General features: G+C 34.0%; 1 protein-coding gene across 1 annotated transcript; it reads right to left on the reverse strand.

The window, feature by feature from the left end:
• Nucleotides 1-12,358: 12,358 nt before the first annotated feature.
• On the reverse strand, nucleotides 12,359-53,133 carry LOC111030377 (LIM/homeobox protein Lhx5). Its single transcript, XM_022309826.1, has 8 exons — nucleotides 51,940-53,133; nucleotides 45,510-45,708; nucleotides 31,299-31,504; nucleotides 20,048-20,278; nucleotides 19,719-19,936; nucleotides 16,380-16,662; nucleotides 14,431-14,589; nucleotides 12,359-13,312 (listed from the first exon to the last, which is right to left on the reverse strand). Exons 1-8 carry the CDS (start codon nucleotides 52,250-52,252, stop codon nucleotides 13,251-13,253), a joined length of 1,671 nt encoding a protein of 556 aa, XP_022165518.1. The 5' UTR covers nucleotides 52,253-53,133; the 3' UTR covers nucleotides 12,359-13,250.
• Nucleotides 53,134-72,089: the final 18,956 nt, after the last annotated feature.

Below are 72,089 nucleotides of genomic sequence, written 5' to 3' on the forward strand. Positions count from 1 at the left end.
GGTTTTCTTACAGTTGAATAAAGTATACATATTTTTTTATTAAATCTTATTTGCTAATAAATTATATTCATGCAAATAACAAATATTAATATATTATAGACGCTTAATTTAATAACGATAGTGAAATGTTCATGTATGTTACTTCAGATAAGTCTTATATAATAGTCGCTATTATGTTATTATATTTTATCTGGAAACCGATTAAATATTATGTTATACCTATTTTTAAATCAAAACTAGGCATTTATAATTTTGATATAATTTGGAGTCAAAAATATATTAATTTGTGTTAAGTTGAAATACACCATGTATGATAATATAATTTTATAATGTAAACATTTTAAAATTTATAAACTTCCGAGACTAATTTGATAATTTGATCAATTAGTGAAATTGCGTTTAAATTGAATTACTGTAAGTAAGATAGATAGGTACCTAACCTATCGGCTATCGGTGTATGGCGGGAAACTGCAGTTTGGCCCTCGCTATTGGTCTCAATTCGATTCAAATCTCTTATAATAGAATATATTGGTAACATGTATAATAATATATTGTAATATACTATTATATTGTGTGATTATTTTTGTTTTTACTGCGTGAACTATTTTTTTTCAACCATAAGATTTCCCATGTGCAGAGAGGATTTTTTTTTTTTACTAAAAATCACATTGACAGGGTCCGAGGTTGGAAAACAAAGTGAGAGTATATTATAGTAATGCCGCGTGTAAAAATAATTTCCTGTTAATCAAAATGCGATGGGGGAAACAAGTCGAAGTTGAAAAAGACGTTTAGGACGTGTGCATATAGGTATATAGTTGGACATGTACGACGTACGTGCATATATTGTATATTATACCAGCTATAATACGCCGCTATATGTATATAATACTTATATAGTATATGGATGAGGTAGACATGACACATTACATTATTATATGTTTTGGCCGAGGGAGAAAAAAAATATGAAATGATGTAGCTGCTGCAAACGAACAGGAAATACAACGGTATCGACGACGACGCGTGTCGTGAGGAAAAAATAAAACCTAATTAACCGGCGACGTTAAAGAAACCACATTTCTATTTGTATCTATCTGTACCCGCACCGTGATTAGTGACTACCATGAAGAAAGTCCGTGATGATCCTGAAAGCAAATTGTTTTTTTATTTTATTTTTTTTTTAACATTTCCATTGCGGGAATGATATACCAATAAATGACCATATTGAAAACCACGTTATCTGGGTATATTGCAATAATCAGCGTGCACTTCTATGGCTAAATATTACTCGCGGTATACACGCAATACGCTTACACGAACACACGATGTTATCGTAACCGTAATGGTGTGCATGAAAAAACAATATATGGGTACCAGATACCAGACTTCTCCAGTAGGCTTATAATATATACGCGCGTTCAGTATACATTATATGTTGCAGTATGCTCCGTATGTACCATTTATATAAGTATAGGTAGGTATACTGTAGCGTGTACATATTTTTTGAAAAAAAAATCTTCACACAATTCCGTTATAGTGAGGTATACTTATGTCCTTATTGCGAGATTCAGTTGTAAATTATTAAAAATATGCTTCTTTTCATTGAATATAATATCTTTGTTGTAGCATAGCTCGTGATGTATTGGTAATCAATAGGTATATTAAATTCTATCAGGGATAGGGATGGAAAACCTGTAGCACAAAGTTTTTACGGCACGCGAAAATATTTTTATATCATTTCATTTAGATTTAATGTAAACAAAATTATTTATTATTTCTAAATAATACGGTTGAAAAAATTATGAAACGTTGAAAATCTAGAGCTCTTAAATATTTTGTACTTCTGAATCAAGTGTAAAGTGGCTCATTCAAAATAAACTCAATATTCGCGTCAGAATATTACTGCAGTATAGGTATTGAAAGTCAATTTTCGACAATGAGTCATATCATCAAAAAACTTAATTATTAAAGTGAAATTAAATTCCCTATTATAAAAATGTTAATAACTGAGACACACTCATTTTCAAAAAAAATATAATTTCTATAATTTGCATTATAGGCGAAGAGGGGGTCTAAAAATCAGAATGTGAATACATTTATTATTAAATGAAAGAATAAGATTCTTTATTTTTTTTTTCAATTTATTACTGTCGATGAATAATTTTTAGCTCAATCTAAAAACTCGAAGATTTAATATCTAAGGTTCCTAATAAGTTTTTATAATAGCTGTATAAAATATTAAATAAACATGGTCACGATTGTTCTTTATTCATTAAAATCACGAAAGTTTGTAAATTATTTTGTAGTTAAACCTTTATAAAATTTTAAATTTGTCTACCTAAGGTTTGAAAATTTAAGACAAGGTTATACCCATGTGTATAGAATCACCTTATACATAATTAATACAAGTATACCCACCTCTACATAAAAAAACAAAAAGTTATTTTTAAATCGGTTATATTGTCTATAATACATAAACTATAGTGTTATTTTTAATATATTATGCAAAACGATATTGTAAAAATAACATATAATAGCACTTTTCTATAGACGTAAATTATAATATTTTTTCACGGTACTAATATTCGGAATGTTTTATTATTATAGGTTAGAAAAATTTGGCCGCACACCATCGAAACTAGTTCGTCAATTACAAACGTTTAATGAAACACGAAATTAAAAAGAAATCAAATAAATGTTGTCTTCATTTTTAACATGTAAGTGTATTTATATAATTTTGTTCATGGGCAAGTCTAAAAATATTATATTATGCAGCTGTGGGCTTTGTATACTAAACACGAGTAACGTATACAACGTTAGTTTTAAAACGTACAACACACGTCAATATTATGCCGACGCGTATTTCCGTAACAACCACATACTATATCAAAAAATATTGTAGTAAATAGTAGTATCGAATTATATTATTAATATTAATGTTTAACGTGGCAATTACGATTCCGGTGTTGGTGCATACAGTGCACGATAAAACGTTATGGTACAAAAAAATAAAAACTTAATACCGAATCTCCTGGGCGTGATCGTGTGAGCGCTGAGCAGTAATGTTATTAGTTATTATCATTTTTCATTCAAACTTATATAAAACGTGTTGAACAGTTTTTTTTTCAACAAAATCACATTTTGTAACAATACAACATAATATTTTAACGTTCTTAAAAAATGGTTGAGTAAAAATGTGTAGAGTATACTTTCAAATATTAATGTACCTATTGTTATTTACAAATTATTTTTAATATTATTAATTTGATAAATATTTTACAAAATTCTCAGTCTCGAATTTATAGTAGTTATTAGGCACAAATATAATATTAATATACTTACTATTTCGATTTAACATTATTTTAATCCATGAACAGTAATAGGTATAGGTAAACAAATGTAGCACTTTCATTGAAATCTTATTTCTTAAATAGGTTATGCCTCTTTAGTATTATTATGTATTTATGTTGGTAAGTGTCTTTGTGCAAAACAAAACATGTTAGTTGTTATAGGTACATATTTCAAATATTTGCTAAAAGCAGATAATAAGATTAATCCATTACAGCTATGTGAATATTATTAAAATATTCGCAGACAATATGTCGTGTACTTGTGTTGGTAATGTTATATCAATGATTTAAACAATATAATATTTGTAAACTTGTATTTTATTTATATCACGTCTCATGGTATACCATGCACAGTGGCATCAATGAACTACTTGGCTAAAGTCGAATTAATTGATCAATTTTTAAAATTATATATACCTATGCTGTTATAATGTTGTAGGCGACATATTATAACAATAATAATACTTATAATATTTTGACTGTACAAATAATAAATATTAAATGTATATAAACCATTTTTAAAACCTATGAGGTTACTGCTTGGATATCGTAATAATATAATATGTTATTTAATATGTGCGAGGTTATAATGTAAGTAAATACATTTACTAAAATATAGGTAATATGTATAATATAATATATCATCTTTAATCTTATCAGTATTGAGTGAAGGGGTTACGGTTGTTCGAAATGGAGAACCTACGAAATATTCATATTATTATAACAGTACGAAAGGCGGTATAGACGATGACAGTCGATAGCTATAAAAATGACTGCAGAAACTGTTTTGATAATAAGTAATAACTGGCGTAGTATTCGTAGCTATAATTATTATTCGTTGTCGTGCTGGTCGTCCATAAAAACTTGTGCTCTGATTTGATTTAACTTCCGGATAAATCCAAACTTCATCTCCGTCGAGACTTGCTGCATTTTTATTTATAATATGTGCTATTAGTTATATACTTATATGTTTATAATACATGTATATTATACTACGAACTGCATGTACTCGTATAACCCGATTTCGCCCGGGAAAAAATGAACAACTATATAAAATACTGCGTTACATCGGTTTATCTCCGTTTTAATGTACCTCAGTTCAGATAATATAGCTCTTTTGAACGTGGTTCAAACACACTCTAAACTTTTCTGATATCTTTAAGAACAACCTATGAAATTTTCGTCAAAATCGGTCAGGCAGTTTTTGAGTCTATAGGAAACAAACATATAGATAAGTAATAACCATTTTTTAGGGTAACTCAAAGGGTAAAACGGGACCCTATTACTAAGACTTCGCTGTCCGTCCGTCCGTCCGTCTGTCACCAGGCTGTATCTCATGAACCGTGATACTTAGACGGTTCAAATTTCTACAGATGACGTATTTCTATTGCCACTACAACAACAAATACTAATAATAAAATAAAATAAATATTTAAAGGGGCTCTCATACAACAGACATGATTTTGTTGCCTTACTTATAGATAATGGTACTGAACACTTCGTGCGCGAGTCCAACTCGCACTTGGCCGGTTTATTTTTATTTAAAAAACTCTCATATTTGTGACGAAAGATAATATTATAATTTCTTCATTTGAGGTATACGACGATTTGATGCATATTTGTACTTGATCGGCCCGAGTAATAAATCTACCAAAAAAATAAAAAAATACTAATTTCTACTTTTAATATTATAAACTTTAACCAATGGTAACCATTTATAAACAAATAAAAGGTTTTTAAAAATGTTAGTCTCAAAATCTTTTCTTTAGGAAAGATATAAAAAATCAAATTTTGAAAAATCTTTTCTTAGTGGGTCTTTACATCATAAAACACCACTACTGACGAAATTGCACATTCATAGCTTTGGCGGTTTCTGCTAGGTGATAATGAATCAGTCATATATATGCCCTGCCTACTGCCTAGAACTACTAGAAGAAACCATAGTAATATTACGTTTCACATCATTATATTATCATATGGCAATACGTATAAATTACGATTTTTAATTTTTTGGGTTGTACAATAATATATTCAATGGAAAACTGTCTGTGCAAGGTTGCACACACGTGTACAACGGTGTTTTCATCCGACTGGGTTTGTGCCGTCCTCTTTTTACATTATTTCTCGTAAGAAAATATTAACTATAATGCAGTGAAATGGTGTAATAGTATGCATACAAGCAACATCGGCGGTTGTCATTAAACGCGCACTGCACAGACGAACGTCGAAATTGCCACGCCGCTACGTAATATGTTCGTATAATGTGCGGCTGCAGCGGTTGTACCCCTTATCCTCGTCCCAGGACCCACTGCAGTTGCCGCCATCCGCGAGTACATAAGCCGCGGGGATTTTGCCGGCACCGAGCGGATACAATACAAATCCTCGGCAACCCCTCCCCACGCGGAATTAAGCTCATGGTGACTTGAGTTATAACTTTGATTTAATTGGTTTGTAACTCCAGCGCATATATAATACGTTTTATTATTTTTATTCCCTCCTTATAATTATAATTATTCTTCATTTTTGTCACTCTAATCTCTATTTGTTCGCTAACACCGCACGGATTCGTACATATAATAAAATAATAAAATATAAATATTTTGTGTATTAGTTACTTATTTACGATTAGACTGCTGTAGTTATTATTATAATATCATGATGATACTCACATGTAGTTGGCAGTGGCGTGGCAAAGACTATTTTTGAGGCCTGTGTCTCAACCAAAATCCGTGGATGGATCCGGCTGTGGTTGCGGTGACTAGGTTAGACACGCAGGTCGCAGATCAGTGATGGGTTTGAAGTAATAAGTTAATAACTATAAGTAGGTGCCTAATAAAAATGTATTACGTTTATAACTTACCGCTTAATCTATAAAACTATGTTATAGTGTACTGTATACTATAGCTACAATAGCCATGACGCATTATATAACTATCAGCAATACTTGTATAGTTGTATGTAATTGAATGATAATTTCCAGTTGGAATGAGTAAAAAATAAACAAAAGTAAGTAGGTACTGATTTGATCCAAAGGAGGGAGGGGCGGTAGCTATAGAAAATTTCTGGGTCTCACCCAAAACAAATGTTCTATACACCGTTGCTCATAATATTATGTATTCCATTTGTTGTGCACCTAAATAGATTCCACAAGTTCTGCCTATCGTTGCGAACATCGCTTGTCAATTATTTGGCACGAATTCAATTGTTGATAATAATATCCACGATAGAGATTAGCAGTATAAATTTAAATATATAAAAATAAGTATCGTTCATAGTATCAAAGATTGCGGCCGTCGCGTCGACTTGTAAAGTTCAGCGAGTTGATTGATCTGTTATGCGTGTAAACATATACAGTGTTTACAACCGGTTATTCTATATGACGGGCTTTTTTATTATATCTAGGTATATAGTAACGAAAACGTGATTGTACACATATTAAACACTCCACGTTATATTATTTTTGCAGTATTATTATTCAGTAATTTTGTAGAAATAATTTTATCACAGAGATATTGCATAAAAGTTACACAATTTTCTTACCCCCGTAACATAATGTTACACGTTTATCATTTTCCACGTATATGCGAATAAATTTTGGTCAACTTGTACATTATTGTTATACGCGTAAAATGCATCGTTCATATTATAATAACTATATCGAGAAAGCGAAACAAAAAAATACGTAAATCGTATTTGAGCCAACTAAAACATGCAAGTCAAACCTGATGTTTTTAAATTCGTTCCTATACAACAAGAACATTATCCTTTTTTATTAAATTACTTTTTTTTTTCTTCATGTGTAAATAGTAATTTTTTTAGCTTGATTCTAAATAATCCAATTTCTAAAATGAAAATGTTCATGTTCAAAACTTAAACACAATCGAATATAGAACTAGGTGTAACATATTATTATATAGTTTATTATATTTAGTTAGTAAGTGTGTTTCAATTTTAAACGATTGATTTTATTTTACGGAATCAATGTATTCAACTAAAACATCGTATGCGAGATAGCTAATAATTTATCTAATTAATCACTATTTGACGTATACCTATACTATGTATACTTGATACCTATTACATAAACATAAAAAAAAATTATTTTATTACATAATATTATTGTATTATTTTACCTACTCTCAGTGCGTCGTATGCGTGTATCGACTTGACAGGTATATAATATTATGATGGTGCAGCTTACTACTTCTGCAGCACCTGTATATTATAATATTTATTATAAGCTGCTAGAAAGGGGATGTGAAAACCTGTCGACGAGAAACGAGCGCGTGTATAAAACGACAATAATAATAATAATAATAATAATAATAATAACAATAACGACGGTAATTTGTATTTGTATTTTTTCTCTCTATACTCTCTCCGAGCAAAACCTCCCCAAAAGCACGTCGGCGGCGGCGGCGGTGTTGACGTGAGAAATGCGTCAGGTGGCGGTGCCGTGCGCGCGGTCTGTCTGCGCGATCACGCGAGCCTCCGCCGTCCCTCCGGTCCCATCTCTTTCTGGTTCGGTTTCGCGCGAACCGACGTTCTCATCCGTCGTCCGTCCGTCATCGACGCGTTTCACACACACACACGCACACACGCGCGGCGGCGGACAACAATAGCACTGCCCGCGGCGCGTTTATTGCCGTCCGTTTCGTTCCAGCGGCGGTGGCGATTTGTTTTGCGGACGAGGTAATCAACCACCGCCGCCGCCCCCACCCCCGCATCCTCCCAGCCGCTAGCTCGACGCCGCCTCACACAACCTCTACACCCCACGCCGAATGCCCGCCCCGCGTCCCGTTACTATGTATACGAATATAATTTATACTACCACTGTAGTTGTACTACTACAACGCAGCACTACGCAACAGCACAACAACCGGATCTCGAAAAACACGGTCCGATTATTACACTCTGTAAGCGCATTAAAGTTCATGAAAAAGCACGCAAGTTCATTCGACTGTATTAGAATAACAACGCATTTTAATTTAGCATATTATTTCGAATATTTGTAATTAATATTGCGAAACATATACCATATCTATAGCAGGTATGCCTACATCGTTGTGTGTAGTGAATGTGTCAATAGAAACAATATTGTTCTAGGCTCTCGAAATAATGAAATTTTGCCATGAAAATAAATCATAACTTTTTTGGAAATTAGTCATTTAATGAATTCATATTTTGTAAATTTTCGTCTACTTAGTAATACGCCTATACTTCACTATAGCTCAAACTTTAATCCAATACATGTATAAGAAAAAAATTGATAATTTTTTATATCCTTAACTGAATATTATAACTAATAAAATAAGCATAATGCATTCCATTTTAAAGTCTTTAAAATTGAATACTGATCGTTAAATGTAATATAATAAAAAATGTGCCCTCGGGAATATTATTTTATACGATTTCTGTAGTAGGTGTTTTTGCTATCAGAGTGTTTTCAATCAATTTATTGCGTGGTCATTCTTTCCCTTGAAAATGCTTTTCCGTAAACACATTCATAGGCTTAAAAAATATAAACGCCATTAGTATAATTCAATTAATCATTATTAATTGTAGAAGATGCAAGATTTAAGTTATTTGGTGCTATATTGTCGATTATTAGAATATTGCTTAAAATATTATGATTTGTATCATGATACCATTTTATCTCTTTCAACCCATACTTATGAAATTTGATAGGCCGGTTGATGGTGCAAAAGTAGAAAAAATGTTGTTTCAGTTCTTGTAGCAAATAAAGATGAGCGTTTGTTGACCGATGATAGATCTACACTCATAATATTATGTTATAGCTGATATGGAATTACACTTAAAATATTTCTTTAAAAATGCATTGAATGAGTTACACGAGGAATCAAATGCTCGACCTCGTATAGTCGTACCATCTCACAAAATAGTCGAAACTATAAACACATATGTGTGAATACTTGATCCCACGTATTGTTGGTGAAATATTTATTTTGTTGTATAATATCATTATGCATAATATTAAGCCATGATACTCTATATGTCACGATTCATCGAAAAAATTTAAAAATCTTCCTGCAGCTCACTGGAAACTACACAATTCAACTATGAAATAAAACCCGTTCGTCAAAATTTATAAATTCTATCTTTAATAAAGATCCCATTTCAAATAAAAAAATTGACCTCTTCAATAATTGAAATTGAATTATTTAGTTGGGATTGCCAACTGTCAAGTATGATGTGCGACAATGAATTAGTATTGGATCTATTATACGCAGGTAAAAACTACAAACATAAACTGCACTTGTAACGAAAACCGATATGACATATAATCTTGCATGACAGAAGACAGACGACAGGATATGTTTTATAATACGTATACACTATGCGTACCTACGAATAATACGAGTGGCGAAGAAAATAATATAAATATTATTTTATATGAATTGAAAATTATCAAAGCGTTTTGTTCGAAGTATATTATTATATTGTATTGCGCAGTCCAGTCGTTTGCAAGATATAAGGTGGCCGCCAACAATGGACAATGGAAATAGGCCAATTCTATAAAAACACAAAGCTAAAAACACATCGTAACAATGAGTAATGTCACCACAAAGCTATTATGCATATACCTACACATACCGTCTACCGCGAACCAGCGTACAAGGTGCAAGTAAAATCGTATATCTAGGCTTATAAATTGTATATACATATATATTGTTATATACATATTATACATATAGTTTACTCTACGTGATTTTCAAAAACGACGTCTCTGCGACAGCCCCGGAAAAAAATAACCAGCTCTTCGACAACTATATTCAATATTGATGGCGTGTAAGTCATTCACTATAATAATAGGAATAAAAGCATAATTTCTTACCTTGGAGGCTCGGGCGTTGTTGCTATTATCGTACTATTATGATTATTCGACTTTTTGATGAACACGAAACAAATGAAGTGTATTGTATACATCTGTTAATATCGACATATTATAACAGCATCGGTGGTATTGTCATCACGCATAGTCGCCGAAGTCTATTCACTTCCGTCGTGCACGCTTAAGAGGATGACACAGCAATATCTTTGAACTTATACGCACCTTTGGCGTGATAGATTGATTGCTGCACCGACCCGCACACTAGCTACACACAGCGGCGAGACTCTATAAATGTTCTCGATTTGGAGTGTTGCGAATGTATAGACGTTTTATAGTCGCAATTTCCACCGGATTCGAAAGGAATTATCAATAACGTGCCGCACGGTCATCTGCAGTGTTCACTTTTTTGTTCTCGTGCGCCGATTAAGGGTGAACATAATATGTCGGGTCCCTGTGGAAATCGAATTGCAGCCTGATGATGTGTAGGTTGACATCGAAACAAAAAGACAATATTGTACACATTGGTAATAATCGTCGGAATGGTAAAAATGCTGAGCGAATATATACGTATACGCCGTCGTACATCGTGGTAAGTCAAACAAACCGCTTTGGGACGTATACAAAATCACGAATATTAATCAAAAAATATATGCTATTATATTATTATCATTATGTTCGTGGCGCATCGTAGTATAACTCGTGGGCAGATGCGACGGTTTAGCGCGTGCTTATAATATTATCGTTGTCGTGCAAACGACAGTAGTTGTTGGCAGCGGTTCCTATGTAGGAACCTAACACACTCGCGTATACATGTATACCTATTAAATTATTGTGTTTTTATATAATAGTATAATAATAATATGCAGGCACTCTCGCACGCGATAGAAGAACGATTTTTGACGGACGTGTGCGTATAATGCCGTATAGCGAACGAAAAAAAGCAACAAAAAAATAATGACGGTAGAATAATATATATTTTGGGGAAGACGAAAAATGTCACCGGCTCGGTGCTACTATAATATTATACATTTTATATTATATTATGGTATGTGCGACGGACAACGACTTGTCACAAACCCACACACACGCTCACACGCATGCACGGCGTCTCACGCACACACGTAATCAATTACGTTATATTTACGAAGATATAATATGTACATACATATATATATATGTATACGCGCATATTATATATACACTGCAGCGTGTGTCCCTGCGGGGCTTTCGGGCAATTATTTATTTACACAAATTGACCATAATTACGGTTATTATCGAGGGGACGGGCGGCGGCGGGGGCACTTGACGCCCTCTAACCCCGCCCGGCGGCGACGGCAAATAAAGAGCGTGCGCGAGCGCGCTTGCACACACACACTCACACACACACACATACACACACGTGCGCATTCACTCACTGTAAGGCCATCAAACGGCAGCGGCGGCGGCGGAGGAGGCATCCAGTCAATTCCGCACATAATATAATTCGATTACAATCGAATAATGGTTTTTATTTTTTGTACTTTTTCCGACCCTCCTCGTCGGTTGGGGGTCGCCGATTTATATTGCATACGTATATATTATACACCACAACCGATTGTTTTCTAAACTTCATTACATATTATGTTTTACATTACGTATTTACGCGGTTAGGTTAGGTTATATTGTATACCGACATGTGTATGCGTATATCATCGCGTGTACGTAATGACGTGTGGCCGCCGAGGTTTGGAGTTGGGACGCTCGCAACGACACGTCGACGGCTCATAACGTAATATTATTATCATATTATAGGTATATGGTATTATTATTATAAACGACATAATTAAGCCGCCGCCTCAAACCTGGATATCGTTGTCGGTATCGTATTTGACATTGCTGGTATCGTGTTTATACGCGTTTTGCAAGTCCGAGGACAAACATTGTACTACCGATACTACTTTGTTATGTAGGGGAAAAGACAATAAATAAACGTCAGTTTTTGATGTGATAATGACAACAGAGTTATATATATTATTATTATTTTTTTTTTTTTTACAATAGACAGGTTTGATGATCATAGGGAACGTATACAATAACAACAAAAAAAAAGAAAAATATTTTCAACTTTGGGACAATAGTAAAACAATAACATTTTTTATCGTAAATCTAATTTTTCATAATAATAATAATAATAATAATAATAATAATAATAATACACGGTTTTCAGTGAAAACCGTTCACAGACAAAAGGGACTTTTCTCTATATAATATAATATATAATATTCACGTCCACTGCAGCGCAGTAATAGTTTACGATTTTTGGGGGCTTTTAGGACACGAAACACACGGGGCATATTACAAATAATCGTAAATATTATAAATAGTTAGAGGTGTGTTATATCATATAATTATACATACATAAATGCATATTTATATTCTAGGATACATCTAGCCGTTTACACTTTATAAACTTTAATCAAAAAAACTCGTGACCGCTGATTTCCATGCGACCGAAATTACGACGGATGTATTTAGTATTTATCGAGGAAAAAAAACCTTGCTCGACTCGGAAGTTTTTTTTACATAAACTATGTACACCGAAAAAGCAAAATTTTTTACAATATCAATATACTCTAACCTACAAAATACTGCGTTTTTTATGCCTATACTCGCGTTATGTATATATACATATTTTATATGCACGAAATAATGTTAAACGTTTATGTATATTTTAAATCCGTTGCACAAGTTATAAATATTCTCTATTTTATACATAATAACATTTTATTTTCGAAAAATATAATAACGCGTATTGCGGTGCGCGATTTAATTTTTTTTAAATTTTTAGTATTTTTAGTTATTATGCGTAAAGATGTTTTGCGCTATAATAATATAATATAGTGATATATAATAATAATAATAATAATAATAATAATAATATTAATAACATTATGGCACGGTTCTAATAATTTTACCTCCGTTCGACAGAACAACATTCTTATATTATACTGTGAGTGTTAGGGCATGAATCTGCGGAGACGGTTGCGATCGATGTACATATATACATTATCTCACCAGACGATGCCTTCGTTCTGCAAGTTTGGTGCGTCCGAAAACCCACTGCTACTACCACCTGTGAAAACAAAATATCCGCACATTATACATAAATGTTATTTAGATTTTTGCTTGCAGAACAGTTTGATAAAAAAAAAAGTAATTATATGATGTGTATAGGTATATATTATGTAAATATTCACAATTTAAAATATTCTCAACACGCCTTTCAGACTTTCAAGTGTATATGGATGCATCACAATAACGGATGTCATCGTTTTATACACTGCATAATTGGCAAGTCCGCCGTACATAAACACACTGAGGCGAGATTCTCATATATAGAGAAGTTTAACTTGTTTTGTTTGCTTGTTCAATTTTTACGGAGTCTGCATGCGGTATACATACAAACATATTGTAATATATATATATATATATATATATAATATGTATATAATATATGATATGTATAAGAGACAATAATGTAAAATATACTAAACATTTTTGAACAAACGCTTATTTTTATTCTATACCAGTTATATATAAGCTTCATAAAAAAATTTTCTTTGCATTGTAATCTGTCCAGCACAATATTATTATTCTAATAACATGCTTTGACAGTCATAAAACGTTTATACGACCATTGTATAATTTTACGTATAATATTTGGAGATAAATATTACTATACGATAATAAAATCTATATTTTACTGCAATAGGTATAGATTTTAAAATGTATAAATAATTTCTAAGAATGTACTTTACGTTATAAAAACTCTCTCTAGATATATAGAATACATGGATGCTCAAGTCTTTTTTTAAACGTTGTACCAAGGTATATAGAGATCATAATATAATATAAATTATTATATAGAATCCTCGTCAGCTACCACTACCGTATAATAGAATATTTGAATGGATCGTTTATAAGTTTTACTGTTTAATATAGCTACTTGTTTTAAAAACTACAATAATTATTGAATATTGTTTTATAAGTATGTAACGGTGATTGAAGAATTTGTCAATAAAGTGGTGAGCATATTTTAAAATTCAGTGTCTACCTAACTATATCATACTATATAACGCCACAAGAGAATAGTGTGCAAATATTTGTACAAAGAGGTGTGTTTACGGGACGTTTTGACTGACTATTAAAAACGACGAATGAATAAAATATGTTATTTGTAAATTTACTTGCCTTGGGAGCCCATGAATTCTGACGGACTGCCCGGCCTTTGTGACACAAGCTGCTGGTCGTTTGCCTGCTGTTGCTGCGCTATGAAGCCGGGCGGAGCGTCTTGGCCCATGCCCGGGTAGTCGGGCCCCATTCCAGACATCGGGTTGGAATCCATACCACCTTTGAAAAGACGAACAAGAAGGGAAAGAGGTTAGCGAACATGTTTTCAACAAATGCCAAAAAGGGTTACATGCAAACGGCGTTCGATCGCTGTCTCGATGTGTGCATAATCTGTATAATATTATAATATCGCATAGCATAATGTAAACGTGTCCGACGTTAACAACAATATCGTTAGTCTTATTAGCCCCACTGAAAGGCCGTCACGTCGTTGTGTTTTATAGAAGTTTGTTTTTGTTCCCTATAAGTACATTTTCGTCCGTGGTCAAAACGACTAAAAATATATTATATGCATAGTAATATTATTATGTCGTTCGTCCGAATAGCATGTTATTTTTGCTTGGTCGTGGTTTTACGGACGGGTAGGTAACCGCGTAATTATTATCGGACGTGCCTTTCCGACAATCATCGGTTTCGAAGACAACAGCAAAATAATATAATATTTTGACCATTTGCAATATTGCTTTAATCAGAAATATTATTAAAGACAAGTATGCGTGGCTCATGCAGTGTTAACGTACATACTTATGATACATTTAGTATACCTATTTTCGAAATTAATTAAAAGGCGGTTTCGGAAGTATTTTTACACCGTGCATCCTACTATTACGGGACGCAACATGTGTACCGAATGTAATTGAATTTTTCGTCAAAGCACACGTTAATCTTTTTATATAATTAAATAATTTGTCTTTCTCATCTAATTACAGTTCAAACGAATGTTGGCAGTTACTTAAAATAATAGAATGTCCTAAAAACGTCTTTATATCTTATGATAGTTGTCAAGTTCTCTTAAATTTGAGTACTGCTCTCTTATACTGTCTATTTTAGAGTATTCGTCTATTCTAGTAATGGATGTAAGCTACTCTAGCTAGCTTACTTATCTAGCAGATAAAATACTGCGGAAAGTCAATTTGGATGTTGGTGTTTTTGCATAAGTTAATTATTGACGGACGTGGCAATGCTCCCTCTTTCATTTCCAAAATCAATTTTTAATTTCCTTCTCATCCCACTAGATTTAATTAACCTTTTGTTATTCAGTCTTACATTACTAATTATGGTAAGAAGAAAGAAACTAGGAACTGGAACCACCCTATTCACTGGGGTACGAGAGCCTAGGTTTTTTTAAATTTATTTTTGTCATTATAGCAGCTGTAACATTATTGATTCATTATTTTGTTTTTTTTTTGTATTTTTTCAATTCTTAAACTGTATTATTAAATTAGATAAATAAATAACTAAATATTATATGATGCTTGAATGTTGTACATTTTGAATAATAATTAATAGACTGTTTTCAATGTTATACTGTTGTTTTAATTGCATGGCAATAAACAATATTAGTATGTACCTTATAACTTTTAATAAAAAACCAGATGAGAAACCAGAAACGATTTAATAGTAAAAAATGTCTACATAGTTAATTTCAAAATATAGTAGCTGTAGTAATTATTGACCTTTAAAAAAATAAAAAAATCGTTCATAAATTTTAAGTTGTATGGTTAGATAAAAAAGTTGTATATTGTTATTTTAGTTAAAAAATGAAAAACAGTATATTATTTAGAGACTCCTTCTATCATAATATTTTACACTTGGTACATTGATTTAAAACGTGATGTACCTAAGGGTACCATGATAGGTATGAGAGCATATATGCATTATATTTCTCAATATTCATTTTATAGTAAAAAGTAAAAACCTTATATGACGATTGTATGGTATATATATGTCATGTAATATGTAATTTGTATAGAACTGTTTGCAATGAGCATGATATAAGTGATGTTTACCTGGGTGTCCAAATGGTCCTCCGGGTCCGCCACCACCGTGCGGACCGCCGTGATGGCCGAAGAAGTCAGGGTGGAACGATCCGGGCCCGTAACCAAATTCAAACTTGACTTCGGCCGAGCCGGCGAAGTACGGGAAACCGGGTTGCTGGTCGTCCAATGACCCGGGGCTCATGTTCAACGGGAATCCGCGCATTTTCCGCGCACCACCGTAAAACGGCCCTCGGCCCATGGACGTCAGCTGTTTCAGCCGCCGTTCTTTGCTCCTCTTGTTCTGGAACCACACCTGCGGAAACAACCGAAAACATAAATATTACGTAAATTATGTGATATCAATCATCGATGATCGTTTTCGCGTTCTATGACCTATACAACTGCAGTGGCCGCGAGTGTTATATAATAATAATATGTTTATTCATGAAATCTCGCTATCATTTTCTATGGATAAATATATGTGCTATTAAACAATGCCAACTGCCGGTGATGCAGCCGTGTTCCAACGTGAAAAGAAATAACAAATTTATTGAAAACCGGTTTCTACATACATACACTCTTTTTCCGTAGTGGTAATTTGTTCTATCGAACACTATTTGACTCTCATAATTCGTAATATTTGATAAATAATAATAAATAACGTTTGTGTATAATTTATTATTCACACCGCGTGCATTGCATTACAATAAACAATATCAAATCGCCGGTGTCTTACAGTACCTATATACGTTTAAGTTATATGTTATATAGGTATGCCCTGTTTTTCGATAAAACATACAACAAGGAATTACGTTATTATTTTTACAAAAATTAAATCGAATAAACTTTTCTACTGCTTGAGTTCTCGTCAAAAACAATATTGGTAAATTTTCTTCAATAAATAATCCTGCAGTCGGAAACGAAAATGTAAATTTTTTTTAAGCGATCGGTAATGTTCGTCATTAGGTTTAACGTTTTCCGATACACTACAGCGAGAGAAAAATAAAAATAAAAAAACAGAAGACTCAATTTCTACCTAATGTATTTTTAATGATTTTCTTTTGGTTTAAGAGCGGGGAAAGGCGCGTTAAACATTGATTGATGGCCGATCGTAAAGACAAGTGGAAAAAAATGAAATAAAAGCGCGTGCACGTTGTGTGTGACCTCACTAAAGTCTTTGGGATTTTTTTTTTTCGTAGACCGACCACAACCCTGGTCCAGAGCCGGGAAACCGCCGTCATTCACTGCTGGACCTCCCTGGCTGTGGTTAAAAACGACAGAGAGACAAAAAGAAAAAAACAATCAAGTACACACGTCGTCGTTTTCTTATGCGCAAGCACACGCGCGATAATGACCACAGCTCGTAAAGACGAAAACACGCATTGTTGACCACAGGGCACAGAAAAACCGCATGATAAACGTCATACCACACGCAAAATCGTATGATATATAATATATATTATATACGCTTTGTCTACATAATATAGTACCTATGGTAAATATAACAACTGCAAAAGTACGCGTAGAGAAAACGATTAAAACGTAACGTACAATGTTTGCCACGCACGTAAACCGACGTCTGACAATTCGCAGGAATTCCTGCTACAGGTAAGTGAATATCGATTATCGAAAGACTATATTATATTTATATATATACCTATGTAATTAAAACATGATCAAAGATATTGTATAATATCTTATTCTTTAATCCTTATCTTCTATAGTATTCTATAGTAAGATAATATAAAAATATTCAAAAATAAAACCTACACAATTCATGAAATACTTCGATGAATGTCCAGCACCAGCTGTATAATAGCCAATAGGTACCTATAATATGAGTAAACTGTGTATTTATAAATATTATAATATTCTCGAACGAATTATTATCAATCATCGCATATTATACATTATTATCATCGTCGTGTATACCTACGTCCTACATGGGCTCGCGTGAGTGCCGGCGTATTGCGGAAAAAAAAACCTTATTGTGTGTGGTACGAAAAATTATGCGAATTTCCATAAGGTTATTTCGCGTTTTGTACATTATGTACGAATGCATAAACCCGTGTTTATATAATATATATATATATATATGTGTGTATTTATTATTTATATCTACTGTATAATTTGTTATTCCGTCCGTAATTTGTATTGGCGGTGCGCGGGTATATATTATGAGGAAAAAAATACATATATATGAATGTATAATACCGTGCGCAAAGCGCATATATCTATATATATATTTATATATATATAAATAAATAAAGTCGTTAGCCTTCCGACCGGAGCAAACGTGAGAATCATAAACAAAGCAACGGTCGGAGGAGGAGGGAAAAAATATAAGGAAAAAAAGGAGTAGAGACGAAAAATAATTAAAATCGCACGGTTTTTTGACGAGGGATCCGACGCGGAACGCATTGCCGCCGATTATATACGTGTTAATCTACAGTTGTGCCTATATAAATATACATAATAATATAGAGGAGATTCGGCGCGCCGTGTAAGCATATATACACCTAATAATATCATCGCGGATCGCGGAGGCATAAACGTTCGGTAAACGCGTCGGAACGAGTCGTTTTACTCGGTTTATCAAAATGTCATCAAAGTCCATTACGGTCGGCGTCGACGTGTCAAAAATCTGGCGCTTGTCGTTTTCTATACAATATTATATGGGCGTCGGCGGCGGCGCGTCTCGCATGCGTTAACTCAAAGCATATAATATTATTATTATTATTATTCCTGCTACACTAGCTACAACAGTATACCACACTGTTAAAATAATATACCAGTATAGACACTATACTAGAGCGTGTGTAGGATAAAATATGTTAGATTTGTAATATGCACCAGACGCGGGAAAATATTTGAAACGCATGATGATGAACTTGGTAAATTATTATTATAGCCTTTCGGAGAAAATATATATATTATTTTTATCGGCACCATCCCGAAACAAATACATATGTATAATGTATATAAATACGAATCGCTGCAGTCGCACTGAACGGGCGTTGTGCGTATATAGTGACAGTTAATTTAGAGAAGTGAATTTACGACTTTCGTCCGTCCGTACCGTACCGTATCGTCCGTATCCACACGGTGCTATAGGTACCCATATATAATAATATAAATCTTTGACACGCGCAGTCGTTTTAAATGCATTATCGCGGCGTGTGTGCCGAAAAAGCACGTGTTCTATTATACGCATACATATAAATATAGTATAATAATATGTAAAAAACGTATACCTACGACAAATTATATGCTGCGTACTCGAAGCCACGGCCTGAATCGATATTATATTTTATTATATACTATAATATATGCCGCTATGAATATTTTTAGAACTATAAAGTATCTTACCTGTATGACTCTCATAGGCAGGCTGGTCTCTTTGGCTAATTGTTCGCGGATGTGCCTGGTAGGTTTGGGCGTTTGCGAAAAGGCCGTCTTAAGTATTTCTAGTTGTTTGGCCTTGATGGTAGTTCTGGGACCCCGTCTCTTGGACCCAGAATTGCCGTCATCCGGCGATTTGTTCTCCGTTTGGCTATCCCTGGTCTCCGGGTCGCCATCCAAAGAACCTTTATAGGGAAAAGTCGAATATTAATACGTAATACAATTGTCCGACCACGCAATAATTATGGTTCATTTATGTATATTATAATTTATATATTTTTTAACGGGTCGCTTACCTTGGTCCTCGGAATCCTCCTTGAGATCTAGGCCCGAGTGAGGAGCTTGCAGGTCACCGGCCGACAGCGAGTTGTTGTTCGCTTCTGGCGTAGTCGGTGGCAATATCGAACCGGGACCGCCCGATCCGTGGAGTCCCGTGATGAGATGGTGTTTGGTAGACGATATGCTGTTGGAGGTGGTCTCGTCGTCTTCTTCGTCCTCCGATCCCGAGTACGTCAACGAGTCGATACCTGGAAAACGAGGGGGAAATCGATCGGTTAGATATTTATCATCACATGATATTAACAACTACAGTATAATATGTTTGTAATACATGCATTTTGTATTTTATTGTATTGAATAACTTCAAGCAGATTATGTGTTGAGTATCGGGAGTCTAGGGGAGGGGGAGGAGTGGTGGCAGAGCTATTATAATATAATATATTATATTATTATATACACACGCATCACGCGTTCGTGACGCGTGAGAACGAAACAGTATATAAAATACCACAAATAGACACATAGGGTGGGCGCGCAGAGACTGAAAAAAAGAAAACAAAAAAAGGGGGTAAGAAAAACACGGGTCGGCGCACGTTTTGTTAAAAAGTATAATATACATAATTGGCAGACGTTTCGAACAAACACGTATAAATATCCAGAGGCAGAGGCGTCAGAGCTTGGCGAATAATACACACACACACAACAACAACATTGTGTACACAAGGCGCATGTGTATACATATAATATGTATACACGTCCCTCGGAGGGTGCAGCTCTGAAGCGCGTTCTGGGTACATAATATATATCCCTCTGGGTTGACTGTGGTGCGATTGGTTATGGGCGAGGGGTAAATAGTGGAGGGGTCGGGTGGGATAGGTTCGGGGGTGCAGGAGAAGGACGCGAAGCGATGGAAACAACGGGAAGAACGGGTGCGCGTGGAGAAGGGCTTACGACAATATTTGTTCAGGAATCAAACTCGATTACCCATTCGCGCCCGCGGGGCGTACTGCACGCGCGCCCGAGGACCACGCTGATGCTGTGTAGCCACGCTCGGGAGTTTAAACCCGAGTCTGCCGACGGGGATGATAGGAACGCGCGCGCAATATGTCGGCTCACCGTTCCAGAGATATAATAATATACATATATAATATGTATATATGTATAAACACACGTATACAAATACTCGGCATACAAACAACATACACACTCGCACACGCACACACACACAAATATATACACTAATACTGCTGGTGGTGGTGGTGGTGGTGGTTAGTATCCTGTGCAAACAATGCGGTCGACAGGGGACAAGAGGAGAAGAAGAAGGGTATATCGAGCCGCCTAGTGTTTGGGGGGGGTGTATCGATGACAAAAATCCCATCACGAATTCAATCGCGCGTTCGACGCTTTTTGCTCTCGTCCCTCTCCCTGAAATATATATATATATTACGGTATTATACTATTGCGTAATATACATAGATATATAATATTACGTACGCGTATCACGCAAAAGGCTTTATGATCCACGCGCGTGCCCGCATCCTAGCATAGAAATTTGAAATACATATATATATTACCTATATATAATATGTAAAGGATATTTCGGGAAGTGATCTGATTTTAATTCGCAATTCTATACGTGTACGGACGCAAAAATCGAAGCATGTAATACGTGACATTGCTTGCTTTTCGTGTGTATATATACACAAATTGTAGTAAAGGTATAAAAATCGAAAACCATTCCACCGATGTATCCTAAAATGTACAAGCGCTTTTCGTTTGTTGTTTTATCGTTTCATTTTATTCCAAAAACTATATGCGCAATAAATGCATGCGAATCGTAATTAGAATCGCGCGAAAACGAATGCGAATTTTTATCGTCTAGAGTCGGCTGCGATATGTCGTAATATAAAGGGACGTTGAAAAGAATAAAAAGTTACGGTCTTTTTGTTGCACCGCGAGGATATAATATATATACTATATAGGTATACACGTGTGTGCACATTCATATAATATAATATTATATTATATACCTACACCGCATAAAATCGTTTCTTTCGGAAGTTTTTGTACGGTAAATTAGCTAGGTAAAAAAAATAATATAATGTAACAATCGTAAAATAAAAAACGAATATATAGTATATACAATACTAAATGTGTAAAATACTGGGAGCTGGGTCATTACTGTCTTTTCGGGTTATTTTACAAGCTGCCGTATAATAACCGAGTAGGTTTTCGGCGTTATATATAGTATTATACGCCCAAGTCGCAGTTCGGTATAAAGGATATTATATGTATATATAGTTTTGAAGGATTTTTTTTTATGATCAACCCAGACCGACCGGAGTCTTTGGGCCGTCAAAACGATCGCAGGCGCTCATATTTACATATAACACGAATTTTTTACATAATTTATGCTCGAGGGACGTAGAAAAAAAAGTGACCAGAAAACCACCAGAATACCTGTCAATTTTTACGACCCGTCTTAGGTGTTCGGTTCTTTTATGATTTTTTTTTCTTTTTATATAATATATATACATATTATACATATGTACGATATTCATAATTTTTATTTTATTATTATTATTTTTTTTCTAACTTCTCTGTCGGTCCCCTTGAAACGCTCCCGTACGCACATATACACGCACACATAATGTATAAATGTATATTGCATACATATATACATGAAATATAATGACATTATCACCGTGTCCCGAACAGACGTCAGATTTGTTTCGAGCCATCGAAACGTCAAGTTTACGATCCGCCGCCAGCCTGTTTAGTTCGAACCTCGAGAACGTGTGAAAAATACACATAACGCTTATGAATTACAACTTTTTTTCAAATTCCGTAATCTGGTCTCTCTCCTTTCCTTAATCTCTCTCACTCTCTCCGATCCTTCGCTTCAATGGAACTTCACGTATTTGAAATATAATAATAGTACGCTACACGGCTTCGGTGTAGTATTTAAAAAGAAAGACACGGACTGCCCACGTGCGATCTTTGACGAATTTACGATATGCCACGTCAACCGCTTGGAATAACTATACTGCAATACTATAATAATACACTCGTTATAATATATATTTAGCTCGTGCGTATTATATGCATTTGACACTTTGGTGTATTACTTTATCACCTTCCATTATATTTTCCAATCAAATTTAGATACGACGGGGACGGTCGCGAGAGCAATTAAATTTTACGACTGCAGCAGCATCACAATTCACAATAATACACAATATTATGTACTGAGAAAATCGAGCAGTTCAGAATACATCGATTGGTGCTACAATAATAAAATAGGTACTTATATATGTATATTATAATACGAAAAACCACAGTGGGATTTATGTCGAAATTAAACTTTTTTCCACAGTCCACGACCCGTGAGCATTGATCAATGTTTCGGGCACCCTTCGCATACCGCGAGACTAGATAGATCGTAGCCTAATTGGATTTGTTAAGTGTCGGCAGCTACGGCACGCGTGCTGAGCTCACACTTGTGTATATATATGTGTGTGTGTGTGTGTGTTGGTGTGTATACATGTGTGTGAATGCGCTCAGGTCGTACGCGACTATATTAGGTATATCCATAAAACTTCTCGGGCGTCCGCCGTTTCACACCTTCTCCCGAGCCCGTTATATCGCGGACGGAATAATAATTATATAAATATAAAAAGTAGGTATATAAAAAAATAACACCACATATATATCTAACGACGACGCGGCCACTAAATCACTCGTGCCCGAAGACATGTCATTGTTTATCGTCGTTATTATTTTATTTTACTTTTTTTTCCTACACGCGCGCGTCGTCTAATTTACGCCGCGGACGTCACGTAGTGTAATTTTTTTTATCATCTCTTTAGCCCGAAGCCGATTTACGATTCCTTCGGCCCGGCCGGAACGCGTGTCTGGGAATATAATATATACGCGTGAATAAAGAATAGAAAAAAAAAACAATAACGCGATAACACTGCAGCACTAGGTAGGTATAGGTATCTATATACAGAGATATACAGTATATACATATATCAATATTAAAATATATAAAACCTATTATTTTATGTACCTACAATATCCTATTATAGCTAAAAGTTGATATTAAAATGTAAAATATTCATGAAGATGGTTGTATAATAAATGTCACAGTCATTATACACCCGCCTGCAATCGTATGTGAATATAATAGTATAAGTATAGGTACCATGAAAATATGACACTCCAGTAGCTGCAGGTTGCTGTTAAAGGTATACGGAGCACAATATCTTGTGACGCTCGCGGGTATTGCGCATCCCCGTACTAATTCGGAGACGTTTGGCGTCAGAAAATCTCAATGACCGACACCTTAATATATTATATTAAATAGTAGTATATTATATTAAATAATATAATATACTACTTGGTCGGGGCCGTTATAATCGTATCGAACATTATTTTTGTTATATATTATATATATATATATATTACAGTGTTTCTAATATATCACATGTTGTACCCATTATTGTATATTATATAGGGACATCGGTCGTGCGGCGTTGGAGGGAGGTGCGCACCGTCCCAGGGCTGAGCGGCGGAGGGTCGTGTCGGCGGCGTCGACGGCGTAGTTCCCCCCGCGGCGACGCGGTAAAAAGGCAAACGGGCCCCCCGCTGAGAGCGGCCGCCGCACGACTCCTCTGTGTGCCGTCGGCTGCAGTGTATAGCGGCGGTGGCGGCGGGCGGCGTGCGGCGGCGACGTATAGCCCGCGGGGCGTTTCGCGATTTCGACGTCGCCCGTCAGACGCAAAAGAACCGGCCGCCGCCGCCGTCGCTGAGGTCATCTCGTCCGTCGTCGTTACACCGCGAGCGTGTATTATTATTATCATTATTATTATTATTATTATTTAATATAATATAATATTTTGAACCTTCCTATCGCGTCGTCGCCAATCACGTCTCATCCGACGTACTCACGTACAGCGTGATACTCGTATGCGAATAAAAATAATATAATGTATTCCCATACACCCATATATATATATATATATATATAATATATATAGGTATATTATACTCGGTTATACAAATAGGTATAACCTGTATTTTGAGTTACGAATCGTAATTATTTAGAAACGGAATATTCATCGGAACCGTGAATAAGAACACTTTAAACGATTTACTACTATAGTATAAGTTAGCATCGTGTATCGAAGAATATATTTTTGATATCGTTTTCGTTCGAGCTTATATTATATCCCACTCTGCAGGAAGTAATAATTTATCTATTTCCGCGCTAGCTCTATGTTTTTCCATGCATAAACGCGAATTTTGTTGTATATATTACACGCGCAAAAAAATTCCTCATATACCATCCACTCATTATTAGATATTATACATATTTTGTATAAAATAAAGAGACTTTCGTTTAATTTTCGAGGTTACGAGATTAAACGCTATATACATAATAATATATAACATATTTTATTATTTGTATATGTATACGGCGCGGGACCTACACGAAAGATTTCGTACACTCACTCTCACGAGAGATAATTAATTATCGTCCGCGGTGGTGGTGTGTCTAGACGTCGTCGTGTAGTGATAAAACGCATTTTTCATTTGTTGATTTTTCGACCGTCGGCGGTGGCGATGGAATACATACATGGGAAAAGTTTGACAATCGGTTATAAATCACTATCGGAGCAAGCAATAGGCGCTCGCGCTCATAAGCGTCGACACAACATACAAATATAGGTATATAAGGTGGGTTCACTATTATAATATGTATATAGCGCCCATTGTGGTCGTCGTCGTGTCCCGGGCTTCTTCCAATATAAATGTTCTATATTAAAGTAATCTATATAAGCCGTGTTCAATTCGAAGCGATTTTTTTTTATGTGTCGTCTTCTTGTGGGCACAACGGCGAGGACGAGAATTATATTGCTGAAGTGGTGTCGCTTGTCGTTTGTGTGCGAGCAAGTCGGGGAAGCGTGAAAATCGAAAATTAAAACGAAAATAAAAAAAACACGACGACGACAGGAAAATCACACGCGTGCGTCCGCCATTGCAAGCTATACGGTTCATTTGGGCCGAGATGCTTTTCCCGTCGCGCCAAATCGCTTATATTATTATAATATATATATATATATACTTTAATACATAGGTACCTATTATACGCGCTAGACTCAGCGCGAGAAAATCGTTGTAAAAATGGAGTCGTCGAATAGTCATCGTCGGCGAAACGAGACGGAATGCGCTCGGAGAAACGAAACAAAAAAAAAGAAAAAACAAACGTATTTTGCTGTTTTTATGCGATTGACCTCTTTTATCATGCTAAAGAATATAACGGGTTTTGAACTTTCGACGAGGGAAACAAAAAATACTTCCTCGACTGGTTTTCATAAAGATAGATAAAATGTTAGCACATTTATAAGTAATAAGTATTCAATAAATAATAATGATGGTATATCTGTACACTATTACTGTGACAACGGTTCCATATTATTTATTGTGCATATATTTTATTCTATATGATTACGATATTATTTTGATAAGGATTATTAATTAACTCGCTGAGCATATTATAATATATAGAGTAAAGTCTAAACATCAGAATGTATATTGAGTGAATTGAGAGGGGACGGTGGGTAATAAAATCCTTCTTCTTTAAAATAATATATTTATTTATGTACAGTGTACATTGTACCATCACCCATCCCTTCTAATGATATCCTTAGTCATTTAAACATCTTGTAATCTAATTTTTTTTTTCATAGACTTTTGAATCCCCCGTGGAATTATTTTTTTCTTATTTGACTAACCTACCCTACGTACCTAATAAAGGTTATGTTTTAAGTCTTAAGTATGGACATCTACTTATTTAGTGTTTGAAAGGAATCTTTTTGATCGGTGCGTTGTGTTTGAACTTTGAATGAATACCAATTTTTGAGGTATTCTATTTCCTCAGATAGCAGGTGTACGCCTAATTATAAAACGGACGATGCATTATTGATGCATGTGCGCAGAGAATTGATTCAAACCCGTCGTCAGAATATTATCTGCGCGCAGTTACGATCATCGACTTTTGTGAAAAACCTGATCGTGAACAACGTTGTATAATAATAATACCTACTATATTATATAGTGTACGACTTCGGGGGCGCATACACATTGTGTAGATGTATAATATTATGATATTACACTAACGCAACGTGTATAATATTATGATATCGTATGCACGTGGATTCTCCACCCACGGCCGCCCGGCTGGTGAATATAATATTGCAGTGGCGCGCGTACATCGCTCGCGGTGCGGCCATCGTGGCCTCCGAGAAAGCTGCCGCCGTGGTACGCCATCATGATTTTCGACGGCCACCGCCTCCACGCGGTTCGGCGTTTTACGCGCAGGTTTACGTACGCGATTTTATTGTACAAACGTAGCTGCAGAATACTTGGTGATATTGTGTATTGTCGACATAATGACTAACGTGTGTTGTCGTTAAATGCTGTGCATAATATAAATGATACGCGCGTATGATGTAGATCGTAAAAAATATCGATTACATAATATTATTATTGCTTGGGTGTTTATTTATTCGAAGTTATCGCAATAAGACGGATATGACGCATAGGTAATGCTTGACTTTTGAGTTTTGACACAGAAAGACCGAGCTTAGAGTATAACGTCAGAAGACTGTTAAATTAGTTGCACAGGCAGAAGTGGTGTTCAAGAGAGTATACTATATTCGCTATTTGATAAACGGAACGTTACGAAACGTTCTTCATGTTATAATATAGTTGTTCAAGTTGTTGCGTTATTCATTTTGTTGCCATAATGCGAAACTATCATAAAATCGTTATTTCAGATTATGCTTTATTCATATTACATTTATTTGATATAAATTATGCTTAATCAATTCTTTTATACGAATCAAGGGTGGAGAGGGCTCTGCATTAAGTATTACGTCGTTAAAAGTACCTATTTTGTTAATTCTTCATTATTTTGCATACATTATTATGACATTTTGGCTGGTTAATGATAAGTTATCATTGACAACGCTTTGGAGATGAGTGGGGTACCTAACTATAGTAGTAGGCGGGTAAACGTCTGTGGCTACACTAACATAATACACCTAGGAACAAAATTGTCGTGTACCACCTATATAATATTATGTCTTCAGAGTATCCCTCTGATAATTGTTTTTCCCAGTCGAGCATACCACCATCGAACGTTAATATTTATTATAATATTATATTATATGGGAACCGCGCGAGTATATTATGTGTGTGACGTGTGTATATTAATGTATACGAGCGGGCGTCGTGTTCGGTGAGAGACCCAGACATATACACAACACGATCGATACACCGCGCTGGTTGAAATTAACACGAAATATCCGTAACGACAAACAGGTGGATACCTAATATATATTATATATATATATAATACATTTATATGTATATATATTACATAGTGAACGCGACACGGACGACGGTCGTGTGTATAATATAGAGGTATACACATACGATAATATATTATTGTATATTAAAGTTTCGACATTATATTATTTTCTTTATTTTTTTCTCCCTCTCGTGCGCACCGCGACGTGGACCAACAATGGAACAATAGTTGTAGGTATCTACCTATACCTGTATATAGTGCGTGGTGGCGACCATATATATCATATATATATATATTTATTATGTACGTTCGCTACCGTGGTCACACATACACACACACACACACACACACACATGAACATAATATAATATAATATATATATAATAATAATAATAGTCTGCGAGGACGGCCCCGAAGGAGACGCGGGAAAAATGACCCGCGGGGAATGCGTGTGTACGCGCGCGATGGTCTATTTCTCTCTCTTTTTTTTCTCTCTCCTCTGTACACGCATATTATATAATATTATACACATGCTCTACTACCGTATTATTATTATGTATACCGCTACTACACACGTAGTGCCTACCGCGTCTTATATACCTATATATATGTATCATGTATAGGTACTTGCCGCAGACTGTAACGAAATTTCTGGCGCCTATTTAACTCACCGTGTACCACCGAGTACATTGTGCGTGTGTGTCGTATGCGTGTGTGTGTGGCGTGTAACGTGAAAGGAAGAAAATTCCAATATTTCGACTCACAATGCCATTACGTGCGCTTTGGTGTAAAAAATGTTTTTTATTTTTATTTTTCATAAACAAGCTTGTATAATGACGTATATATATATATAATATACATGTATGCTTTTGGTCGTGTTTTCTTTTGTTTTTTCTTAAGGGTGATGTCATGATATAGACGCACGGAAACCACTGTTGAAAGTTTAACGCGAGCCTCGCTTGTTTTGACGCAAGATTTCGTGTTTTTTTTTTGCGTCGGCACTTCTTTGTGAAACTCCGAGGGGTTAAAATAAAATACGTATAAGCACGCCGGTCGTTTCAAATATTTAAACGTCATCTATACACCGCGCATAATATATATTATAACAATTTGAGTATACTGCAGGTGTATGTGATACCTATATAACGTAGGTTTATAGTTTTGTGCACATCATTTCATCTACTTATACCTATTTTATAACCGGTTATTTTAAGCCCGCGATATTTTGTAACATTTGCTTCATTATTATTCTATTACGGGTCGACGGTAATTATTGTTTTTACTTTTACTTTTTTAATTTTCACTACCTGTATGTATAATAGCCGGGGCTAGGATCACGTCCAGGAACATCCATCATTAATATTTTAACTTATTTCACTGGGTACTCGGTATTTTTTTAGCTGGTGAAAATGACTCGTACGTCCAACCGTCTAATTTCCTTCGGATTTCTTTTATCTTAGCCATCTTCTATACGCACAGGCACGTTCATACTTGGGTCGGAAAAACGATTCCACGTATTACCCGACTATATATAATAATAATATATTATGTTATAAACGAGGGCAAGTACGCCTATTCCTACATACTGATAGTGTATGACTGCGATTTAACCGGTTTTGCGCGTATTATATGTACCTATAGAGTATATTTTAAGTACAACGCGCTAAACTATTATTTTCATTTGTATCATTAGCGCCGCAGCAGACCTTGACACTCAACTCATACAACCGGTTTACAGTTAGTACAGTCATACGCATGAGAATATAATATTATGTAGTATTTAAATCCAATTACTCGCGACTTTTGCGGTTAAACAGATATTTTTTTTCCCCAGGTACCTATACCTTATAAAGAAGTAATTTATGTACCACTGCGTACGTTGACGTTCATAATATTTATACGGCCGTTGGTTTATGCCTTATAATTGTTATATATACACACGTATTGTATGCAGACCGAAATACGCGCTCGAATAAGTTTTTAATTTTCTAACGTGTACAACGCGCACACGTGCAATAAACATTGGCCAAACGAGCTTTGTCGCGTGGAGACCAACAGTATTACGGTATAATATATCATACGCGACCGTGTTTTAAGAACCTCCGTATACCGCTGCAGTATGTTTCCCCTCAAACCAAGCTGTTTTGTATATTATGAAATATTGAAATGCTGCACGCGAACGCGCTCGGTGCTGTGTGGTATAGAGTTGCGCGTACACATATATAGGATATACTACGTTTTCGGACGGATGTTGCAGGCTAGAGGGGGTGGCAGCCGGAACTTCATTTCCATAGTTGGGAAACTCGATTTGAAACTCATCAACGGAAATCTAGTTATGCGTGCAAAACGGGTCATGGCGAAGGGTTGTCGTGCGTGCCGGGGGTGTATATAGTATATATACGGTATAGTATATATGTTTCAATGTTTGAGTGCGTGTGTGTGTCTATGTATATATATATATATTATCGGTAGGGGTAGAAGAGAATATACATATATATATATATATAATATAGCTATACGACGGGAGTTTTGCGCGTCGAGTAACCGGTAACCACGTTATGTCCCCCGTTTTCAGACAGGAAACAAACTTTAGAAGTAGAAATGACGGGAAGGGGTTTCAGTGGCGTGGAAGGGAATTGGAAAAATGTGTATCGAAATAGGCCTTAATCGATTTATACTAATTTTTTCAGTTTTCATTTTCATTTATTTTTATTTTTATTGCCTGACTTATCCCAGGATTTGTTTTAAATGCTTTCTTGTTTTCTTTAGTGTTTATATTTGTCATTAATTAAGTTTTGTATTTTTAAACTATAATATTAGGTATGCGGAATATATAAAAACGATTTAAAGCGTAAACTACTGTTAAATAACAAAATATAATAACGCACCTTGCCCATTCTTGCCGGATATGTAATCGTCCTTGCATATGAATTTGTTGTCTTCGAGCACATAAAGTTCCTCGCCGGTAGACAGCTGTTTCCGACATATCATGCACGTGAAACAGTTTAGGTGAAAAACTTTGTCCCGGGCTTTCCGCACCAGGTCAGTGGGTGAGATGCCCTGGGCGCAACCATTGCACTTTTTGCCATACCGCCTGTGAAAACAAAAAAATTCAATAAATTACACATAAACTTCATATCACCTCCGTTTGCAAAAAAAAAAATGAAAAAATACCCTATACAATATGTATCACCGTAATATATCGGTTATCGATAGTAAGTACTGAGTATATTTAATATGTTTATAAGTATAAAATGTGTGCGAGTCGTATACCAATCCAATACCTATTTATATATATATATATATATATTTATATTTATACCTATATGTGCGTACAAGGGGTGGTGCCCCAAAACGATTCATCATCTCCTTCACCGCCGACGCAACGAGTCGGTCGGGTTCAAAAGGAGAAAATAGTGCGAGAGTTTATGCGGGTGAAGGGGGATGGGGGTCAGATAAAAACGTACTATAGAGAGAGTGAGAGAGAGAGAGAGAGAGAGAGAGAGAGAGAGAGATTTGAAAGAGAGCAAGACAAGAGAGAAACAATAACGTAAAAAATGCGTTCTTCTCTCTGCAGCGTTCGTGAAACGGCAGGGCGTCCAGGCGCGCTCACACACACACATACACACTCGGGTCGTGCCGAAAAGCCGCGCGAGAGGACACGCGGGGGTCACGGGTCGTACGTTTAATATTTCGGACGAGGACGTGTTTACGACGCGTCTAAAAAACGTAAATATATATATGCATATGTATATGTACACTTATATGTATAAATATAATGTGTTTAGGAAAAAAAAAACTTTATGTACACATATTTTTTTCACCGTTTTGTTTCGTTTTTTATAATCTTCCGAAACTTTTTCAAAGGGTTATTTTATATATTATTTTCCGTTCTGGGAACGGTCGCCGCCGACAATCGGGGTAATAAAAAAAAAAAAAATACATATACTTAAATTATATATAATATTATGTAGGTAGGTCGTCGCGTACTATAATAATATTATATAGGCATAGGTACCTTCGAACGACTGTAATATATGTCTCGCGTGCGGTGGAATCGGTTGACCGACCGAAAAACTATAAAAACGAGGTTTTTCGCCGCCGCCACGTGCATGATACGGGGTATTATGTTAGGTCTTTTTTAGCGACTACCGCTGCTGCACCAATCGTCCGCCGTCGTGGTGTTATTACATTATTATTTCAGATGAACAATGTAGCACCCGCGGACGTTTAGTGAGCAGCAGTTATTTAGAAACTTGTGACGATGACTAAATACGCTCTGTTACTATGTCGTCTGTCACCACACTATATATAGGTAGGTTGGGGTATATCCATGACAATAGGAGTGTTATACTTATATATTATTACATTGAACAGAAGAAAAATATTTTCGGCTGCATTTTTCGCGAAAGACTATAATATTATATTATATATATAGTCCTTATTACTGTCATCCTGCAAACAGTCCATCAAATGTTTTTTTTATGACGAAAAATTACAAATATATGTTCTATTTGGTACTTGTGGCCAGTGTCCAAACTGAATATAGAGGACCGTTAACACACGAATAATTCACACGCACACTAACACTTCCCACACGCAAATACGAATTGTTGATTTTGTATTTGTGAAAATGATTAAATCGAATTGATAATATTGTCTATACACATATTTTCGAGCAAGATTTTGAATATTGTTTTATAAATTCAAGTCAGACGAATAACCTTTCATACAACTATTTAAGTATATAATCCATAATAATAACAGGTAGCACGCAACATATAACATTTTCAGGAAACATAATACCTATAATATATACGTTCGACATATTATTAAAATATAATAAATAGCACCCATGACCATATTTATGTGTTATTAAACTTTGTTGACGGAGACAAACATATCGCGTGATTTGTTTTTCAGAAGACTATAATGCGTATAAATTGACTACGGATTTGCTGTTATAATTATAAATACATATTATATGCATAGAACAATAAAATATGTTGAAGCATCCATTTCAAGACTCCGCCAGCAATATTATTTCAATATTATTATATCGCTGCTGCAGTATTGCAGTTATGTAATAAGGTGAACCGAGTACTATTTTTATTATAATAATATACTATAATGATGGGTGTAAATGGGTACCGCCGTTAAAATAATGTACATTATAGTTAGGTGGTATGGTGCAGCAGAAACAACTGTACGCCGTCCGTTGACTTTAAGTATTCAAACGGAGCGTTACTGCTTTTAATTAATTCTAAATTACTCGAGCACTAGCGTGAATTCAACTTTTATAAGTATGTAATAAAAGAAACGAAAAAAAGGTCGAAAGAAAACTAAACGGACTATTAATAAGTGCACACATACATTATCATAATATAATATATTATCTCATACCCACCTACGTATATACAGGAGGTGGGTATATTTATCTACATAAAAATAGGACCGTGTTATAGCTGAAGCACATATTATAACATTATACAATATTGAATAATATATAATAATAATGCGTCCATCGCGCTCGCATTGTACTGTGGTCGAATGGATGCCTATAAATACACTAGTGACTGAGTATAGTATATTATACGATATTATCGAGGCGAGTGTAGCGCAACATGTAATAACAATAATTTACAACGACCGAAAAAAATGCGGTAAATTTCGTCCAAAGATTCGTGTTTTGGACGCGCGTATCGATATCTTCGAGTTTATGATGGGTACGTACAATAATTTTATTATCATATACCCATATGATATACGCGTTATAATATAATGGACCGAAGAATTCGTGTCGCATACATAATAATATATAGATGTGTATATAAAATGTAATAATATTTTAATATCCTGCAACACACACACACACACACACACACTCACATACGGTTCTGCGCGCGTGACGCGAGTTACATTTAATATGGACAGGCGTTTTACCTATAAATATAATATTATTATTTTTATATACGTAGGTAATATACGATTAAGCATGTGAGTGTGTATAGGTACTCGCCGATACCGACAACGAACCACTTCTTAAATCACGTCGGGAAGAGAGATAAACGAAGGGGGGGGGGGAAAGGCGTAAGTCACATATTCAATATCGTACGGACAATGCGATAATATTAATAACAATTAATCAAAGCCCACTGCACACACGCTTGGGTGCTCGTATAATGACATCACGTGAAACTGGTATTTACTCGGTAATTTCGTGTAAATTATCGGGCGTCCCGCGGGGTGTGTTTTTTTTTCGGTCCTTTCACACACTATCCGTCGTCGTCTTAGTGTGTATGTATACTATATTATGTATATTATACGCTATATTATGCAGTTATAATATTTTCATGTATAATATTATGTTCCGTAATTTTTCTCCTTCGCGGGTAATATCTTTACCTCGCTGCAGCGCAACACGAGGTGTGCCCATCGTCATCGTACATGCGGTATGACAGATTTTTTTTACATACACTTTACGTACACTATACTTATACGAATATAAATCGCACTCGACGATTTTTCTCACGAAAATGTAGGTACCTATGTAGGTAATCGTTAGGGAAACTACAGTTTTTTTCACGCCGTTTGTCTTTGACACAAGTCTGTGTAATAATAACCACATAGTATACAAATATAATATATATTGTGAGTACGCGTGTGTGTGTTTGTGTGTGTGTGTGTGTGTGTGTGTGTGTGTGTGTGTGTGTGTGTGTATATATGTTTATATATATTTAGATTAATTGTATAATAATATTATTAATAGCTCGGTTGCAGTTTTCGATATAGCGCTGACTTAATTTATTAGTGCTGAATGCGATTCGCGTGTGAGCGATCGAGCTATAAATTCTGGACGATTTCGGTGGGGGTCGCTTATATGGTTTTATATCGATCGTCGCTGGTGATCGATTTTAATCGTCCAGAAGATAATTGAACAGTTTGAACCTTGTGTGCGAATCATATTTTTAATTTTATCTTCAGGTTCAGTTTTTTCGTCGACATTAATAAGTTAATAAACATTTCTACATATTATGAGATTAACAAAATATAAATTAATTTTTTACAAATATTTTTTTCGGACTAAGAGTACTTTGAACTTTATCCTTGACAAGATACACGGGACGTAGATCGTAAGTCTACGGGTTCTATAGAGACCTGATATGGGTATATAAATACACCAAGTGGACAATTTATGAGGGTTGATTCTGGAAATAATGCAAAAAAATTATTGTAATGTGAAATGTTTAAAAAATATAAATTAGTTAATATACTAAAGTAATTTAACAAAGTATAATTATTTTTTTTTAATCCTAATTAATGAAAATAAAAATAAATTAAATTTACAATCCAAGTCTAGATATCTAACCTAATAAGATATTTTATAAGCATCTGATTAAAAAGGCATAATATATTAATATTATATTATACAATATGTTGATTTAAACTATCAAAAATGATGCTTTATGATGCTCACTGTTTATATGAAACTATTCTTTCTTTTATCAGCACTGTTGGATGATATCATCGACCAGTGCTTAAAAAAACTAATACACCAATAGATTCTCAGATAGAACCCACTAGATACGGATGACCTGTGTAGAGCTAACCAACCATTATGATTTCTGTTTTACACAAGCTGCCTTTATTAATACAGGATAATAGTTTATTATAATAATTTATTAGAATGCACATATTATATAGTGGCTAGTTTGGAGTTCATTTGCACCGCCGGCGAAGTCCCAAAACATAAATTCACACAGAAACGAACTGCTACAGCACGCGCGTCACTGCTGTCGTTATTTCCCCCCTTGTCACTCGCCGAGATATTTATCGTTTCCCCACTAGAAAATATTACAACGAAAGCCAAAAAATAAATACATAGTATTATAAATACATAGTATTATAAATAAATGAAATTATGTCGTAGTCGTCATCGTCGTGTTCGGATACCATAAGCTTCGGGTAATATGCACACGGTATACTGCTGCATATATATAGGTATATTCGCAGGTAGGTGGTTCGTACCCCCTTCATCACAAAGCACGACCCCTCACCATGTATATATATACTTACAGTTCGAGTTTGACACATGCACGTCGTGGTATAAACATTAACGTTTCTGTTAACGTTTATTATAATATACGATGTCTTAACACGTCGTTTCGGGTATTTGCCCGATTAATTATTATAATGTGAAACCGCCCGCCCGCCCTTCAGCCACCAACACCGCGCCTGACCCTTTCTTACACACACACACACACACACACACACACACACACTCACTCACTCACGTATATATATATATATGCATATTATATTTGTATTTATACGGCCTACTCTAGAGACCCTGATGCATCCCACGCATAAATACACCGCGACGACGTATAATATGCAGTTATTGGTATCATAACAGTTTCTCGAAAAGTTTCGTTATACAATACATTCAAACTTAACTCAAAATATGAATTTCCACGCGTACATAGTATAAACTTTGATTTTCATAGCACCTATGTAATATATACTATATAGTCAAATAGTCAATAGTGATCAAATGCGTCAAATGTATATATAATACTACAGGGACACTCACGCAGTAAACGTTACAATATAAGTTATTACAATATACTATATTGTGATGCAGGGTGTCCGACGAAATTAATGTATTTTATGCGTGGCAATATCTTTTCTCGACTGTAACTATATTAATGTATTATATTATTCAACCCCGTCATTCCTATATAAAATAACGAACAAATCGCGTCTCGAGTTTGCATAAAATAGATATATGTATATCCACACAATAAATGACCAACAAATCTATAGATTGCAATCGATTTCTATTTATATGTACTCATATTTGCGATCTATGCAGTACATTGCATATTGTATTGTATTATATTATATTATAATGCATCCGAGGGGTGGGGACGATGTTCCGAAGTAGCTGTTATACGGACGAAAAGGGAACAGGATGAAAAGATAACGGACGCGCGTCTACAGCGTGAAGAGGAAGAGAAAAAAGTGCTGCAGGTCGCGCGATATCCGGACGAATGAGAAACAATGGACTTATAGGTATGTATATACGTATATATATATATTTTACAGACGATGACAGACAAAAATTGGCGGCCACGGTCGTAGGAGTGAAAAAAAATGCGGGTAATACGGCGTATATACCTACCTGCCCGTATATATAATATATTGCTGCAGTATATATTTATATACTATTAGATATATATAGCACGTTCAAAAAAAGGAAATGGCGTTTTTCGTCGCTCGGGAAAATAACCTGAAGGGGGTGTTTAGCGATTTGCTCGCGTCTATCCGCTTCACGGACCGTTGCTGATAGATATTTGGACGTGCGCGAACCGCGACCGTTGCACGATGAGATATTATTCGTAGACGGCAGAGAAAAAAATCAATAATAATAATAATAATAGTAAAAAAAAATAAAAATAATTTTTGTGTCGTCGTCTCGTTTGCCGCAGCGCGACATCAGTGGTGGAAAATTATAGCCGGACGTCTTTGAGCCGAAAATCGTGCTCGCTGTATATATATATATACGCACCCATGTGATGTTCACGGTGTGTGTGTGCACGTGATAAATCTGGGACAGACCTCAGCTGGAGTTTTCAGGTGATGGGTATAAAACAAAAATTGCACTCATCGAACTATGGTTGTCCAACTATTATATACACGCACGCGTTATAATACGATAATGACGACTTCCCGTCGCTATTTTATCCACCTCGTGTTGTACGCATACCATTACCTAATAGATATTTTATGCATCATAATATCTACACACATTATTAATTAACTACAAGAATTAAACATTCGTGGTATATAAGTATTTATATTATACCTTACGGAATACGGACCGCTGAAAATGCTCTCTAAAAGTCTAAATGTTTATACATACAAATACAGATAGGTATTGGCACGATTTTGGAATCAATCGTTTAAAGTCGGGAGGCCAAATTCACGAACAAAACATATAGGCTTATAGTAATAATATTGCCGATTTTTATATCATTGTATACGACGTGATGTCGTTTTATATAAAATAAAAGATAGATATATCTGTATATCTACACCTATTTATTGCCTATGTATACCTAATGCCTATACGCGTGTATAGATTACTCTGCAGCAGTCACACGGTCACGTGTTTAGGTGTTAAAACAATTTTACAATGTTTAATAACTATTATATTGCGATTATTATTGTTCTATATAATTGTTGGCGTCTCAATATTACATTACACATTTATACTACCATATACCCGATAATATGTATGTGTGTAGGTATATTCATTGCAGTATATATATTATATATACCAGTATATATAATACTATTGTTGTTGACGTCAAACAATATATGCTAATCAGTCACCAGTCACCACAACGTTGTTGTTTCCTATAAAAATCGATTTTATCACAATTTCACAAACACGCGTGGTGCACTGTGCTGTATTTATAATATCATACTTAATAATGTAAATGTAATGTATAAACATATACATGTCCACGTATTATACTATACATTAAGGTGGGTCTTTTGTTTTCCTCGTGCGTGTATAATAAATAATAATAAAATAATATCATAATATTTGGTATATATGGTTCCATTGGAACGCGTTTGGCTTATGTATATGGCACGTGTCGAAAAACTCAAATTATTATATCATAGATAGGTACATGATTCTTAAAAAATAATAATTTTTTCAGCCTGTTCTATGATCGATCGTAATGTTTCCGATGCCTTTGTATTTTAATATTACTGTATTGCCGACCGAAAAATACTGAGATTACATATGTAGACAAAGAAGGTCGAATAAATAATATGTAACTGAACATGTATATATATGTATATGCGTATACACACGGGTGGGTGAAATAGGAATTTTAAATTATTAATAATTTCGGATGGGATTAGCGCCGTGTAAGCCTGTCGACGAAAAAGAGAAAAACTTTTTCGTTTAATGTATTTTTTCCATTTTCATAATAATACTATATATATCCGTATAATATATAATATAATATAATACCTACTGTACTATGTATAATACTTTATATACATATATTATTATTGTTTTATTTTTCCGTTTCTGGACGGTTGAACGCGTGGAAGGGGTGCGCTGGAGGGGGCAGAAAAAAGTTTAACGTCGAGACGATACGCGCTCGTATATATTAGGATCGTGAGGGCGAGGAGAGAGAGCGAACTCTAGGCTCATGGCGCGCGCGAAAAGAGTAGAGACATATATATATATGTTTGGAAAACGGTTTAAAATACGAGAGCGCGGCATTAGTATGCATAGTCGGTATATGTATATGCGTAAAACGAGCTCGGAATTTCCTTATATTTATTTATGTGTGTGTGTGTGTGTGTGTGTGTGTGCATCGTATACATAAATATATAGTATACGATTATATATATATATATATGTGAGCTTATACATATAGCTCACTGCGCCCTCTTTGTGTGCGTCGGCTGTGGCTGTAGCGCAGATAAAGCACGGCGCTTTATCCGTTCAAATTGATTCGGCGGCGTATGCTGCGGAATAAATAATAAGTATTTATGCGTGCGAAGAAAATACAAATTTATTATTGTTATTATTATTTCTATGGTACCTGCACAAACGAATTTATGATCGGGAGGTGTGGCGTGTTCAGAGTTCCTATTTAAATATTATATATTTTATGTAAAATATTTACACAAATTTAAAATTTTAGAGTTTCTTTTGCGTCGCATTGCAAGATCAAGAAGAGTTATTTTTCGACCCAATGTATTGAAATATTAGTAGGAAACAACTGTATGATCTAACTTAAAGTATATAAAGCACTGCCTATGTAGTTTTAATTGAACATAATCATTATATCTATTCATGCGTACCGCATACTTGAATCATTTGAAGTGGACAAGCTATAGTATAGCAATGCACATTTGCCATTGTTTTATACACCCACCGTATAAATTACTATATCATAATCATTTCTATCAAAAGGTGTATAATATATATATATATATATTGGTAATATATTTATCAATCTTAATAGAATAAAAAAAGTCATATAGAATGCATTGTACACTTTCATAACTTTACACTGTTGGTGGAATTTGAAGGTCACATCAATCACTACAAGATATAAAGACCTATGTAGATCGCATATTCGCATCAGACCATGGGAAAGTCGCCATATACAGTGTATACTGTATAACAGTACAAACACGAGATCGTAATAATATTCGAGTGCATCATTATAATGTATAGATCCGAAAAGCAGTGTTTTTTAAGCAATCATATGATTTAACTAATAATAACTCATGTCAATTTTTTCTTGTTAACCGGCCACATCGTTTATTTTAATATCTATACAGCACATGCAATTATATACCTACTTGTCCCTCGCGCACAATAAAATAAATAATAATAATATAACATTATATTATATTAAATAAGTCGATGACGGGTTGGACACTCGTTTATGTATTATAGAGGTATCTACCTACATTATTATTATTATAACGTGCTGCAGTAGTGCAATATTACCACACACGGAGAAAGAATTTTCAGCGACGTCGTATCACATCACGCATAATAATACCAATACGCGCGAGTGTATATACAGAGGCGATCTGTATGCAAGTACCTATATACAATGTTATATAATACATGTCTATGCAGCGCGAACACCGCACACAATAAGGGGGTAGTGTGGCGAAAAAAAAACAATCCCGCGAAGTTTTCCGTTTTTTGCCCTCTCTCTCTCTCTCTCACACACACACAGTATATGTAACAATAATAACATAATGTATAGATACACATATACCAATACAACAATACACACGACGAAAGCGACTGTGTACACAATATTATTATTACACGCAGCTCACACACACACGCACGCGTAGGTAATAATAAAAGGATCATCGGCTATCGCGCTTATTGTATGCGAGCGGGAAGCGACAGCCCGCGAAAACGTCGGGCGTTTGTATACACAAAACCGCGCTGACGGATGGATGGACGGATGGACGGACGGACGAACGGAAAAGGCGCGCGAGCACAAACACGAGGTTTTTACACGTATAGGTACGTATATTATTATTATTATGTACATGCATGTATGCAGTGTCGGTGTATATCGGTCGCAGTACATATTGTTCGGGGGCAGATGCAACCGATACCCGGTGCCCTGTAGCTGAGCCCTCTTTAAAATAACATCGAAAGAGAGCTTATGATATGTGCCCATGTATGGGAAATCGCGAAGGGTATATATAATATAATAATATGGTATATATATACATTATATACACACGCGGGGTATTGGCCAACTCGCGACCGATTTCATCCTGTATACAATATAATCCACGATATACATATATATACCTACCTATAGGCACCAAACGTCGAAAAACGGGGTCTCGTCAAATCGTCAACTCCGTGCGGTTCCACACAATGATAGGTACAACAACAACGCGACAAACGCGTCGGTTTTATAGTCCGTATTATTATTACTAGTAACCGATTTATTATAGCATGTAGTTTTATGCTGTACGATGGGTACACAACAGAATATTTATATTTCAACACCCGTCAATCTTCATATTATTATATTATTAAATATATAAATGCAAAAGGTGGGAAGCATTAACTATAATATACTTTGTAAATTTTCTAATTTACTATAAATAGATAACTATTAATTATAGTTGTATTATAGTTGAGAATCAGCCACCGCGCAACAACTTATATATTTTCACAGTTAATTCGAAGACAAATATAACGTTAAATTAAAATCAGGTTTATACTTATAAAAGTAATTTATAGGTGTATATAACTGCATCGGTTAAAAAACAATTGATAATTACATTTTATTTGTTTCATCACTTTGTATTGGCCTAACAAGTTTCATGTTTATTATTACATTTAGGTATAAATGTATTAAATATTTATTATTCGACCTAGATCATATCGGAATAAGGCTATAATGATATTATAATATAATATGTACAACTGTTAAAGTATATCACCTATATTGGTTGTATATGCACATAATCTACCATTGACGTAAGTTACTTATTTGAGGTGCAGTTCATAAGTGTGGAGTGCTACGGGGGTGCAGTAATATCTAGGGAATTTTTTAGTGTCGTACTAATGTACCTGTATATGTACATCAATAATATATAATATAATGTATACCTATATTACGACTTACGAGTATATATAGGAAATTTTTTTTCGATCCTCGCGTAGATATACGCGTGTTGGTTTTTGTTAACGCGTGAGCGTCTCATCGACACGAACGATCGTATAGTAAAATAGTCGTATCATATATTATTATTATATGTACAATAATATAATAGATTCTCAGCGTTTAAAAAGTCGACGGGCACGCGACTTTTTAAATACCGATAACAATAATATATATATATATATGCGGTATCAGCCCGTACAAACCATATTTGTACAACATATACATATATATATATACAACGATTGTTTTTATTGAGCCCATTTGTGTACATAATATATAGATACTCCCACACACACACACGAATTTCCCCCCTTTTGTATTTTCCGGCAAATACACACACACACATATATTATAATGTATATACTGTATACGCATGTACAGAAAAACCGAACGTACAGTGTAATAAAAACCGAAACGGCGGCGGCATTGTGTATAGGGTTTTTATGGTTGCGGATCACGGATTCACGACGACGACGACGACGACGACGACGACGACGAAGCGCGTGCGAGGGAGAAAGAGAAAACAGCCGCGGCGTACTCGGCGGATATATTGTATTATATATTATTATTATACGCAGCCGGGCGCCATTTTGTCCCGAGCCGCTCGTCGTCGAGGGTCTCCGTCCGAATTGATTGCGCGCGCGTTTACGCTCGTCGTAATAACAATATATAAAGTACCATGTCTTCCACTCGTCCACAGTGTTTTTATCGCGGTTATCTGTATTATACAAGTAGATAACCGCGGTTTTTGAATAATATGATATTGTTATACGCATAGTAATGCTGTTAAATAGGTATACAATAATAATATGTATAGATATTATTATAATAATAGGTATAGGTGCCACTGCGGCTGCGGATGCTTATGAGATAGAAACGCATAGATATATTATACGTCATACATTATTATGTTCCGCGATGTATTTATGTGCCTATGCAGTAGGTTTATGTTATTAATGTTATTATATAAGTGGGCAAGTTGATGAAAAAAGTTTGCTTGAGTTAATTAAGTTAAGTTAATGTTCAGAATATTAAGTTATAGGTTAAAATAAGGTAAGTATCAAATAATATATTTAGCTCTAAAAGTTTAAGTTAATGTGGAAAATAATATTATCTTTAATACTAATCTAATAACTGAATTTTGTCTATTCAACCCTGTAAATAAAAATTGTTTTTTTTTAATTTTTAATTACTGTTATCTGACACTATAACATAGTGATCTGAAACTTTAAACTTTCAATAATTTTAAGCCTATATAACTATTTAGATAAAAATGCAGCATTTATATTATATTTCCTTCTTATTCCAGCACACTGCATATAAAAAAATTATATTAGGTATTTACATTTATATATCTTATATAATTTATAGGAAATTTAATTAGTATAATAATAGTTGCTTTAATAAAATTCAATTTAAAATCATTGTCTACAGCGCGATTAAACAAAAAATATTTGTATACATTATTACTTCAGCTATATATTTATATAAAAGCCGTAGTTATAGTTAAATTATAGAAAATTAACTAACTAGTTTGGTAAAAAAATCAGTTATAGAATAGTAAAGGTGCAAAAGTTTTGCAAAATATCAAGGGCTGTCAACAACAAAGGAGATCGAGCACCTCGATGATCAGATTTTGAAACTAAAAAATATTTTATATCGATTTGAAAGCTAATGAATTTCATTTATAATAGTAAGTATACAGTGTTAAAAAAAATTGGAATCACTTTAATCTACATATATACCAATAATGACAACTGATAACTGCAGTGCTATACACATTTTTCAGGTAAAATGTTTAATCACCTCAATAAATTATATCACATTATCGTTTTCCGTCCTATAATTAGTCTAATGACCGTTTCAAAACTTTTTAAACACCCTGTATATTACATATTAATATATTCAAAATAAGCATATCGATGTCTATTACATTTTTCTATTAACATAATATGATTTAATATACTATGTACCTATAAAATATGAACCTATAATATGGTGTATTTACTATACCGTAATAAGAAATTTCGTATAAAAAAAAAAATGAAAATGAAAATACAAAAACGGCTATTATGTTATAGTATAACACACAGAGGATTTCTTTTTTTAACCATTTCTTTTTGTACGAGACATTTATTGGCTGCGTACCAATAACATACACATGCATATGTATATATATATATATATTATATTTATAAGGTATATACGTTCCGATGTAATGCTACCATTTTTGGCACGCGCATGGTGCTATACATTATGCATCACAGCGCATATCATAACTGCACTATAGAAGCTTATATATATATATATAGTATTTGTACCAAGGTGGGGTACAAACAAATATTATATGCACATATAAATTGCGAAGTGCAAGGAACGTTTTCTATTTAAGATACTTATATATATATCTATATTTATATATATTCTTTAAACGGCGCGTACTCGTACCCACCGGTACACAAATATATATTTATAATATTATAATAATATCATATATCCACCCACCAATAATATCCCTCCCCGGAGCCCGCAAAACGTGAGTTACGGCATTCGTAGGCGTTTTTTTATCGCGCGCGGCGTCGTATGAAATTGAATGAAAAAAATTTCAATAAAACTGTGTCGTAAACAAGCGGCCATTATAATTCCTACTGAACTATTATTATTGTCTGTATACCGTATGAGTTTATGTTTCGGATTTAGTTCCTCGCGCATTATAGTACGAGACATTAAGTATCGATTTTACGAATATAATACTATATATTATGCGATATTGAATGGTTGATTATATATTTGAATATTTTATCAAGGTATGGCCGCGATGCGGAAAAATCTTCTCACCTGTAAAAGTCGGGCTTGCACAGTATCTTGCCGTCCCTGCTGTAGCATTTGTCGGACAACGTGCCGTGACAGTCAGCGCATTTCACGCATTCAGCGTGCCACGCCCTGTCCAGCACGTTCAAAAGGAACTTATCCATAATGGGTTTGTCACAACCCGCGCAGCTCATCATTAGACTGCTGCACCGGCCACCGCCTCTGCCTGGAAACACAGATAAAACGTCAAGAAACGTGTTATAAACGGGTACGTACATATCACAATATATATACCTATAATAGTACCCATCATACAGTATTATTGTTATTGAAGGTTAAATATTTAGTGTTCACCACAGCCACTATGGTACTCACATGTGACATGCTTAAAAACAAAGAGCATCCGTGTGGGAACAGCTGTGATTTAAGCATATTGCGTGTGTATAGATAAGGTTATTTTCTGACAATATTTTTGGTTTCACTCGTTTTTCACATAATTTAAATAATATCTATATAGGTTTCGTTTTGGTCATCCGATCGAGCACTACATGTACATATTTGTTTAAGTATACCTAGAAGTTATAGAGTACCTATAAGTTATAACCATGCGATATTTCATAGAACGTTTAGACAATATTATATGAAATAACGATAAAAATATTATTACTTTTATTGAGTACTATTTTTCGACTGCGATATCGGTGTATGTTACCGTCTATGAGCGGAATTTATAGTATTATCAGATTGCCCGAGATTAGCTCATCGAGGCAGGTAGACGATTTTTCTTTTTATGAATATTGTGTACATCGTTAATTTTATGCTGTGTGAGCCCTGCACAATGAGCATATATTTGGACTGGAGACCGCAGTGAGCACTACATATATATAATATATTGTAATAATATACGATTTATAGTAAAACACTTTTGGAGATCACGCGCATTCGATCGATCGTGTTCCGATAAATATTGCGGGAAAAAATAAAATACCCGAATCCTACATATTAAACGTACAATAATGCGTAAACACACGCGAGTGGGACACGTTCGTCATGCTCTAATTTTCTATCCAATACATCATATTATTATATGCGTTATTCTGAGAAACCGTTTTTTGCGTATACATACAAGTACGCGGGTATACATAATAATATAAGACGTTATGTTAATTATGCTTGTAGTGGGCCGAATATAGTAGAGGTACATATACCGACACTGTTTTGTCTAAATACGAAGTGGTATACATACGCAGTATAATATCGATCAGCCGAGCCGATGACGGGACGCAATAGTATATGGATGGATCGAGCATTCGAACGAGATTTTAGAGGGGAAAAATATAGATACCGCATAAACTTCTCTTATGCCGTAGGTATTTACACAACGGTCGCACAACGAAAATCTCAGTCGATGATGAATTTGAAGGATTATTTATTTCTGATTCTCGTGACATTAATATACAACTATCTGCAGCGAATAGGTTATAATACACACTTAACAAACGATTTTTCTGTGATCGGAACGTACCTATATAGTATCGTGTGCTTCGAAAAGCGATCATTATAATATATATTATTATATCATGTAAAATATAAAATATATTATAAAAACACCAGAAAAACAATATATATTATATTGTTGAGGTGTCGTTTTTATACATGTAGTCGGACTAAGCTGCCACAGCGATAAATATATATATATATATATACATACCTACCTATATAAGACACGGCGTTTTTACGATCGCGTATATATAATAGAAAACCGCTAAAACTCGCGACGCCTATTAAACAAACGCGTGTTATAAGAAAATATAAAACATATATAGTATTAATGTCGGCCATTATAGTAATATCTATAATATTATGTATATGTTTATGGTAGGTATATGCGCAAATTATACACTCACACACGCATCCTTGTGCGCGAAAAGTCGGTAGTCACCGCGGGCAATAATGTCCTATTCTGCACACATTGCAGCACATTCGACACTTTAATAATATGCATCGTATTATATACCTACGTAAACTATACCTATATGCACGTGTATAGGTACCTATATTATAGTATTATGCCCCATTTTAATAACAACACATATTATACTATAATTTAGCTGGTAGGTAAATACCTATAACACAATACTATTGGTTTAATATTTAGCACTCGCGTTTTTCAACGCATTCAGGAAATGGTGGTGTTTTATGATAAGTATTAATAATGGTCGTATGATATTAAGTATGTACAATTATGTGAATATTACACGTCATTGAGGGCGATTGATTAGCGCCAAATATATAATATCGTCGTTTGTTTCAATACACGCACGCATTATGTAATCACCCGTTTATCGTAATGTGTATAATTCAGTATAGGTACCTACGACAATAATCTCCCCCCTTTTTTTTACTAGACCATACACATACGTATTCATTTAATATTTATACACTTTTTTAATGATATACTATTACTAATATTATAGTGTTTATACAAATTATGATGAAAGATGATGGTAATACATAAGGGCACATGTCATGCGTATCTCACCAGAATTGAACAGGTGTAAGTAAAAATTGTTATTGTATATAAATTCCACCCCGAAAATGATTATTTAAAACGTAGGTAAAATGATTATTTAAAACGTAGGTATAGGTATATTGGTTGTAATTAAGAACATAAAAAATAATTTTTTAGTAGGTGTATGTGTATTTAATTTTTTTATGTTCATTTCAGATTATTTATAATATGTGTACTATTATAATGTAGGTACTAATAATTATTGTAGTATTGTGTTTGTTTGAGATTTAGAGTAACGATACAATTATTTAGTAAACCATGAGAATTCAAAAATATTAAATTTTGTTTGTATCGTCAAACAATGTATGGACAATATATAAGAAACATTACGGATGATAAATTGATTTACAACTGTTTAAAACACTTGAAATGTTTCGGTTGAATTTTGAATCTATAAAGCATAATATATATAGCAAAGTGTGTACAATAGAAATCAATATTTTAACAGCTTTTGGCTTCTTAGCTATCGATATATATAGGCATTGCATTAAACCTGGTATACACCTATTATTATTACCTAGTAGGTATACCACGGTAGGCAGCCGGGGGGTGGATGGTATTAAAGTGGTCGAAAAAAAATGCCTGTGCGCTGTGCATGCAAGACTCTGACTGTCGAGTTATAAGTCGATCATCCGTAACGAAGACGCCACGAGCCCGAGCTACGCGTGCTTCGGCCAGATAGACCATACATATTATATTTTTTTCTCCGTCTATATACATGACATATCGTTATAGACGTACCGCGCGAGAATGAAAAAACAAACTGTCCGTCGCCATCGTCCGCCCGATGACCACTATTTTTTGACACCGCACGCTACAAGTCGAGTTACGCACGAGTTGCCGTCGTTAACCCGCCGCCGCTACCGCCGTCTCGGCCAGCGACAAAAATCAGAAAAACGTATACACACACACACACAAATACAAGACGAGTACATATCTATAGGTACGTATACATACATACTATGTGTATAATAAAACGGACGATGGAAGAAAAAACACTCGGAAAATTATCCGTCGTCATGTTACGGTGTGTCTTTTGGAATGCGCCGACTGTATATTATAATATAATAATGCAATGCGTTCTAAGACACAAAAAATTGTCTATAGGTACACGCGCGAGAGATTTGAGTGATGGCGACGGAACCAGCAGCAGCCGCGCCGAACAAGGAGGGCTCGAGAAATTGCGAAAAAAATTCAAACGCTAAACATGAATATATTTATGAATATTTACCTGTATATATTTATAGCCGCTTATAATTATTGCATAATATTATGTAGGTATATTATAAGAATGTATTAATATAAATATAGGTGGTAATAGTACCTAATAAATAATATAGTTCCAGCGGTTTACCGATATAATGCAATTGTTGAGTGATGGTTATACCTATATTAATGGCCATGTTTTCCTTCTTTATGAGCGAAAAAATTATATAATAATACCTATCCAACTAATATGTAGCTGTATGAGTATAAATATAAACGTGGTTGAAAAATACCTTTTATTAGATCATTAATCGTGTAAGCGATCCAAAAAAATAAATAAAAATACGGGTTTTCTTTTGATGATTTATAGAGAATTTAACTTTTAATCTTACATCCATAGTTGTGTATAAAATATAGTTACCTAATATATAAGAAAATCGCATGCGTAAAAATGTTTAATTTATTGAACATGCGCAGTGTGAACTGACTCTAACATAAATATATAATATATATATTATGTGTATAATGTATATTATATATATATTATATATACAACGTGATCTGTAGTTTAAATAACACGAAACGATTTATGTCTAAATCTATTAAAATGCATACACGCGAGTTCCTATGTACATTAGATATGAACCAGAAATAAAGTCTTAAAGCCAATTTATATTGTTTTGCTAAATATATCGCTATTTTAATGGCTGGAAATTGAAGTCGATAAAATGTGACAGCTGGTAACCCAAAAACGGAATGCATATAAACATATGACATAGAGTTTTAATGGGGCTCCGATAATATAGGTATATTGCTATAAGTACTCAAATAAAATGTTTTAATATATCTATAAAATATTATATGTCCACACAGATAATTATTTCAATAAATTATGAGATGTGTATATTTTCTTAAAAACAAATAATTTTGAAAATTTGAATATCGGTTCCTGCAATATTATAACTTATTGGTGTATTTCCAAACAACGCTTTTAGTATAACAATATTTAGGTAGTAACTAGTAATTGGTATCGATTTAAGTTTTAATTTTTAATAGTGCACATATAGATAGATTCCTCTATGCATCTATAGAATCATCTACAGAAAACAATCAATCGATGAAATAAAATAAGCTTTTAGAAATGTTGACGCTATGCCTAAAAGGCAAATCAAAGTTTAGTTTTAAGTTTAAGCTTATATATATATTATACTAAGTTTTATGCTATTTTTAGTCTTTTTATTTGTTGTATTATATATAGTAGGTATATATTTTTAACACCGCAATCAATTACTATTTTGAACACATTTTTTGTCATGCATGTATCGTGGTTTTGAGTTGCCGTCCTGTTGAGTTTCAAATAGTACCTACCTATATGCATCTATTCCATATAAATTATTCCTACTTCCTATCATCGAATATGAGAAGATAATAGTACCTAATTATACCGTATATATAGTGATGCTTTTGGGCTCTTATTTTGGAGCTCCGACTACCGGGCGTAGACTTTTTTTCCTTATAATAGTTTGATTCGGGGTTGGTTTGTGTTTGGAATAAAAATCCTATTGTATATAAATATACCTATATATTATACAACAATCTTTAAATCTATTTGTCTACATCAACATTTACCATTTCATCTAGTTGGCAAGGTCGGAATACCTTAATAGTTGAAAATGCAGATTGTATGGAAAGTTCGTTATACTTTTTTTATAATATCGTGACATAATTTCACTCGATGAAAAAGGGTAGGAATATTTTTAAAGATTTTCCAATTCTACACGCGGGAGAAGCAACCAGCTAACCATAGAGTGAGGAAGCCCATGCCGAAACTTATAAATTTAATAAAATCGTCTATTATATACCGTATGCTGCAGGTGCATAACCAATCGCGACGAACGTGTAGCCTATTTTCAAGTATAATAAACATACATATTATATAGGTACAGCGGACATGTATATACCTACACGGGACGCTGAGTTTTCGTGAGCCGTACGTGCGTGTGTGTATTATTACGTTATGCGGTTGCCGTTCGTCGTGTCGCGCCGTCTATATATCTGTCCTTCGGACACATGTATATATGTACGCACGCACAATAAAAACGTAACGTTATAGGTATATATAGTATGTAGGTACCTCTCTATACTTAGGTTGTATACAAGATACTAATATACGTATACCTATATATACTACACAGAGTACACGACGAACAGAGCACCACAGAGGTATATAGAGGTATTGTGAGTATATCATATACTGCGTGTTGGTATAAACGTCACTTTTCGTTAAAAGATTCTCTTTTGACATGCATGACTGACAATTCGACGTATCGTGCCTACGACGACGGCGATCCTGTCTGTCTCTCTCTCTCTCTCCTCAGCAGCTCGTCTCTCTCGTATATTTTATTATGATTCTATATAGATTTCGAGTTGCGGGGACGACGACGACTATATACGCGACGACGTGTCTGTCTTCTATACAGACGATGAGACATCGTGGGATAAAATAAAAAATAAAAATTGTATGTACAAAACGTGGCGCGCATAATCATAATAATGTATATCATGTTATATTATTATATTATAATGCAGGTACATTTTATTTCAACTGATTTCACATAGGTACGGGTAAACCTAGTGTAAATTATTATTTTTAAAGTAAATTCTGCAAAAGGTACTCACTTATATTGTGGGTCTGTGTGACCGGGAAGGACATGTGAAACGGATGTGCCAAGTGGTTTTGAGGGTTCAACGGCGACGTGCTCCGGTTGGCGGACGTCGCGTACATTGGCTGTTGCTGGCCGGCCGCGGACGACGAGTTGCCGGTGGCGTTGGACGACTGAACGGGCAGACCGGCCACGGGTGGCCGGGCAGCCAACGGGTCCACCGCTCCACCACCGCCACCACCGGTTGTAGTGGTGCAGGAGGAGGTGGTGGTCGTCTCGTCCGGGTAGAACTGCAGGCCAAACGTGGTGGCCAGCGACGATGTGGCCATGTGGCCGCCGTGGTGCTGTGGACCGCCGACGGCCGTCGTGCGGATCCGGCAACCCCTGGCATAAGGCGGCTGGTGCACCGCCCCGGCGGCGTCCTGACCCACTGGCGTCGTGATGGCTGTGGTCAACCGGTGCCGGGAATGATCAATGCGCGGCCGTCCGCCGGGCGACGGTTGGCGGTGATGCAGCCCGCCGCGACGTCTTTCTGTCCGCCGCGACTGCCGACAACGATCCTCTGCTACAGCGAAGACGGCGGCAGCGGCGGCGGCCGGTAGAGCTGCTAGCACGGTAATAGCGCAGTAAAGACGGCGACCACCTGCAGACGACGCGACGTATCATACGCGGCGCGCACTCGTGTACAATTACGGCGCTCGTTCTTATTATATTCAATCAAAGTGCAACTGTCGCACTGATTTGCAGCGTATTTCTATTCCTTCCGTTTCGTTTGAAATAATATTATATACTACTGTATAGGCACCTCGTGCTTGTAAAACGACCGATGACGGTGACGACAACAACGATGACGACACCCGCGCGTATATCGACGACGGACACGTGTAAGCGATCGCGAGTAAAAAATAAAACCCGAAAGGATGATATTATATTATAATGTGTCTAGACGCGTTGATGACGTATATGACAACGATACGCTTTAAAAAATATAATAGTTAAAAATAAAATAATCGAGCCGGTGTATTATGTGCACAGTCAGTAACGATAAAATATACGAATTTTTATATTAATTTATTCGCGCGCGCGCTCGCCGAACTCAACAGCAGCGGCCAGTAGCACCAGCAGCGGCAGCGAGGACAACAGCAATAGTCGACCGATGCGAAAAGCCGGAAACCGAACACTGTCGCGGTGTGCCGTGCTCGGAGCGGCGGTGCGCGTATGTGCCGCCGCCTGGGTTCAGCCGCGGCGGCGCGGCGTCTATGGAGGTGGTGGTGGTGTCGGCAGCGGTGGGACGGTGGGAGGCGCGGCCGTGCGGCAAGGTAGCGCGGCCGCTGTTGGTCGGCACGGGCGTCGCGACGCCTCTCGGTCGGGCCCGCCTTCTCCTCCAGACGCAGCGGCGTGCGGTGCCACCGCCGCGGTCGTCACGGCGACGGCGGCGGCCGGTGACGAAGACCCCATCGCCGCCGCCGTTTTTTCTCCTCCTCCCACCGCCTCCTCGTCGTTATCCTCCGGCTCCTTCTCCTACTTCTTCTTCATCTTCTTCTTCGTTTCGTTTTGTTATTTTTTCGCTCCGTTTCGTTTACCGTCTTTTTTCTCCCCTCCTCCGGCTGACGGACTGTTCCACTCTCCGCCGCGACAGCACCGCCGACGGGTCGTTCGCGTACGTCTCTTAGAACATTTCCTCCGCGCCGTGACCAAAGACGAGTTTGCACTCGTAGGTACCTTTATATCGTTTAATTATTATGATAATAATATTTATCGATAACGAATTAAAATTACAGGCATGTTATGAAGCAGATAAAAAGATAATATAATTTGGTTCTCTTTTCAAAAGCATAGCTTGTAAAGCTATAGGTATTCTCATTATTCGAATATTTCTTTTCCGTATAGGAACTGACAATTTCTGTCGCTGCTGCGTTACCGGGATGCTATAATTAGGTATTATTATATAAATACAAAATATGCCAATCGGTATAAAGTATATACCTATATATTATATATGGCTAAATAAAATATAATTTGAAGTCCACGATAATTTATAATAAAATATTATACCTATGTACCTTTGCAAGTTTATTTTCTATTGTACACGACGAGCCGCGTATTGCTATAACATAATATATTATTATTATTTTTTGGATGAGATTTTTCCCGAATTAGTAATAATACTCGTGTTCTTATACATACAGGTAATATTTATTACGCTCACGATTGTATTTAATGTTTATATACGCCCGTTTATGCATAATATAATAATAATAATGGCGTCGGCGATATATATAAGTAGTATATATATGTTGCTATACATCATTATTTCTACCTATAGCTGCTATATAAATTGTATTTGAGTGATGATGACCGTCGTTGTAATAATTACTAATATTTACTATAGGTGCTTGTATAATGTATAATACCTACACCTACATTTAAAATGATTAAAATTAGAATTTTTTCGTTTTCAGGTACCTATTATTAGATAGTATAATAGCTATATTTATAAACTAGTTATTAACTGTTAAATGTTTTTTTGCATCCTCCGATATGAGATATGTATTCATCCGCTTTTTATTTTTTTCCTAGGACAAAGTTATATATAGAATATTTTCTTCCACTGTCTCCACAAGTCCAATTACTATTCCCCCCCCCTATTTCCTAAAATTTTTTAAAATATCAAATTTTCACACATTATTTGCTTATATTATTAATTTCCATAATTTTTTGGCCAAGCATTTATTTTGTTTATATATTTATAATTTCTGTGTACCAATGTAAATATGAAATTCGAAATTAACTAAAATTAAAACCACTGTAATAAAATAGAATAATTTAGAACTAGGTTCCTATAGATACCTATAATATTGGTATATGATGTATTCAAATGGTCGTACATTTTTTAATTATAGCTATATCTATGCGGCTATATTATATTACTTATATAAGGAGAGTATGTACACCCTTATACATAAATTATTACAAAATAAATAGGGAATTTGAGTCCAATTTTTTTTTTAATGAACAGCTAGTGGAGAAAAATGGTTTCACTCAAATGTCCGATATAATCAAATATAACAATATCATCTGTAATATCTAATAATACGAGTAGACATAAGACCCGGTGAGTTTTATATCGTTTGTCTGAATAAATAAAAGGTTCAGAAAAAGTTATAATAGTGTTTTGCGTCCCATGTAGTGCATACTTACTATACATCGTTGCGTCCTTATCGATAACTATCATTAACTCTCGATGTAAGTACATGTAATAATTTAACAAACAGAATAATATTTGTAATCATAATAATTAAAATTTGTATTCTATATATTACATTATAATTTCATAATAAGTGTAAGGTATTGTAAGGCTAGGTTGACTATGTTGAACTATTATGCATGCTTAATGTTTACCTTTTACGGGGGACACTGCAGTAGTATATAATACCTATATTAAGTGGAAGTGTATTATAAGTGTAAAATCGATCTTATTTTATATGAAAACTATTCCCAATTACACTGCGCCATGATTGCATACACCAGCTTGGTCTCGATTGTGCCTAAATATGTTTTATTTATATAATATGCATATTGTATAATATATATACATTTATTTATATTATTGAACATTCTATTATGTACATAATGTTTTTTTTTTTTTGAAATGAGCCTCGGCAACTATGGTCATTGGCAACAAAGAGCTTAAATTGTTTACATGTTACATATTAAATATTATTTATTAGGTTGGATTTAAAAATGAATGTTATAACGCGTCCTATGTTGTCCAGGTGGAGGGCTTCCGATAAAATGCTTGAGATGCCCGCTTCTTGTCTCTCCGTCTCGTACGAGTACATAATGTTATTTATTATATTATTTGTGCTTATTGTATTGTATACCTATGTTATGTACCTTTATACACCAATGTACCCGTTAAACTTATTTATTAATAAATAGGATATCAATTCTATAATATATTAAAATGTACTTACACATAAATAATATCTACAAGAGTGTGATGATATTCATACATAGCAGGTAAGCATATATACAGGGCATGGTGCACAATTCACTCAATTATTATTCACAATCAAAGTTTACATTTGTATAATATGAACACGACGCATACCTATATAATAGTATAATTTACATACATACCTATCCGCAACAGTGCAATGTGGTGTACATAACGGACAACCAGCATAATATATTTTATATGATTATATTTTATACGAATAAAATTATTTCTTGAAATTGAGTTCCACATAATGCTATAGGACATAATACCTATATGTATTAAGTGTATATAACTAAGGTTTAAGTTACACGATAGTGTGATGTTTACGTGTGAATGTGCAGTGGTATATATAATATAATACGAAATTCAAAGAATTTTTCTAGTTTAAATATTTGCATTATCTGTAATTGCATATTTAGTGGAAATACATGTGCAAAATGTATTACACAAATATTATACCAATGCGAATTTGATTTATTCGACTGATTTATTGTACGGTTATATTCGATTATAATCTTCAAAGTATTTATAAATATATTATGTATTTAGCATGCTGGTTTTGAAAGTGAAAATCAGTTAAATTAAATTGGGTTATACTAATATGATCTTGAAATTTAAAATTCTTACTTATTTATATATGTATGTACATAACTTTATTTGTGTTATTATAATATGCTTAATATTAATTTTGGTACTTATTTTACACTATTGGTGTGTACTTACTATGAACAATAGTTACAGTTTATTATGTAATTAATTGTTGGCTGATTAAATATAAAAATATACATAAATAATATTTGCTGCGGTGTATGTATTATTGTTTAATAATTTGTATAAATACAACACACGTGTTTCTCTGTTTCGTATAGATGTATGTATTATATTTATATTGGTAAATTAAGACCGACACATCCATTTTAGAAGATTCCTTATTGTCACATTTATTATAATATGTATCTTTCTATCTAAAAATCATTGATTTTAATTATTTTTTTCAATATTTTAGCTTTTCTATTTAAAAATAAATTGTATTAATTATGTTTATATATGTATAAACTATATAATAATATATGGTCACAAATAATTGACCTATAATACAATATTGTTTCGGTTGGTCATTAATACCTATATTATATTATTTGGACCCAAAAATTAATACTCGATTCATAAAATTATACATCAAAGCACACTACTGATACCTGTTAATGTAATCAATATAAGGTACCTATAGGTATTTTGTTTTTAATAGAAACATTAAATTGCATTATGGGTACTTATGTATAGCTATTTTAGAATTAAGACACTTTAGAAACAACATTCAGATTTTAACCAGGGAAAATAGTAATATTGAAACATAACAATAGAAGGTAAATATATGCATAATTTGGTTTATTATCATGAAATATCTATAATATATTATTATAATTGTATGTATTGGTCATATTACGTAGATCAGTAGTGAGTACCTTTAATACCTATATAGCCTATATAGGTACCTGGAATATAATAAACATATTAAGTATACGCGTATATACCGCATAATGTTATATAATCGTATACATTATATGTTTATATCTATTATTGTTTTTCCAAAATAATTTTACAAGTATCAATTAATATTTTTTTCATAAATAGTTACCCAAATACGCATTTTCGAGAATATTTAGTTTCTGCAATGTTTATACCATGACGTATAACTGTATATAACTCAATATTATCCATGATATAATCTTTGGGTTGCTCCCCGGTTTAAAACAATATACTTATTTGTAGGTATTAGCTACCTAGGTATAAAATGTCTGTTTAATTGCTCACACCACACAGCAACTGCAGCTGGGTAGCGTGGGTGAAAACAAGAGTGAATATGGGGTGATTTCTAACCACTGTATATAATGAGTTATATATTTATATAACACCATGAAGGTTAGGTACCTACTGTACTCGTATAAATAGGGTTCCGACCGTAAACGTTATATGCGTTAAACTTCTGTATACATATTATAATCGCCACATTTTACCTACATATACGTGTTATACGAATTTGTTGGAAGGAACTCGAAAATAGAACCCTCGATGAGTTTAATATCAATCATCGAGGGGACGAAGCCCTGCGATTATCTTCAAAGGTCTCTCGACCGGATTCGCCCGAGGTTAGGTTAGCGTGGGGGTTGGTGGTGCGAACGGGTAGGCCTACAGTCTACACTTAGCTATTATAACAATTATGTACCTAAAACGCTTACATCATAGTATATATATAGGTACACACAATGCAATAATGTATCGAAATTAGCCAAGTAGATAAGTTATGAAACTGCACGGTACTTATATTTCAGCAGTTTAATCATATCATAACTACTAAATACTTTATTCAGTTACCTAACCTAACCTTATCCTTATGTTCATAAATCAGTTGTCACCCTAGATGAGTTTACTCACATTATAAGTATGTATTTTAAATATATGTATCTGAATTGTGTGTAATTAACAAGTTGCAGATTATTATTGATGCACTGAGAATGCTCATCTCCATTTTTCCTTTAACAGCGAATCTATTTAAATTTTAATGTTTGGAATTTTCATATATTATATAGGTACATTGTATATATAATACATATAATAAGGGTCGATGGACATATAATTTCCAAATAAACTTATGTTTGTTTATACTATTAATATGGACATTTCCTTTTTAAAACTTGTAAAGAGGTCAATATATATAATATATTCAATCATTTGTATATATATAATATATATAAACATGATTATATCATATATGAGAGGTGATCTATTTAACGTTTTTGATAATACAACTTTTACATTTAAATTCGTTACGATCCACTCTACTCATCTGAACTTTAAATACAAGTCCAAAATTCGATTCTTGTACATCGAAGTACTTCAAAAAATATTGTTTTGGAATGAGAAATTGAAAATACACTTAAATGGCTTATCATAACATTATAAAATAATATTACAGATTATTTTTTTCTTGATATAGCTACTCCTAGTACAATCTATATATTTTATTATTTTATGTTGCGTTTTATCAATTCAATTATTTTTTTGTACATTATTAATATATCATAATATTTCGACTATCGTAGATGTCAGTATGCAGCTTATCTATGTGACAAGGACAAGGACTGGTTCTATCTGATAAGATCTGTGGGATTATGTTGACAATCAGTATCCTATTTATACAGAGGTATTGTGTTTCGCATGCAACCGCAGTGGTCGCCTTGCATCAGCAGTGTTAAAAAACTTCCAAAAAAAAACCACCACGTATGAACTGCAGAAACCCGTAAGTACCTATATACCTAGTACCTACTATACTATATTATAATTTATATAAAAGTAAAAAATATCTAGATACAACAATAAAATGACATAACCTAAACGTTTGTTATTTTAAATACACATAAATCAATTATAATAATGATAGTTATACATGTAAAATAAATATTTCATCGTTGCGAATATACTTATCAACCATTGTGTTTAAACAAGTAGAATGCATTATACTACTATACAGTGTGTTGATTGATCGAAAGGGCTGGTAGGCAGCAACACTTATTAAAAATTGTTTTTTACAATCAAAACAGTTTCATTTGTATTTTTTTTTTGTTGTAAATATGAATGCCGATGTTATAATATGCACCACGGGATAATTAACTACTTACTAATTAGTAATTCGTCTCTGTTGGGTTTATAATATCATGTAATTTGATATTTTTTTTTACTCCGTGCGTTTATACTTCTGTCATACCAGTAGTCCAGTGTACATTTTGCTCCGAGTACTCACCCACCTAACTATACAGGTATCTGGTATATAAAAAGTACTATGTATACCTATTCCAAAATTATATAACATGTATTTCTTTTCTCTCAAAATATATTTGATATTATAAATCAATGATAAAAAAAATTGGAATATATGTTGATTTTTTTCACACCCAAATGCGACGTGTTATAATTCCTTCAAAATAACGTATAAAAAGAAAGTTTAACTTCACCCACCTGCATAATATTATATGGACATAGCCATACATACTACCAGCCTATTGATATTTAATATAAATAGCTATAGATTTTATTCTGCGACTTCGTCATAATATTAAATGTATTTATTATCATATATATCATTCTCTATGTACCTATTACGTATTTATGAATTATGGCTCATATATCATAATAGATAATAATCACGCGACCTACACCTGCGAATTGGCTGCGATATATTATTATTATGTTTAATATTGTTATCGCAATATCTTTGATAGGTGCCCACACTGTTGTACTTCTCTGTAGTCACGAAATCAACATCGAACATGTCATTAATCAATTATTTATATTCATATAATATACACTTCGTGTCCGATATATATTATCATTATGTCGTATATAAAGTATAAACTGCATCGTGGGCGTTCCATACTCTACGAAAAAGGCACTAATAAATAATAATTCACATTTTCTATATATTTTACAAGAGAGTAAAAACAAAATCGTACACCTTTTTTTTAGTGTAAACCTATTATAGACTAAGGTTACATATAAGTCTTAAGCAAATTGAATATGTTATTTGGTTTATATGGTGTGTACGACATTTTATTAAATCAATTTGTCAAGTCACAGAAGTCGTGCCATCTGAATAATTAATAGTTAATATTTCTGAATCATTTTTACGATTCATACATTTTAATAAATAATGTACAATCTACAAATTTGTCAATGTACCTTTACCTTTTTTGGTCAATATAATATAATTATAATATAAATAATGTATACAGGGTGGCCCACGAGCATAGAGACAAAAATATGTGGAAATAACTCTATTTTCGGCCCTATTCTCGCCGACCAACCTGTATATAACTAACAGAAATACCTAACTTGTACCTACAATGATTGGATATTTAACCATAAAGAATGATTAATTTCACTAACTAGCTATTTTCGTAGCCAAATTGTATTTATTTCAACATCAGTAGTTAGTTTCCCTACACTATATTTTTCTCCCGTTGAAACATCTTTTTTTCTCAGCTTCTGTTGTCTTTATTGGTATTAATGTATTTTAAGTTGTGTATCCAGTACTGGAATTGGAAAAAATTAAGTGGAGGAGCTCAATATTAAAAAATTTAAAAACACCGTTCTCTAGAGTCAAATTATTTAACGGATTTCCGGCCTTGATCAGCTAGTCCTCAAACAAATGATTATGTATAGTTCAATAATATGTGCCACATAATTTAAAATCAATTAAGTACATAGTTTTTGAATAATGGTGATTGGTGAATTAAAACTCTACTTAAATAAAATGTAGTTTTAAGCAAATTTTATATTTACATAGCTGTTAGTAACCATGACGTATAACATAATATCAAATACGTTAAGGTAACAATAATAATTGACACAATAGTTTTGGTCATTATGATAAGAAGTTGAACTGGAATATTTTCTTTAATAAAATATTACCATTGATTAAATAAATTTACATTGACAAATTTTAAGGAAATAATATACAAAATATCATCCCTCGTCCAATGAAAAAAATTCACATCAGACACTATGTATACAACAAATTAGTAGATGAGGAGTACCGAATTCGAGCACTGCATAAACCGTTGACATATTATATGCTATAATATACTGTGTGAATATACACAGACGTATATGGCCACAACTATAAGTGACGATTTTGTTGAGCGATCTTTGCTCATACCACGTGCAATGTGTATAAATCGCATCATGCAGATTACCAATTTCTATATTATATTATAGGCGGATACAACGTTTATGGATCGCAGGAAGCCGACGCTTAGTGTTTTCTGTTGTACCTACCTATATATATATTTAAAAACATTACGGTCGGAGCTCTATCGTTGGTTTATTGTAGTATATTATACACGATGTAATAGTTTATATAATATACGTACTATACACTTATAGGTATAGTCTGCGTTTATATAATATCGTATGCGATGGTATTATTTTTCACACGGTCAAACGGATGACGGTGTGCCGCGCAGTACCTATAGATAATATAATAATTTACGTACGATCTAAATCAATTACTGGTTATAATAGCTTATATATCGTCCTGCAAGTACGTTTTTATTTTATATTTTTTAATGAACATTTTCGAAAAACGTAACGAAAAAAAAAAAACGTTTTAAATCAAGACGTTTGAAAAATACATATACAAAAAAGAATGAATGAGCCGCGCTCGCATTAGCCTCGGGCTTCTCGTCGTCAGCCATACATATACATATATATACACACACACACACACACACACACACACACATACATATACATATATATATATATATATATATTAATACATACATATATATAACGCCGTTGCCTCGTCAGTTATTTTCCCTATATATTTCTTTCCTTCTATAATTCTATATATACATTCGTTGCCGCGGGTACCCGGGAGCGCAGGAAATTATTTTACATCGTTTCGGTAAACGGTAGACGTCGCCGCCACCGCCGCAAGGTTGTATTGCGCCGATGTCCTGTGCCCGGGGCAGGTCCCTCGTCGTCGTTGTCGACATCAAACGAAAAAATAAAAATGAAATATAGATCTTTATCGGAAAAAAGCGAAAAACGGTTTATATTGCTTTATAATAATATCGTATATACCGCGTGTACAGCTATGCTATATATATGTATTTTATTATTAGCCATACCGACGAGCAGTTATTATTATTATTATTATTATTATTATGTACGCGGCCGGCGGTGGAGTGCTCGCGAAAACGATTTGACGGATTCGACCGATAATTTTCTGTATAGGTATTTCTCTCCCTCCAAGCCGTTATAATATATTACTATTAGGTATTATACTTTATAGCTACCCTCCGTGTGATATTTTACTGCAATCGACGAGTTTAACGTTCACGATTTCACGTATAATATATATATATATATACCATGTACCATATAAGTATATATATATAAAGTGATATGTAACACACGAGCCCGCGTAACCGACATAACATAGGTATAATATTAACTCTAGTAAACGCCAAGCGGTATACATAATCGCTTTGGTAATCGAATAATACCTATACGTAATATATATATAGGCATATAAGTGCATAAACATCATAACAATATTATCGTCACAGACGACCGAAACAATTAGACATTTTCACTCGGGCTAAGCGCCAACCTCTAAATCCCAACAAAGTTATATATATTTATATATATTATATACTGTATTATTGTTAAATTATTATTTCTATGAGTATTGGGATTTTAATATTTTATTCTGTAGACGACTGCTGCACTGAGCATATAAATAATTAAACGTGTGCTTGTCATAGATCAACTTACTAGTTACTAGTAACTATAGTATAGTAAAATGGTGGCAACTTTAATTTCAAATTTTACAATAGATGTAAACATTATACAACTATAAATTACAATGACTCATTTAAAGTGACCAATTATTACCACAATGATTTATTGTTTCGAAAATCCAGCGGTTAAAGTAGTATAATGGTGTTGATGCCTTGAAAAAATTAAGACTGTCGATGATTTCAACACGATCTGGATATTTTTGACGTTCGCTATTATGGTTCGGTGAGTCTAAATAGTTTAATTTTGATCAGTCTAAAGTCTAAAGTAATGTTTGACTTAGGTATATCAATATTACTTATAAAAAAATGTTTAGTTACTGATGTTTCGCAACGCTACGTAGGCGGACACTTAACTTTTTGGTTTTAAATTTTATCATGCTCTTGATCCTGGAAAGTATAAGTAAGGCAAAGATGATTAATATATGATTAATATATGCCTGTCGTTGAGTTTTGAAGGTTATCTTGGTTATAAAAATATGAGTTTCTAAGGAATTTAGGACCAACTGTTTGTAGATGAAATATTGACTTATATAGGTATTGTGATATAATAGTTATAAGATTATAATAAATTCAAATATTCAACTGAAGTTTAGACATTCATTTTTAATAAGAATTACAAAACTCATGTGTAATAATATTATTAGTTTTTCTAATATTTTAATAACACAAAACCATGCAAAATAAACTCTTGGTCGTATGAAAAATACTATTTTAGTATTGGCTTAATAGTTTTACCTGTGTGCCTTTATGAACGTACAACTTATTTTAACTTGTTCCGGCTGGTCGCCATTAAATTTGTTAAGTACCCACAATTACATATGGTTCTGTCGAGTGTACTGCTTTATGCTCATGTTATTCATAAAAGTATAATTTTATTTCGATTTTATACCGAAACTTGAATACCACAGGGCAAAGATTTAATTTTTTTACAAGTCGTTGAACACTAATCATTTTTACTATTATAAGAAATTATAGCTCGTATTATATTATCAAGGAAAGTTTAACGTTAATACTATTATTATTATTACAACAATACATATTTTATGTAACAACAATTTTTTCCATTTATGGGTAGGCATGGTAATGCATTCAATATAAATCTAAGCAAAAAAATATCATTACAAAAATATTGTTTTAGTTGTAAACATATTTTTCGAGTTAAATACTCGTGTACTAAAATATTTGGTTAATTTAGAAAAAAAAAATACACAATTTCATTTTTACAAAAAACCGCATTTTTGGATATTTACAGGCATCTACTGATTTTACCAGTAGCACCCCAATATTATTTATATTACCGTCTTAAAGTCGGACGCATAATAATGCGCGTTTTAAAATAATAATGTGTAAACCGCAATATTGTCCGGCACTAACGTTCCGCGGCGCGTTCCCGGGATGATATTATTTTCGTTACGGTTGCGTCCGAGAGTCGAAATAATAATATAGTTAGCGGTATGTACCTCTATATCCTGCAGGATACGCCGCAGCCAAATAATAATTATTTTTACGTATACCGTGATGCGTGGTACCTATTATAGATATGTTTATATTAAAACACAATACACCTTACGAACACGTCGTGAATAGATATAATGATGTATATGCAGTGTAGGAAGGATCTGACGCGGAGGATGCTACGATGGCCCCAAACGCTATATTGTTATATGTTTATATAATGTGAGTCGGTCCTATTTTAAATTATTAAGAGGATGTCAGAGCACCATTTGTTTTCTATCTCTGACCCACGCTCAAAATAGGAAATTTATGTTTAGCAGAATCAACCCTTGCTGTGTTCAGTATTGTTACTTTTAATATAAGAGTGGAAATAAGTAATTACCAGTTATCAAACTTTAAGCTAAGAACATTCTGACACACCTGTATCTCTAAACGATAGTTTTTTACGATATTTTAATTGTTACACGATTTATAAGTATTTTTAAATTGTACTAATTTACACATTCATAAATTACATAACAATTTAAATACCATAAAATAGTCAACATAGGGACATAGATAATGTTCTTAACTTAAAGTCTGATAATAGGTGAATTCACTATAATATCAAAAATAATAACACAGGATTAGTTCTGCTAAACGTAAATTTGGTATGTTTCTCGTGGGTCAGAGAGAGAAAACAAATAGTCATCATCTTAACAGTTTTTGATTATTAAGCACACAAACTGTTTCCACCGAGCTCCCATTTTATACCCGACTCTTGTCAATCTAGAGATCCATAGCAATAGTAAGTTATTTTTGAAACACTATTATTATTTAAAGGATAATAAGCACAAACAGTGTTAATATTTTTTTTTTATGTTTTATTGACTATAGTTACCAATTTCCAACTAGAATTTTAATTGCTTTTTTAATACTGTGTAATATTAATAATGCATTTCTATTTTCTATATTCACATAAATTCTACATAGGCTATATTTTATTGACAATAGTAATGGTAACTTCACATCCAAAAGTTTTATATTTTATAATTTATACTGTCTGCAGCCCTGCAGGTAGTCTCTAGGGTAATATCTAAATTATTCATATCATTATTATGTTCCATATGTATCTACTTTACTGATTGCCATTTGCCAATGCCCAATGGTTTTAAACTTTAAACATCACAGAATAGCTTTTCATGTATACTTACTATGTATTTCATATATTTCAAACTAACTATTTAGTATTTTGTACTTCAAATACATTTCCAAGAAAAATTATTTATTTTGCATAACATTTTGTTTTTAGAGTTTGGACGATGAATCCGAATTTTAGTCACCATAAAAATGTAAGAGAACAACAATATTTTGTGGCTACATCTATGTACATTACTATAGTTACTATACTGAACTATATTGTATACATACATGCGGTGAACATAATATGTATTATCGTAATATCATTACTCATTACATATTTGGACAGCTAATTATTACTCATATGGAGAGCAAAAAAGCAGGTTTCTTAACAGTAATTTTGAATAGGTACTTCCAGCTGTTCGATTTCGAATACGAAGAGAAATCTTGACTAACTTGTCAACAGGTAGCCTTATTTGCATGAAAAAGTTATAAGCCTTTAAGTTTTCACATGTTTACCGTGTTAATATAATACATCGTAAACTTTTAATAATTAATATAATACTTGAGTATATACGATACACCTAATACACTATACGCCCATACTACAGCAGCTAAAATAAAGAAAATAAATATTATACGATACCTAGTAAAAATTATTGGAAAATAATAATTAAACTCTAGAGAATGTACCTAATACATATAAATATATCATATTTCGCCTGTGCATATGGTATATAAGAGCTATTTTATGTTCTAAGACGTTATTGTATGAAATTTTGTCATTGGTAAAAAAATATATTTTCGAAAATTGGATGATGTTGAAATCGAGCGTATATATGCATAGCCCGGTCATTTTGTTGACAATGAAGAGTTGAACTAGCCATTTAACATTTCACATTTGTTAGGAATTTGGGATAGGATATATTTATGACTTTTTCACATAGGTACTTTTGCACATTGCAACACCTAATTATAAATCCCGTTTGGACTCAAAAGCAGCGATAGTCAAATTAATTGTATTCTTCACATTATAATTGCATTGGGTTTTTGGAGATTTTTTTTGGAAATTTTAGATTCCAAAGAACAATTAAAAAAATATTTGTTTCTATAAATAACAGGTTAACCGCGTTTCACGTACACAAAGTTTTTATATGTTCCTATTGATGGGAATCATTGTTGGTGTCAAAATTCACACCAACGTACGCGCGGAGTTGTAACGTGTTCGATTAATAATAATAATCTATTTAAAATAAATATTTCATTTTGAAAGTACAATGAATAATACAATATTGTTTTAATGCGTATTATTAAGTAGATCGTTGTGCAGTAGTTCGTGTGATCATAAGACTAACTGAAAAATTGAGGTGCTTTAGAGTTCTTAGTTTTCTTTTTTTATTAAAATGGCGCTGACGAGTTTTTGACCACTATAATCTTAGGAATTTGGAGCGGATATAAAAGACAAAAATTCTAGCACAAAATGCTTGGTTTGTAACTACGTTTCCCTACAGCATATTTAGCTGATTTTGAGACATTTACGACATTCCCCGGTCAATGACGTAATTTCCTAATTATCGTGTTTGACCGTAACACATTATATTTTATATATTATTATGTATATATGTTTTTGTGTATATTATAATGGCGCTCCGGGACGTTGCGAATTTTCCCGTTGTTGCCACACATTTCCACTAGTGGCTAAATATTATATTATAGTATAATATTATAAGTATATTGTTATCGGCTTTTATTTTTATTACATACCTATACCTATATACTAGTACATATTGTATATATTTGGCGAACCACATCACGCGCGTCATTGTCCACGGTCGACACACATATATATACACGAGACACCATACACTTATAATGCTCTGCAAACCGTACAGGTGGTATATAATCTCTCCATACATTATACAGGATGATCTATTTTGACTGCAACAGTATTGTTTTCTCCGTTTTTTCAAAATGATTTTAAAAACCCTCAATACGATGGCATACAGCTGGCTTTCTATAATAGGGCAATATTAGCTATCATAATATAAGGCGCTGCTGCAGAAATGCGTTCGTCCAACATTTTGATGAATGTATTCTATAGGTACATTAAATATACCAAATAACGGATACAATGGGTAGCGAAGTGAATTCTATTTCTAGCTTGTTGTAAAGCAACGATTTTAGGTTGAATTATGGTGAACTAAATCAAAGTTTGTATGAGCAGAGTCGAGTGATTAAAAGTAACAGAAACACAAACAAAAATTATTATTCCAGTTGATTAACGTTGTATTTAAACATTTCTGATATTCTAAACCACGGAAATCGGATGAGAAAACTGGAGCAACTCTGCACTCAAACGGTTCACCCTGTATGAATGCGTATAATATTATTATTTGTCAGTGTATATTGTAGTGTATATACGGTGGACCGCGGCCGATTGCGGTACACAATAAGAATATATAGATACTTATGTGCATGTGTATACATAATATATATACATATATTATATATATATATCATAGAGAAAGAGGTATATAAATATATACACGCAAGTCGGTATACGTCTGCGCCGTCTATTATTATCACTTCCTTGGCGCCACATAACGAACCGCGTCTGTAACGGCGGCGGCGGCGGCGGCGGCGGCGGCGACGGCGGCGGCGACGGCGTCGATTTTCCCAGTGTGCATTATGTACCGCGGTTACGGTACCCATTATAGTATGGTATTTGTATGCGTACAGGGGAAAACCGTGGAAAATCCCACCGCGGGTGGACGCGAAAACCCGTTCGCTGCAGCTTACGCGAGACGACACGACACAATAACAATACAGGTACGCTTGTACACTTACAGGTAACAATACAACGGCAGTGATAATAATAATAATGTTTTGTACCTATTCATGTCTTTTTGTGCGCCCCAAAACGCACGCGGCCCGATTTCTTTGGCGCTGCAGACACGCCCGCTCGTTTTCTCCGCTGTCAAACGCGTTTTATAATTCTTCGTCGTTTTGAAAATTGCAAGTACGCACATAACGAATTTATAGGTAGGTATATACATATACTTGTATGCGTTTATAACAGTAAACATATTGTGCGCAATACCAAGCATGCTTGGCCCTCCAAATATAATATAATATTGGATGAAGAGTCGCGAAAAATGTTTTGTCGAATGAGTCACGGAAGTGGCCATAAGAACGAACATGCGGCAAGACTGTTTCTCAGATTTGGCAAATGCTTTGATTTGTTGTACCGTTTACGGAGTGTACCGTGGCGATGCCAACTTCATTTGTTTTTTTTTTTAAATGAAAACCAACTTTTTCTTTGGTTTAAATAATTACTAAGCTAATGTTTTTATTCTAGCTATGCCTATGACACAGCTAGTGGTAGCCACAATGGTGCGCTCGCGGAGCAGATGATGGCGAGTCTCAGCTAGATTTTTAATACCGGTGGGCTGAACAAACGGCGCTTTTCATCACCATACAAACATGATTTCAACTAACATATTATAATTCAGCATACTTAACATATGGCCCTTGTCCGAGTATATTTTCAGATCAGTAATAAAAATAAAAAATAGAGATATACAGAACAAATTTATTAAAACCAATACAAATTGAAACATACAAATATCACAAACTTAGAGTTAAATTAAAATTCCATAAAATAAAAATGCACAATCTACAAAACAAAGATATGTGTTACATAATACTAATTTAAAATCTATATATTACTATGTACAATAGGGTGATCAATGACCATACGTCCAGTTTTTCGTACCTCTTTCCCGCTGTCCCCTGTGGAATCTACGAGTATGGGACACTAAAAAGTCCAGTTTTCAGAAGGTAGACCCAAAATAACCGAAAATAAAAAATAAAAGTTGTGAGGTGGCTGGAACTGAGTACAATAAATTACTGGGCTATAATAAAACTAGATAACTCGCACTTATGACTGAAACAGTTTTGCAGTTATATGTGTACCACTGGAAGATTATTTCTTGAGCACATAATTTATAAACTAGTGTCCAACAGTTTTAAAAAATTCGTGTGTCCAAACTCCTAATTACAGCTTTTTTTTCAATGTGGAAAATATACAACTAATTTGTGTGTGATATCCAGTATTTTTGAGGCGCCCTAAAAAAAAATTACTTCCAATATCCTAAAATCCATTGTTATGGAGTATAGTCGTTATAGATGCGACAATAATGCAGACACATGTCGTGTTTGCATTGGACTATTTACTTTGGAAATACAATTCTTTTAGTTTTTTTCATATTTTTTTGATTTTTACACTATGTGGAAAAAATAATTTTTTTTGCATAATGGATGATCACGGATAGACTATTTCTTCACCACTATTTCCCAGTAGTTTTGTTGATAACCGCGTTGATTGATTCTCCACACATTCAGTGAACGATTTTATTTATTTCGAACAGCTTATCAAGTCGATATTCTTCGATACGGGATCGTGATAATACATAGTATATTCAAGATAATTTTAATGTTTTCGATATTCGAAATCTTTTCGTTGGCCATCAATAATAGAAATTTGAACTTAAATGCTTAAATAACGCAGGCTTGCTTGAACTACTATTGCCGTTTTTTAAATGTTTAGCAGCACGAATTCTCGATGTATATAAATACGCATGTCTGAAAAATAAACAATTTTAATTAGCCAAAACGACATCATAGAATACTTCTTCATGTCTATACTATAATATTACGATGCTCAAAAGAATATAATCGGTACTCCCGGTGGCCTGCAGGCCTAGTAAAAGGTAACTACTGTGCGTATTAAATACGTCGCCAGAGAAATTGTAATGCTTAAAATGATCTCCCACGCACAGAGCTATTGTTTCTGCAGCGTTTTTTACCGTGATGGTATAAATGTTTTCTTGACGAAAATGTCCAAAAACACCGTTTTCGACCAAAATTGTACAATAAAACGATCATCCTGTACACACTCGAATTTTCCACTATTATTATTTATTGTTATTGTCTTCATACTATTATAGACTTATGCATAATATATATATATCATTAATGTCGGTCGCCGAGCGATTTTACGTGGCGACGACGTGACGCCTGACTAGCCAACGGTGGGAGCTGAAAATATTTTTCCTCTTAATTTCGTTTCATATACTGTGCTGTATTATTTTATACGAATATTACTACAACATATAGTGTATCTGCTGTGTCCTGTATATAGGTATCTACTCCGCCGTGTTCTCTGCTTGCGAAATCGTTTTCCCTTTATCATCACTATTGTATTGATAAATAATAAAAAAGAGTGCAGGTTCATCTAAATACGGTAAACACCATGTCGTTATACTCTGCGCTACGAATCGGTTAGGTGGTACTTAACGGTTGACGGAAACATTTAGTATTGTAAAGTACTTACTCTAGTAAAGGCAGTACTCAAGCAAGAGCATTCAAATACTTTTTGGGTATTCAAATATCTACATACTTAAATTCTAAAAAAATATTACTAGGAGTAAGGACATCTAAGATGATATCTACTTTCTCAAAATATACCTGCGTATTTAAAATCAAGGTATATTAACAGCTAATCATCTTTAGAGGCACAAACCGTCCATTTAGTCCCAAGTACCGGTATAAATTGAAGCTTACTATAATTACTAAAATTATGAACCTATATAATATTATGACATCTCTATCTTATAATAAAATTTAAAATACATGATATAATCATTTCTTACTTCTAACGCTCTTTCCCACGTTCGAATTATAATTTTTATGTGTAACTTATATACTCAACCAAACTTTCAAATAAAGAAACAGATGATTAAAGTATTAACAGTTACACCATAAACGATAAAATATAATACTATAATGTTCTCAGCAAAATGAACGTACCCATAACAAGATTGTGGCATGAAACTCCGTTTAAAATTGATTTCAAGGTAAAAAAAAAATATAAAATAACTATAAGTATCTACAAATAATATTAAATAAATTTATATATATTATAATGTTTTATATTTGATTACCTTTATCTAAATGTCAAAACTAACTATTTAAAATATATACATATATTTAATCCTTTTTTTAAGCATCTGGATTCGTACCTAATGCTTCTTTACTGAGCATTCAATTACGTATTTTAAATAATTTTCAATAGAAATAGTACCTGTATCTGTACTTGAATACTTTACACTTTTAAATAGTACCTACCTATCGTCTACAAGACTAAGTGATATTATATTA

Source organism: Myzus persicae, unplaced genomic scaffold (assembly GCF_001856785.1).
Source record: "Myzus persicae strain clone G006 unplaced genomic scaffold, MPER_G0061.0, whole genome shotgun sequence".
NCBI lineage: Eukaryota > Metazoa > Arthropoda > Insecta > Hemiptera > Aphididae > Myzus > Myzus persicae.

Bases quoted from the DNA above. Each gene is read 5' to 3' on its own strand.
- LOC111030377 (XM_022309826.1), bottom strand. From the start codon at position 52,252: ATGGCCACATCGTCGCTGGCCACCACGTTTGGCCTGCAGTTCTACCCG. The intron at 19,937-20,047 runs GTAAGCGACCCG...TTCCCTATAAAG, and splicing joins GGAGGATTCCGAGGACCAAG to GTTCTTTGGATGGCGACCCG. The intron at 14,590-16,379 runs GTAAACATCACT...GTCTTTTCAAAG, and splicing joins AGGACCATTTGGACACCCAG to GTGGTATGGATTCCAACCCG.